Source organism: Centrocercus urophasianus, unplaced genomic scaffold, assembly GCF_019232065.1.
Source record: "Centrocercus urophasianus isolate 14NV4802_14NV808 unplaced genomic scaffold, USGS_Curo_1.0 seq_9, whole genome shotgun sequence".
Taxonomy (NCBI): Eukaryota; Metazoa; Chordata; class Aves; order Galliformes; family Phasianidae; genus Centrocercus; species Centrocercus urophasianus.
The window spans coordinates 25,174,855-25,246,943 of record NW_024885532.1 but is presented as its reverse complement, the minus strand read 5'-3'; the positions used below and the strand labels follow the sequence as shown (position 1 = coordinate 25,246,943).

The following is a 72,089-nucleotide window of genomic DNA, read 5'->3' as shown; positions in this document are numbered from 1 at the left end:
CACATCTGAGCACTCCTGGTACTTAGTAGATTTGCTTGTACATGCTTAATAAGGATTTTTCCCTGTTTCTGAATGCCACCTCACCATTCTTACAACCTGGAGTCACTTCACCCCCAACATGTCCTTACCCATACTGAGACCTGCAGCCCCTGGGATGCTCAGGCAAGGTGCAGAAGGTTCACGTGCCCTGTTATGCTCTTTTGGTTGTGCCAGTATGTCTCTAAATACTGCTGAAAATTGGCATTTTGCTTATCTAAAACAGTTGAACTTAGTAGCTTAGGATAATGTGAACTTTTTGTGATCAGTAGTAGCAGTTCTTGTGTCTACTGTGGACAGTCAGTGCTTTTAAGCCTTGTCAGTAATTGAAGTCACAACTGAGAAAAGTTACCTCATATAACCTATCTCTCTTCTCTGCAGGAGGACGGACAGCCTCGCAAATGCTAGCTTAAGGGGTGGCATTTTGCAGGCCAAGAAACTCTTGCTAGGTAACTGGGTTACAGTGAGAGGCCAAACTGCAGCCTTGCCTCAAGAGTAGTGATAACTCTTGAAAGCACGGTGTTATTTTTGCTATGATATTCAAAGACTGGTGAAAACCCCAATGGGAGAAATTTACCCTTAAACCTTCTACACTCCCAACAAGGCACTGAGAGGTCTAAGTCAGGATGTAAGAAACATCTTGCAAAGCCTCAGGTCCCTTTCCAGGCTACCAACATGGGTGATGTAGAAAGTGTCCTCAATGGTAAGTATAGCAGAGATGGTACTGAAGCAGCTGTATGCTGGATTCTGCTACCAATAGGCACAACTTGTGGCCTAATAAAACTTTGGAGCTGCAATGACCGGTGCTTCACAGTGCTGTAGAGCAGTGTGCAGAGAGCAGTGGCCTTGACCGGAGCAGGTGAATGAGTACCTGTAAAGCATCCAAAGAGGATGTGTCCCTGTTCATTGCAGAGGAGTTGGAACAGATGACCTTTAAGGGTCCCTTTCAACCCAAATGATTTCATGATTCTATGATGTTGGGGTGGCAGTAGCAAGCACGTAACTACACTGATGCTTTGCATCTTGATTTCTCTAGAAATGAAAGCACCCTACATAACACCCTCTGCACTCCAAGCGGCTGGTCCACTAGCAGCTCTTGCCATTCAGTTATAAAATAATGTTGTTGCTGCATTGAAATAGGACCTTTTTTTTCCCACATAGCCCAAAAGCTGGGGTTTAAAATTCCTATTGTATGAACATTAATATGAAAAGAATGCTGTCTCCTATTATGGAATTGTGTTATAAAACTGGAATGCCGTCTCCGCCCCGTCTGGCTCTCGCGATCACCCCGGCCTTGCCAAGAATCATCCTGTACTACAGAGCATGTGTGTCTCTCGACGGGAACTGCCTCCTGACTCACAAAGACAAGAGGCCATGAATGTGTAAAGCTGGCAGAGGGTTTTTTCTAATCTGTCGGTAACAATCAAGCGACTTGCTAAATGGATCTGAATTCTGATCCCTGCCCAGTGTGAAGCCTCCTGGCGAGCACGCTGCAGCTGTGCTCCTCTGCTTGTCAAACTGTTTCCTTTGTGTCCTCTAGGAGACCTAGAAGAGTCCCAGCTAAAACACCTTTGAGTGCCCTTCTTGCTGCTGTTTGGGTCTTGAGCAGTGATCAAAAAAACATAGTGCCCATAGTACCCATAGAGCCTTCCTCTCCACACTTTGTGCCTTAGCAGAATGCCTTGAGAGAGCAACATGCATGAAGGCACTTTCAGGCTTCCTTTGTATGCAGCAGTGCTCATCTCCAAAATCTCTCTTTCAGAGCAGCAATTGCAAAAGGGTATTCCTAAGGCCAAATCCTCACTGCGTGGTTGGAACCGAGCTGCTCTGAATATAGACTGCTTGTAATCCACGGGTGCTTGTTTAATGCATTAGGGATCAATTTCCTTTGGTCATGCCCTGAAAAATCAAGATGCTTTTTTTTTTTTTTAATTTTTCAGTGTCCATGCTGCTTTACCAGCTTCTTTGTTGTTTGAGATTTTTCTTTCCCCAGCATTTCAAACCCTGAAGTTATCAAATTAGCTCAGGAAATGCCTCTTGGGAGGGCTTTTTCCTCTCCTGCCCGCAGGGCTATATCACATAACCCAGGGCAAGAACTGGTAAAATTGCTGGGGTATTTTTGAGGGAATGTGTTCAATTACACAGAGCACATTCTAAGCCACACGGCCAAGTCCTCCTCCGCACAGGGATGATGTAAGCGCATCCAGGAAACTTGGGATGCCAAAAATCTCAAACTCTGGAGGAAATATTTGCAGGTCGACATGGCTGCAAATTGGTCAGAGTTTAGCAGCCTTGGGAGTGTTCTACTCACAGCTTCAATCAGAGCCTAGAGAATACCAACACAAATACAGAGATGGTCAGATCTCAGAACAGGACTGTGCTGAGATGCACTCAAATGCAGCTGAAAACATACTTTTTTTTTTCCCAGCTTGCACGTCAGAAGGGTGCACAGGGAAAAGTTGTGAGGGTAAGAAGATGAAAGTCGTCTGGAGTTTGCATTAGTGAACCTAAATAAAATATTTGATTAGAGGAATGTAAATGAAAATAGTGTTGTACCAGTCAGACAACACTGGGACACGTGCCAACAGCAGATACCAAGGCAATAGATGGTCAGGAAATATGACACACAGACCCACTTAATTACTTGATAGATGCTTTTTAAAGCCTTTCGTCTGCCTTCATCCAAAGTTATTTCCGATGTGGTTCCCAAAACGAAGAACTCTTTGGCGCAGATAAACAAGACTAAGCTGCCTTCCTCTGCAAGCTAAAGCCAAGATCAGAAAATACAGCAAAAGCAGAGAAAATTAAAACACAGAGGAGGAAATGCCAATCATTTTCCTGAGTAATAAATGCTAGGAGTAGAAACCCAAGGTTCATGGAAGGACCCGCGTCTCTATGGAGCCTGTACATTTCTTCCCTCCATGATTCCCTGAACTCCACAACACTGACAGTTCAGTTTTGTCAATTATGCAACTTCTTAATGCTTTTGTTGCTTTTATGACATGTCAGCTGAGTGTGCAATCAAACCAAATAAGACTACCATAATAAAATAACCCACATTAACTAATTATCTTAATAACAACTCTGTTTAAAAGTGAGACATCTGATAGGAGAGATAGAAGTAATAATAAAAGGGCACTGTCAACTGCATGAACAGACATGCATTGCTTCCCATTGTGATGCTCCAAGGATATTAACCCCTGAAGTCCTGGAAGAGAAGTCCTGGGAGAAAGCAGATGGTGAGGTTTTCTGGAGACTTTTGAGAAATCCAGACCATTGGGATCAAAACTAGAGAGAAGTTTTGGATAGGAATGAGAAAGGAGACACGCCTAAGATGTATTTCCTCTCTTGACTGAGAGTTGCCCTCTGCAGCAATATATGGGCTGCTGGCAATGAGATGCACCAAAAAATAAACACAAGATTTATGAAGCAGGCTATGTTGTGAACTCAGATTTTGTACATGTAAGGAGGGAAAGGTCATCCCAGGAAATTACATTCCATGAGGTTTCACTGACCTCCAAAGCATGGGAATACCACTGTCTCCACTGTTTACAAGAGCACCAGCCTCCCAAAAACTGGAGGAAACTCAAACTAATGTATCACCAACCATCATGTTCTTCAGACACAACACGAGAGCTGGATCAGGACACCGTCACTCTTGGTGTCTCTTCCTCCTCAGAGTACTTCTGAAATCTTTACAAGGAGAGTGATTAGGCCCTGGAACGGGCTGCCCAGGGAGGTTGTGGATGCCCTGTCCTTGGACGTGTTCAAGGCCAGGTTGGACGGGGTCCTGGGCAACCTGATCTAAATGTGTATGTTTGGTGGCCCTGCTAGGCAGGGGGGTTGGAACTACATGATCCTTGAGGTCCCTTCCAACCCGGGTGATTCTGTGATTCTATGATTCTGCGATCTTCAAAAACTATTTCCAAGGGTGAAAGTAACATTGCCCTACACACACATACAATCCATTCCACACTTTGGAGCATGAAATCATCCCTAAGTGGCTGAAAAGTGTCCCAGGTGATGAAACAACAGAGCTGTGTTTGCTAGGGAAACAGACTGAGAAAATCTGAATGCTTCCAACTTCTGTTACACCTGACGCGATCACAAAGTTGCTTCTGCTTTGAAAGCAAAAATAAGAACATGGACCTTCACTAAATGTTCCCCTCCATAATCAGACAAAGATATGAAGTGTCCAAAGGTCAAGGAGTAACTCATAGTTGCCTTTCTTCACTGACTATGGGGGGAGCTTAGGGCAATAATCATAAAGGCGAACACTGGCCTGGGAAGGCTAGTCTCCACAGGTTCCCTTTGTAGTCCATGGAAGGTGAGAGGCAGCTCTGGCAGCACCTAGTAGCCCTGCACATCTCCTGCTGGAAGTCACCATTCTTCCAACTTGTTTCAAAGAGGGAAGTGAGGAGAACAACCTACTTGGACCAAAGGTGATCATTATGAATAGCAGCCTCAGATATTTAGTTACATCCATTATGTCAGTTCATAAAGATACCTCAGGCCCCAAATCCAGCCCACAGTGGACTGAGCTAAGGATGGTCATTTATGAGCTTATCAGCAGGAATAACTACTTTGTATATGTGAGTTTTTACTTGGTCAGCTAAGCATCAGACTGTGCATCACATTCCATATTGCTACAAGATCCCATGTAATAAAATTTCTAAGTGTTCAGATTTCTTTCTGCAGCTCCTGTTTTTTCCTGTCTTTCTGTTGGCTTGCACTAGTGGCATGTTCAGTACATGCATTGTGTCTAAAGTGGATTTGCTGTAGCTGGTATTTAGAAGAGGAAGGTAAGGTGTCTGTGCAGCATTGCCAGTGACACTGAGTTGTACATAGCCCTGATTGCCCACACTCCCACATTTCCTGCTTGCATTTGGTGTGTTTAAAAAAAAAAAAAAAAAAAAAAAAAAAAAAAAAACAGGATCCAGGATCTCCTCCTAATTCAGACTATTCTCCAGCAGGTGATTTTATGAACAAATACCTGAGTTATTCCTGTACTCACTGCAAATCTGAATGCCATGAGTGCAAGCCGTAAAGAGAAATGAGGTTTTAATAAAACTGAGTTTTTCGCAGGACTTCTGTAAAATAACCTGCTCAATCTCTTCAACCTAACCCACATTCTGGGGCTTTCCCACAACCAGAAACATCAGTGCACTATGCTTCTGAAACTCCTGAATAGGCAAGAGGTTTCCTTCTCTTCCTACAGAGCACTCTTTGTTATGGTAAATGAAACAGGCTGGAGGAGCATTTATCTGCCTGCTCAGGACTTTCATAAGCACACTCATCCTGTTTGCAGCAAGGAGGTCCTGGAGTCCACTGTGAGGCCAGAAGAGCTGCAAGACTACCTGCAGCCACCACCACAGTGCAGTGTCTGCATGAAAACACACTTCTAGGAACACTCTTTGGATGCACAGGTGGTTATGGCACTGGGTCCATTTGCGATCTCACCTGCTAACCTTCACAGTGCCTCTACCTCCTGTGAGATGCCCACCAGGAGTGGGTTGGTTATGTTACACTTCTATCTCCACTGGATAAAAAAATCTGGAGCTGCAACTCACAGCTCTTTAATTTAAATCAGGAAAGAGCAAAAATAAGCATGGGTCTCATCCTTGAGTGCTGAGAGAATCCATGTAGGAGTGGATGTGTGGAGGAGAAAAGCTACCTCAGATACAGTGTGAACTGAGTAAGAGGACTGGAGCTTGCTTGCCCAGACAGAATTTTTCAGTCTTCCCTGGGTTCCACTATCACATCGACCTGAGGGTTGTTCACCATGTTCAGAAAGCACCAGGAAATGGAGGTATCTAGTACCAAAAATAAAGCCAACCCCCAAGAATTGCAGCTCCAAAAACTTCTGTCATACTCCAGGCTCTATTTCAGGACATTTTGGAGATATTCTGTGATGGAAGTGTATAAAAATACATATGTGCAGAGAAGTCAAGGAGTTAGAAGTTTTGTAATATAGATATGGCCCATCCCTCTCCCCATCACACACGCACACACAGCTCATCATTAAATGGGTGCAGCAAAGACCTCACACCTTGGTGACAAAGGAAGACGTAGGTAAGTCCTGACGTAGGTCAGGTATCACAGAGCTCTTTCTGTCTAGAAAGGCATTCCTCCAAAACTTGCTCCATTAAGATGGGGTCTGAAATTTTTACTGCCATTCAGTACCAAAATGTCTTTTTTAGAAGAGAGCTTCTTTTAAAAGACAGCATGGAGAGTCCTCTCTCTTCCACTTCCATTTCTTCCATTCACAGTGTCCTCAGCAAAGGGATAACCTTCCCATGATGACAACAGCATGATGTCACATGCAACACCAAACAAGGAAAACACTTGCCCTGTTGACAACTGTCTTTTCACATCATTTAGAAGTTGGAAATGGAAAACAGACGTACTAACAACTAGAATGTCTTTAGCAGACCAGCTTTCCTTCCATGGAAAGCATCTTGGAGCTCTTTCTCTAGACCAAAATTAGGTGCCTCATTTACCTTTCTTTTCTTTTAAGATCTGAACTCAACAGGAATCTTTACACTCCAGTGACTATGATTTGAAGTCATTAAGGCTGCATGTGTTTATGTGATGTTGAACTGCATTGCAAATCAGTCAACACCAGAGCCAGTACACTTTTCTGCATGTCTCAGAAGTGTGGATTTATAAATCCTCTCATGGAAAAGGTCAGTCACGGAGAGAATAAATATGGTAAGTGTAGTTTACTCCCACCAGAATTAGATTTATTCGTACCTAGTAATTAGCTTTAGTTATACAAAACACAACCGACAGGCAAGAAAAAAGGAATCACTGATAACACTACTTGTGGAAAAACAATGGCATGAAAGTAGAAATCTCCCCTTAGTCCACCAGAGTCTATATATGGACCATCTCCATAAGCACTGACAACCCAGTTCCTTCCAGTTAAATGACATCAGGAAAGTACTAGAAATAGTGTGGGGCCTTTTTTCATTGCTACTTATGGCTAACTGATGTAATGCCAAACTGTTTATCACCATAATCCCATCCTACATATCCTAACCACTGAGTCAGTATTTAACTGAATCTCTCAAACCAAAACAGTTGTACAGTGAACACTGCATGTGGTTTTCATCTTGTGGGTTCAAAAGATTTAAACGATTATTACTTATATTACTCTAACAACGTGGTTCAGGGCCCCTTGGCTGGCCCTAGTCATGATCATTGTGCTGGGACATGGATAAACACAGAATAATGATGCCTCACACCATAAATAGCTTATAACCTAATTCTCAGGCAAAAGGTAGGAGCTGGACACCATGAGATTCAAAGACAGAGAGAACTCAAGGAATCAGGAGACTGGCTTCAGCCACTATCTATTTCCAACATCACTGTGTTTATCAGAAGTTTGAAATGCCTGATTGCTTGGAGAAAACAGCCTGCAAAACAGAGCTGAGAGTTTCTTGCATTCATTCTATTATATATAAGATGAACTGCTGTTGAACTTCAGCACATGCTAGTCAGCACATGCTTATACATGGCACGTCAGAAGTTAACCTTCTCTCTGAAATCTGGTCTTTCTGCAGGGAACATACCTCTGGTGTTCAGATCCATGATCAGCTGCACGTTACCAAGATCTGTAGTACAGACCACAGTGGAAACTCAGCCTACATCTGCCTCACGTTTCTTTCAAGTCTGGACTTACCTCAACAAGTAGGGAGTCAGTGAGGGTGCCTGGAAGCTCTGCAGTAACTATTTGGATCATTTCTTTTTTCTGAAGAAATGAAGAAATGGTGCCTGTCTGAAGAGGATTTAGACATAAGAGGACAGGCATAATTCGAAGTGACCAGAATAAGTAGGGTTTATGGATACACCCACACTTTTGAGTGGAGACCGCAAAAACTGCAGTTTCTGGCCCAAATCTGCTCTGAGAACCAGATGCACGCAGCTCTCATGCTGTTGAGATCTCATCAGAGATGAGAAACCACAGCATGTCCACTCCTATGTGGATCCAGTCCAATTGATCAAACACAGGCTGGCTGAAGACAGCAGGCATCCTGAAAAACGTAAAGTAGGGATTCGTCTGACCTAAATGTGGCCATATAGAACACAAGGTGCCCAGACTTAGCCAGCTGTCCATCCTTTCCTTATAGACAATGGCAGGAGGCATGTCTAGGGGATGAGTCATCCCACTCTAACATAAATACCTACAGCAGATGGAAAGAGTCAGCTTCCAGCAAGGCCCATCTCTCCCCACTACCTACATAGCAAGCCCACACCAGCAATTTAGACCAGGAACCCAACTGCGCGATGCATAATGTGGAATAATCCCACCCCAAATTACCCCCTTGAGCAGGGCTTCATGTCCTTGGCAGAAAGGCAGCGTAGGCCTTTCTCAGCACAAAGGGGAACGTCACACAAACCAAGCCACAAACAGACAAGCTGTGGCCAATCCAATGCAGGCAATGCAGGCAGAAAACACAGGGGCAAGATGTTTGAACATGCCTAAGCCTTCCCTCAGGCCTACTTTTCACCACCTGGAGTGCTAGATAGTGAGAAAGGTGTCCTGTGAGGAAGCTCAGGCCCGGGACACATGGATCCGGTGTGTGTCAGGCATTGGAGGCAGGATGAGATCTGGGGCAAGGGAGGGATGAGTGGCTATCGCGTCTGCCTGGCACAAACAGGTTACGCTCTTCCTGACAGCAATGGGTGTGCCCTCAGCTCTCATCAAAGCTTGAGGCTGCCCCGGGCAGTGCAGTGCAGAGAGAATGACAATGAATGTGAGTAATTCTTGAAATTTGTGGGAAGACTATTCAGACGTCTGACTTCCTGCTTCTGCATGTACAAAGGAGATGTTTTTGTCTAAAGGAGTGGAAACAGCATGTGGCAGCATATGCTGATATGAGACTTCTTGTGCAGAGGGTTATAAGCATCGAGGGAGGAGCAGAGAGAAAACATGGAGCACTCCATGAGCACGCAGGGCTGAACCACAGCAGCACTGACCCAGTGCAGAGAGGAAAGTAAACCATGGCCTAGAAGGAGTTGCTTTTCTATAGGAATTCCCCCAGGAACAATGGGGAACCAGCCACCAAAGCCAGACTGAGTCACTGCTCGTTTCCCATGGTGGTTCTAGTCTGGGGAATCACATGCCTACCCCATTCTCAAGGGCAGATTGCATTATTTCAGCCCAAACCAAAAGCCTATTCATAAAGGTTAATCTGGATGGCAGCATCAGCTTTATAAAACAGTTGATCATTTAAACATCATCAGAAGTTTCTCAACAGAGTTTGAAAGGCTGCAGCAAAGGAAAACATTTTGCTTTAAATGGAGCCAAAGAATTAAATAGAATTTCTGTGGAAGCTATTTGCTGTATTCTCCTGGGCACCATAGGAAAAAGGAGAACGTTTGAGGTTAACAACAGTACTACTTTTTACAATCTGAGTGTGCAGAATCTCTTCCCAGCAACTGGAGCCACTTTAATATGAAACGCATCATTAGAGCGATAGAGCCCTGGTGATGGATGACACTGAGGGATCACCGGAGTAACCCTGATGAGAGCTGGTGCTCAGAGAACGCACCACATTCATTTATAAGGTTGTCAGGATTGCTCTGGGTTTATTTTTAACTAAAATATCCAGGTCTTCAGCAATCCATGCCAGGGATACCCTGACTCTGCAGAATGTGCCTAGCAAGAGCAGCAGCATATGCTTTTGTTTTCATCAACCGAAGGTTTCAAGTTAGGACCATTCAGCACTAAATGAATGGCCATTTTTTTCCCACCTCTTCTTTAAGTTGACCATCAAGAAGCCAAGATCACATGCAGTGTTTGTTAGGGTTGTACTGAATCACAGAGTGGGTAAGGATTTAGAGAGAGATAATCCATTTGTTTGATGTCCCTTATCCCAAAGCAGGATCTTATCTATATGTAAAATATCTCAGCGTATATATCTCTTTAGTTCAGGAACATATTAATACCAGAGAGATGGACAGGCCACGTTTCTGTCTTGCTTTCAGAATTCCCTCCTGCCTACAGCAGATGGGACATTCCAGCCTGTCAGCTACTGCAACTCAGCCATCAGTATCCAGGAGATCTGCTACACTGGGACAGTGAGAAATCTTGTATAGGTGTAGTACAAGTGCCTTGACAACTGCACAGCAAGGGAGCAAATAAAAGCTGGGAAAGAAAATGGGAAAAACAAACAGCTGCTCCTCAGCTCATGGCACAGGGAAAACACAAGAGGCAGTAAATGTTTGTTGATTTAAAAGCCCCGCTGATTTCAAAGTGACCAGCTGCCAGCAAGTGTTGATTTTTGGGCCATTTAAGCAATTTTCAGATGGTGACACAAATGTATAAATTGCCTTGGGGACCGACTGGCAGCTCTCTTGTATAGTAAGGAGTCACTTACTGGAACACAACATATTGCAAGTGACAAGCAGAGAAGTCTCTTTGCAGAGCACAGTCAGATGGTAGAAAGGATAGACCCAGGACAAGGGTATTGTGACAACTGAAATACCAGTTCATCATACCCACACACAGCTGTGGCACTCCCAAGAGGAAAAGAAAACTTCAGAGGGCCAAAGCTCTGTGGGAGAACTGGTATCTACAACTTATACACACAGCTAAAACAGTGGCTGTTATTTACATGGACCAACCAGTCTGCCACAGCCATCCATTTAGTCCCTGGGAGAGGAGCAAGGTGGATGTACAAGGCCATTTAGATCCAAGTCCACTGAAAAATAGAGCCACCTTGGAGCTGAAGTCTAGTCAGCAGAAGCAAGAATGGAGACCTGTCTAGTTTGTCATCAGTAAAACCTCCATCAGATTGTTTGGAATCAGCACAGTATGAAGAATGCTTCAGTTACCAAGTAATGCTGCCTTCTTTGCATGCTCTTGACCTCCCAGCTCATTGTTCATTTGTTCATCAATTTGTTTCATCAATTGTTCATCAGTTGCCAGGAGTTAGACTGTGGACTCCATAGGCTCTGTGATCCCTCAGGAGTAGGGGTAGCCACAAGTTTGCTAGTAGGAGTGGAAGGAATAACTGGACACATGCTGGAGGGAACACAACCCCCTGCTCAGCTGAGATTCTTAGGTAGGATTTGTCTTTCTCAATTTAACATGCCAGCACCAAAGACTCCAGTGGTGTTGCATCCCTTTATAACCACTGGTAGTGAAATAGATCATTTCTAGCATGCAAGCCATCTGGTCTGCTTTGGACATCTGTGTGAGGATGTGATAAATTGTACCCAAGAGTTAATATTTCTCTCCACAGACAGTAACATAGAAGGCAGCAGTACTTGTGGGGATGCAATAGCAGGAGCAAGGCCCACCCAGATCTGTAAAGCATCTGGGTATTTTTGGATTCGTGAGCTGCTGAGGATATACATACTTGAACCACTTCATAAACAGGTGGGAGTGAAATAGCTAGCAAGTGCAAGAAAGATTGGTGTCTATAGTTGATTTCTACTTCATGGTGATATAAATGATGAAAACAGTTGTTACATAAGCAAAATCTTTCCAACAGATGGCAAGAAAAAGATACATCTAGCAGTAAAATAAAAGGCAGATATTTGCCAAACTTTGTGTAAGAGAACCTTAAGGAAGGAAAATGTTCTGGCTTCTGCCCTGTGTGCAGCCAGGAAGCAACTGAAGAAATAGGCTTTGATAACCATATAAATGAAAGCCATGTGTCACTGGAGTAAGTCTGTAGACCTGGAACAGAAAAAAAAAAAAAAAAGGTAAACAAATAAAACAGATACTCTCATCATGACTGGTTTCTGGTTCAGAGTCAGCTCCCCAGCAGTGTGTAACTCTCAGAAAGTAAAGCTAAGAGGAAGTCCAAGTTCCCATGAAGCAAAGGGGAATAAAGCATTGTGCAACAGCTTTTCCAAACCAAGTGTGCATTCAAGCATTGCCCAATCAAATGATAGCCAACAATGTATGCAACAAAGAACTGATTGAATCTTGCTATAAGACACAACCCAAATGACGCTATTAAAAACCTTAATCTTGGAGCTGAAAGAATTGTGGCATGGCTTTTTGTGAGTAGAAGTTATAATGAAGCAGTGGTATTACACACACACACACTCTCCCAATTTCTAACACAGAACTGAAGGCTGGAGGAACGGCATGCAGCATCATCAGCCAAGATTTTTCAGGCATAATGAATTTTCTCACACAGACAACTGCAGGTTAGGAAACCATCCTATTAATTAAAGCTGATGGACAATCCTTTCTTCTCATACTCTAAACATTTTTGGTTAGTAATTTTCAATCACACAGGGTAATCTTCAAGTTTAAAGTCGGATTGGTGAATTTATTAACAAGCAGAACACAAAAAGAACCACACAAAAAAGAACAGATCTATCTGACAAAGTTCACGTAAAAGATAGGACAGCACCAAGCCAAGTGCTCTCCATTAGAAGGTATCCTCAGAGACATCAGGGCTCTGATTCTCCATCCATTTCTATAAGTGACTGAGAAGCATTTCCACTAAAGTCAATGAGAAGAAGCTAAATGCAAGAATAATTGGCATGAACTTATGCTGTGTACTGAACAGCAGTGTTCTCACACAAAAGGTGAATGCATTTTGGAAAGGCATGAACTAGCCAGTCACAAGTTACTGGAATCCAGGTGGGGATATGTAGAAGTGCAGAATTTTTGTATGAAGTCACAGGAGCTGATCTGAGTCCTTTCAAATCTAAGAACTTATTGCATGACCTAGATTCAGGAGAAGACAGCAAGATGTTGTATTAAAAGATGAGCATGTGCATGTGCATGACGACACTGCCAAGACCCAGGATCCTAGTGAAATTCAAAGCCCCCAGCCTGACGCTGAGGGTCAAACTGTGCCCTCTTCTGAGAAGCGATCCACTGGCACCAGCTTGCAGGGCTCCTCTGTAATTCCTATTGTATCCTCACTTACCTGATGCCAAACCTCTTAGAGTCATCTCGATCCATTTAGAATTGGCCTTATGAAAGTGATATTTGAAGAAAAACAGCATTTTAAAACAATCCATGCTGCACACATGAATAGTGCTGAATTTCAGGCAGTTTGTTCTTTCTTTTTCTCTGCAAACAGAAAGAGTTTAAATTTCTTTTGGTAATAACCCCTTTTGACTTGCCCACATGTAGACGGTAATTATTACTGCTTTTTACGGCTAGGGTATTTTAATCCCAACACATCTCATTCCCTCTCCCACATAGCCTGTCTTTGAAGCAACAATAACAAGTACCAGCTTCCCTAGGCCAGTTTGCAAATTTGCCTCACGGCTAAAACAGTCAGAGCAGACTTAGTAGGTCAGAATTGGATTTCCCAAATATGAACCATTCCAGAAAAAGCCTTTTTCTTATTGTTAACTTATTAATCAGTACAGAGGAAAAAAAAAAAAGAAAAGAATAATAAAAAAAGAAATGCTGGGGGGTAGATGTACCCCTGTGTGAATTACATATGGAAAATAACTGCCCAGCATGCTCTGGCTTCAAGGAAGTCAATGTGAGCTTTTTCATGAGCTGCAGCAGAGCCCCGATTTCATCCACTGCTCCCAGTCCTCATCTCATGTGTCATCATTCATTGGTAGCAGCAAAGAGTTCACCACCAGGACTCCCATTACCATATAAAATATCTAGGGAAGCTGAGGTGTCTCTGTAGGGATCTGGCAGCCTCACAGGGCTCATCCAGATTTGTTTGCTTTTAATTACCAGTACAGTCAAGGGCACTAGAAGCTGTGTGGAGTCTGGGAAGAGTCTGTTTTGGTTTTCCTCAGACACATTATCCAAGCAAAGCCCTGGCAGCTCAGTAGCAGTACCCAGCTGAGGAGCTCTACTGGGGGGGGTCCAGGTTTCCTACTAAACAGGAGGTGAAACCACTGCTTCCTCCCATCTCCCTGGAGAGTGTATCTTCCTGCAGATCCAAGGATACTCATCCAGGCTTTTTTTTCTTAGGCGCAGGGTAAAGCTACTACTGCTTCTGTGCTGTAGGCCAGTCCCCAGCCAGATGTGCCAGCTGTGACACAGCCACATCTGCCCTCCTCTTTTCTCATAAACATTTTGGCACAGCAAGCTCACTGAGTACAAGCGGTTCAATCTTCTACAATCAGACTCCAGTTAAAGCGCCCCATTCAGCCTAAGCTGAAGCATTTTATCTTTCCATTTCCTAACGCAGCAAAACTTTCCCAATGACAAGCCCTAACAGCTGATATGAATTTTGCTCTGATGCTGCAGGAAAAGCAGTTTCACAGAAAGAAGGTGCCTGAGCTGCTTCATTCACAATTGCCCCTTGAACCCACAGGCCCTCATACCAACTGGGAGTGACACCTTTAAGAGCCAACACTGAAACCCACAAGGAACTAACAGATTGCAGCCTAAATCTATGATATTGTCAACCCAAAAGGCATTTCAGCAGTTTTTGATTTGGTATTTATTTTCATTCTTCTCTTGAGTCAGTGGCTTGTTTCCTTATGACGCCTTGAGAAAAGGCTTACTTGTGTAATGTCTACAAACCTAAAATAACAGGGAATATTTAAAATGAGGTAGAAGGCAATTTAAAGCCCAGCTAGAACTCCTCTGCTGAAATCTCTAATGGTAGGAGAAACGTGCATTTCCAACACATAATTAGGAAGAGACAAATAGAGGGTGTGGAGTCTTACTATGGAATGTTAATTACAAGCAGATCCTGAATCCCCAGGTTGAGTTCCAGCCAGCTGAGGACACACATTGAAATGTACTTAGTGATATACTCATTTCTGCTTAATTACTTCTGAGACAAAGTGCTCACAGCCAAAGGATATTTCTTTAGGATGCCAAGGATATCTCTGAGAAGGACTGATAAATGTAGAAGATACATGAAGGCATTTCAGTCCACCTACTTGCCAATTAAGGGCATTTCACAACGACATTTTTGTAGTGCTCTGTGTTGTCCATTTTTAATGTCCCAAGTGATAAGTTTTCCACCACTTCCTTTGGAAGATTAGAGAAGTTTTTCTTACAGCCAGGACTTTTCCCTCCTGTGATGGCCAGCCTGTATGGTCTTCGCTTTTTAATATAGTTCAGCCTCTTCTTTCTGCAAAAAAACCTACTGTAAATAATTTTTCTCTCACCTTATTAACTGCACCCTTTTGGCAAACAAAGAAGTTGCATTGAAAAGGATATCTAAGATGGCATTTTGTTTGAATCACACCTGGTCTTTTCCAGGCAGGGATGCTGGAGCAGCAAGCAGCCAGAGCAAAATACCTGCGTGGGAAAACAGAAAAGGTTCCATACAAACTGCACCATTTTCTCCTGTATTTCTAGTGTCTGAGAGCCCCATATCACAAAATGGGTGCAGTGCTTCAGATCATGCAGGGCCAAGTTGCAGATGGCAGCTGGTGAGAACTGGCAACCAAGCTATTCATCCTCACCTCAGAACTGGGACCACAGCCCCTTTAAAGCACACTTCTAGATAGACCCTAAAGATGTAGATGATGTGCCCAGATAACCACTACATCTGGATGAAGGACTGATGGAGAAGCTGCGCTGCAGTGTCAATCTCAAACTGAGGTACAAAATTAATGGTGTGAGCCTCAAGTGCATGGTATAGTCCATTCCTCTTGCATGTGTACCATTCCTCTTGCACACAGATTCAGACTGTTTCCCCCTCTGATGAAAGGTAACGGGGAGCTGGCTTCCTCAGACATAGAAAAAGCTGAGCTCAGTGAGTGCTTTGTCTCAGTCTCCACAGGTGGTCAGGCTTCCCAGGACCATGAGACTCTAAGTGAGGGTGTTCCACTGTAACAGTGGAAAAAGTCCGAGACCTCCTCATGAAATTGAATGTGTATAAGTCCATGGAATCAGATGATATCCATCCTAGGGTTCTGAAAGAGATGGCTGATGTGGTTGCCAAGCTGCTCTCCATCATATTTGAAAAATCATGGCTGTCCGGTGAAGTCCCCAGTGACTGGACAAGAGAAACATTGCTCCCATTTTTAAGAAAGGGAGAAAGGAAGACCTGGAGAACTACAGGCCAGTGAGCCTCACCTCTGTGCCTGGGAAGATCATGGAGCAGATCCTCCTAGAAGCTATGTTAATGGACATACGAGACAAAGAGGTGATTCAAGACAGCCAGCATAGCTTCACCAAGTGCAGATCTTGCCTGACAAATCTGGTGGCCTTCTATGATGGAGTGACAACTTTGGTGGACGGGGGAAGGGCAGTGGATGTCCTCTACCTGAACTTCTGCAAGTCTGCTGACGTGGTCCCTCACCACATCCTTCTCTCTAAATTGGAGAGGTGTGGATTTGAAGGATGAACTGTTTGATGGATTAGGAATTGGCTGGCTGGATGCAGCCAAAGGGTCGTGATCAATGGTTCTGTGCCAGGGTGGAGGCTGGTCACAAGCAGTGTCCCTCAGAGGTCGGTCTTGGGGACCAGTGCTCTTCAACATCTTCATCAATGACACAGACAATGGCATCGAGTGCACCCTCAGCAAGTTTGCAGATGACACCAAAGCAGAGAGGTGCAGTTGATATATTGGAAAGAAGGGAAGCCATCCAGAGGGACGTGGACAGGATGGAGAACTGGGCCCATGAAAACCTAATGAAGGTTCAATAATGCCAAGTGCAGGGTGTTGCACTTGGGTCAGGGCAATCCCTGGTATTTATACAAACTGGGGGAAGATCTTCTTGAGAGCAGCTCTGCAGAGAAGGACTTGGGGTCCTGGTGGACGAGAAGCTGGACATGAGCCAGCAGTGTGTGCTTGCAGCCCAGAAGGCCAACTGTGTTCTGGGCTGCATTAAAAAAGGGGTGGCCAGCAGGGAGAGGGAGGTGCTTGTCCCCCTCTACTCGGCTCTTGTGAGGCCCCATCTGCAGCACTGCGTCCAGGCCTGGGATCCCCTGTACAGGAAGGACATGGAGCTCTTGGAGCGGGTCCAGAGGAGGGCACTGAGATGATCAGAGGGTTGGAGCACCTCTCCTATGAGGAAAGATTGAGGGAACTAGGCTTGATTAGCTTGGAGAAGAGAAGGTTCCGGGGAGACCTCATTGTAGCCTTCCAGTACTTGAAGGGAGCATATAAACAGGAGGGGGAACGGCTGTTTACTAGGGTGGATTGTGATGGGACAAGGGGAATGGTTTTAAACTGAGACAGGGGAGGTTTAGGGTCAATATTAGCAGCAAGTTTTTCACACAGAGGGTGGTGATGCACTGGAACAGGTTGCCCAAGGAGGTTGTGGATGCCCCATCCCTGGAGGCATTCAAGGCCAGGCTGGATGTGGCTCTGGGCAGCCTGGTTTGGTGGTTGGCAACCCTGCACATAGCAGGGGATTGAAACTCGATGATCATTGTGGTCCTTTTCAACCCAGGCCATTCTATGACATGATATAAGTCACAGAGGACTTTGCCCTGTTGCCCTCATCCTCTTTCCTACCTTATGCTTTTCTCTGTGAATTGTTCTGCTGCATTTGACAGGGCTGTCAGCATGATAAGACAGGGTCAGGCTCAGACCTCTTCTTAGTCAAAGGAAATATGCAGCTTTCTCATCTCAAAATCAGATAAATCAAAAGTGCCAGTGCCCCAGCAGCCATAGTTGTCTGTAATTGCATCAGAAGTCAAGTGGGGGAATCATATCCTATGTGATCGAAGTGCAGTGTCAATTGATTGCCATCCAGTAAACAGCAGAAAAAAATCCAGGCAGTTTATTTCTCTCACACAAGCATCACAGGGCTCATCCAGTAGTCAGGATCTGGAAGTAAGCACCAGAATCTTAAATCCATTTGAAGACAGCGTGTTTCCAGAAGCTGACAAAGCAACATCTAGGAAGCACAATGTGTGATGGCTCAGCTGGCATGATGAACAAGGTACAAGATAATATTGCACATTGCCCAGTCCTCCTGAGAATCAAAGTATACAGGCTAAGGATGCCCCCGTGCACTTGTGATCATCCAGGTGAGGAGAACACTCCCTCGGGGTGTGCAGATTTGCATTGCTGCCTGTTTGTGCTGGTTGATAACAGACATCCAGAGGATGCAACTGTCTGTCATGTACGTAGCTGCTTGGCTTTGGAATAAGTGCAAGCTCAAAAATCACTAGGGAAAAAAAAGCAGACAGTTGGAAATTACTAAAAAAAAAGAAGAAAAAAAAAAAAGAGAGAGTAAGAAGAAAAAGTATAGTGTGGATTTTAAAAAAATTATTATCAGTGCTTACTCTAAATCCGCCACCTCTTTATTCCCAAAATCTCTTGAGCAAGATGATACTGACCCTGATGTCTGAGTCATATGCCACAGTCATCTCTGAGATTCATACCAAAGAGGCAACAGAAAACATCTAAACAAAGCTAGAGAGGACACTGTCTTCTTAGCCACGGAGGCCAACCCCAAATCCCACTGACAACAGTCTTCTGTTCCACCCACGGAGGCAGTAATGAGTCTGAGGCAGCACAGAAAAGAAAAATTGGGATCTGAAAGTTAGAGAAGCAACTCGGTATGGATACATTCCTTGAACTGAAAAACTCTGAGGAAAAAAGAAAAAAAACAACATTGAAATTCATGCAGACCTCACCCACAAAAGGATAAACCCTTCTTCACAGGAATGGCCCCTCTGGTGTAGGAATAGTTTTTAGCCCTCTCACTTCTTTACTTTCCCAGCGTAGTTTAATTGTGCTCAGTCTGGGCTCATGTCTCACAGCAGCCAAGCTTCCCTGATTATTTTATGACTGTTGTTGCACATGCCGGGCAAATGGAACAACAGAGCCTCAAAGAGGAATTGCAGTACAAAAAACAGAGATAGGACAAAGAGCATAAAGATTTAGAAAGACAGATTACCTTCAGTGTGGTGAGTTATGTTGAACAGCTGAAAAGATTATGCAAAAAAGTCTAGGTAAGCTTAACAGGACAAGTTGGAACACCTGATGTAGTTCTCTTTCCTTTGACCGGTTCACAGTAGCCCAGAAGTTAGAAAGCTTCCTATTGATGATTTCCTATTAGCATGTCTCCAGGCCATTACCCAGTCCTTTACTGTAAAGATATATGAACCTCAAATGATAGACCTCTCCATATCCAACGAAGTCTTTTAGTACAAATTTTCTGAGAAGTTATGACACTATTCTCCCTTGACAAGAGGCAAGTTGGTCTTAATGAACTTCCACCACTGATTTCTGCTAACCTATCTGAACTTCCTTTAAAATCCAGAGAGAACCAAGGGCATGAGGGGATACATATAGGGGATGAGATGACATAGTCTGTTGGTGGAGTTCCTTACAAAGGAAATGATATGCGGAGAGGAGAAAGGTGTTGTCTGTGTGACATTATACTTCTGACAACAATACTGATCCACACTAGATGTCAGTAGTTCAAGTTCTTCATGTGTTCACGATTCCTGGCTCATCTGCAATACGCTCTCCTAGTCATACCTGGTTGGGACAGCTAGGAAATATGAAGATGACACATTCTGCTGTTTAACTTCTGACTAAATTGTTCTTGTTCACAATAGCCTAGATCATAAGTTGAATATCTGCACTTTGAGTAAAATGGAGTAAAAGCAGAGGACTGAGTTCAGCACAGGGGAGCCAGATATGCCAGTGCACCTAAAAAAGCTGATTTAGAGATTAGGTTCGAGGACATAGGAACAAATACATGTTCTCAGCTGCAGCTGGTTAACAGGCAACATCCAGAAAAATGCTAATGTTTGGCAGGCAAAGTAAGCCAACGCTGAAGGAATGAGATGTGCTGTTAGTTCAGGGGTCACTACAAAGACCTATTTCTGGATCTATTTGGAGGACAAACTCAAGTGCCATGTTTTTTGAAGAACAGTTTTGCGTACACATTCCTGAAGAGTCTGAGAGCGGACTGTGTTGGTTTATATTTGCCTACATGTCTTGGTGGATCAGCTGAAGAGCAGAGAACAGAAATATGGTCTTTTTGTCAGAAGAGCAGATGGAAACAATGGCCATTTGAGAGTTTTGTCAGCTTTTAAGACACACAAGCGTTCAGAGTTTCCCATCTCCAGCCTCATGTCAGAAGGCCTGCCAATAGATCCCCTCTGAGGAGGACCATTCCAAAAAGTTACCAACCCAAGAAAGTGGATTTTTCAGCTTAACAAATACATGCACAGCATCTGTTTTCCCAATGAAAAACTGAAAACGTCAAGAACAGAAAACCTGCCAACCCAAAAGTGCCAAACTCAAAAAGCTCTTGGTCCAAACCCAGAAATTCTTTACGGAAAATATACTGAAAAAAAATTGCATCAATTTTTGCCGAAACTCAGAGAAAACCCACACCAACTTGTGTTACTTCAGTGGGTTTGTTTGGTTTCAACCAAAAGCCAAAATTTTATTCACAAACTGATTCTAAGCAGCTCTCCTGCTACTCACAGAAATTACTGCAGCTTCAAGCAAGTCCTTCAGGTTAACACTAAGAGAAGTAAACACACTGAAGAGGTGAAACTGAGAGAATGAAATGCTGGAAACTCTCCCGTGCTTTAACATTTGTCCTTGACCTTTTAACAGAGCAGTAAAGGAAGGAAGTGGAAGGGACAGAATACCATTAATGTTATTTTATACTAAAGCCGATTTTCCTGAGTTCGTGACCAGTGCTTACTCTGAACTTGTGTAAGGAAGGCTGGGTTTTGCTCTACAGAAGCAAGAGACTCGCTAAAAAAAAAAAAAAAACAAACAAAAAACAAACAAACAAAAAAACCCCACCTTGTTACTCTTCCTGATTTGCCTTCCCTTCCCAAACCTGAATTCTGTCTCCCCAGGACTTAGACTCAAGTATATACCCCAGCAATATCTGAAATCTATTGTAGGGATCACGATGGTATGCAGTGAGTCCTTTCTCATCCCAAACTGTGGTTTCCCTGAATGTCATCTGGGTTTAAAATCCCCAGGTAAGCTGCAGCAGGTATCAGTGGTATATCTCTAGATGCAGCATCAAAAACAAGCTCCCCAGTTGTGCAGAGTTTGTGGGAACACAAAAGTGACCCATGTTCCTTATTTGCATCCTCCCTTGTGATTTCTCTCTTGCTTCCTTTATCTGTTTCAGAATGACTCAAGCAACAGCACTCAGTCATCAAAGATGCAGCATTGCCTGGTCAGGCTGTATCGTAATGTCTGGTCTCACAGTGTTTGCGCAGTAAAGCACCTGTAGCAATAATGCTTATGTAGAACAATGTTTCACTTTGCAAAATTAAGAAAATACAGATTTACTTCTGCTTGAGCAGCTTTAATCCTTTTCTTTCTGATTCAACCCTCTGATGCATAGCATGAAGCTGGGTTTGCCTTGGCTTGTACAGCTGATGACACGCTTCTCTCCTCTGTCCTGTAGGAGGGCAGAAGCGGTATCAGGGAACTCAAACGAGTCACAAGAATGTTGTGCCACCACTGCGCAGATGGGATGTGTCTGTAGCAATAAATTTAAAGCATGTGAGACCTCTTTCCATCCCACCAGGTGAAATGGTATGGACTGGCTCATACACTGATCGCAGCTCCCTCAAAACCTGCCTATGACCATCCCACTGAGTGCTCTGCCATGGGTTCTTCCTGGGATACAACTGGTGCCCCACTGGCATTGTGAGACAGTGATTTATTCTGCATAATCCAGTCCCAAGTGGTGTTCCTGTAGCACGGTGCTGAGTGTGGCAGGCCATAAATGCATGGAGCCCAATGGGGTGGCACATCAGAGCTAAGGGAAGTCTGAGGGAAATGCTGGCTCATATCTGGGGCACGCTGAGACAAGTCATCCCAAGCTTGTGCTGTGCAGTGTGGGCACCCTCATTGATTCCATGCCACTTTAAATACCACCAAGTGGGGTCATCCAGAAGGAAAGACAACACTGTCAAAAATAAAAATCAACCCGACATCCAAAGAGAAGAAGCCTGACTGAAGCACCGAGGTTTGAGATGATCTTGAGCCAGGTTTTGTTTTGCTTTTCCCTCTCTCTCAGAACATGAGAGTAGCTTAATTTAAAAACATATATAAAACTAAACAGTTTTTGTTCTTGGTTATCTCTTCTTAATTCTTCTGGCCAGGCTTGTCGTATCACTGCTTAGTCTTATCCAACAAGAACTGAATTTAGATGTTTCTTATTTTCCAGTTTTCCTTTTCAATCTCTGCCTTTGAGTGGTCAGGTAACATCACGGTTCTCTCCTACTCAGAAAGACTCAGTTTATCCAAAAATTTTTTTCTGTGTACAATGCTTGCCATAGCACCCTGCTGCCACTGACAACACAATACTGCAAAGGTGTGCAACCACTTACCGTATATTAACAGATCCCAGAAGAAATTATTTTCCTGTTTGCATACAATGTGTGTCTTGCCCTCTGACCTCTGTATTGCATCAGAGCTGCCAGTGAAATGTGGAGCAAACTGTGTGTTGTGAGGTTCACAGTCCGGCCACGTCACTGCACGAATGGCATTCCCAGACAGATCATCCTCTTCAAAATGTAAAATTGAAAACAACGACCTGTTTTAAATCTCTTAAAATATATGGATATTGAAGATCTCGAGGGAAATATTAAAAACTAATTTTCAGCACTGAAAGCAATGTTTCCTGCCTGACCTCAAAGCAATACGAATGGAGCAGGAAGTTACTCTGAGATGATCTACCAAGGCTATCTTTACACGAGGCTTCTTTACTTAACCTGAGCCACTCTGGTTTCCAATCCCATAAAACTACTTTTTGTGTTGGAAAGCTGTGCAGAATTTCATAGAATTGTAAAATCGTGGAATGGCCTGGGTTGAAAAAGACCACAATGATCATCTAGTTTCAACCCCAGTTTAATTAGTCTAAGGCACTACCTATCCCAGCTTACTTTGCTGAACTAAATGGAGCCAAGTATGATAAAAAGAGCAAATCCCAAGTATTTATCTCAAACTTCAAACCTCATCCTCAGTGAAAAGGGGTCTAAGTAGCTCTGCTAGACTTGTGAGAATCTACAACCCGATTATTCAAATACCTTTCCCTAGAATATATATATCTATATAGAAATCCACAAAATAAATGCTCTGTCAGACAGTAATATTAATATTGTATCTTTAAATTAAATGATAACTATCTCTACTGACCTAACAAGACAATGATGTCATATGTGGTTTTGTGTAACTACCAACATTGCCTCTTTGCCAGAACCTGGCTGTGCCCTGGGTTTTTGATACATTAAGGGAAGGGGGGTGAAAGGTACTCTCATAGGACCAGTACATTACATGACTGGGTGCTCCTGAAGTAGGTGCTCCTAAAGTGTAGATGGAAAACCAGGAAGCTGCTGTATGTCCTGGCAGAAGAAGTCCGTGTGCGTCCCTCTCCAAAGCATGAGGGTGTTCCAGATGCCTGCATGTTCAGATGCACCTGCTTTGTGGAGTGTGGGGGACAGGCAGAAGCCAGGCATAGATATCAGCTCCCCAGAATAGAAGTCAGAAAGGCAGAAATAGACCCCCTTTCCCTACAGGGCCTGATGCATCACATGCACTGTATCATGTCTTGTGTGCTAGGGAGAGACTTTCTCAGTTTCTTCATGGAGAATGTCATCCCAACAACTCACCTGCAAGAACTCTTTTTGAGTAGATAAAATAATTCACTGGAAGGGAAAATGTCATAGTTGTACTCTGGACTTGCCAAGAGAAGTTTCACTGTTCAGACTGACATCTGGAGGGTCAGAGTCGCTGAGCCACTGCTTTGTACCTGAGGCTGAGAGCACATTTACAGATGGTGTCGAGCAGCTGCTCAGCCAGACCAAGGAGTTCTTTCCTAGCCACACAATAAATACATATTTTTAGCAGCAACAAAAATAGATTTCAACGCATGTCTTTTAAAAACAGATTGCATTTCACATCCCTCTTTGATATTTAACAGGGATAAAAAGCACTGAGCTTATACTCTTTGTATGGGATCCTTAAATGCTGTGAGCACATCTGTCAGTGGAGAATTGCACAACAAAATACAGGTTTTAAATAAACGTAACTCAGAAATATCATTAACCAAGGGAGATTTTTTTTGGCACTGGGATCTTCTGGACAATAACAGTGCTGCAAACTCAGCTGAACATGGAAGTAATTCATTCTAGGTATGATTTTTTTCCTCTCCTTCCCTTTGGGCTGTCAAATTCACCTTCAGATCATTCTGTAAGCCCATTGCCCCTTTGACTAGGTACTAAGGGAGGATCAAGATGTAAACGCTGCTGGCTGGAAGGCAGGCGCTCTTGATCTGTTGTTATCATAGAATCATTTGATTTGGAAGGAATTCTTAAAGGCCACCTGGTCCAGTTCCCCTGCAATTAACAGGGACACCTACAACTAGATCAGGTGCTCAGAGCCCCATCCAGCCTGACCTTGAGTGGGAAACCTGTTCCAGTGTTATTTGCAGGACTTGTGTTAATCGGGGTGATGGAGATGTGGGAACTGGGTCTGCAGACACAGTCCTGTACTGAAAACCAGAGGAACTACTGCAAAGTTTGGAGCAGCATGGAAAGCTGGAAACGGGCAGAATCTTCTAGTGTTTCACTGAGTCATCTATTTATTCTTAATCTGTCTCTTTGAAATCCATGTAGGAAGACACTACTTTAGGAGAAAGACATCCCTACAGTAATAAAAGAAATGCAGGAGTTGTCTTCAAAGCTAGCCTTTCAGCTGTGCTTCGGATTACAGGTGGGCTCAGTTTAAACTATGCCTTCAGAATAGCAGGACAAGATTGAAGACTGTGCAATGCAGAGTAAAACTAACTGTCATGGAAGTGCCTGTGAAATTGGAGGCAGGGTAAACACATCAGTTCAAAGTTGCACCACAGAGAAAGGCTTGCCAAGAGACCCGCTGGCCTGGAGTCATGCTGTGAGGGTATACCAGGTCACTCAGTGTTCAGCCAAAGATTTCTACATCACACTCTGGTATGCACTTGCCTTAAGCTGCCTCATCCACCTAGGCCCTGGGAGCCAGCTTGGAAGAGAAGAAGAGAACAAGATGTGCCTTTCTTGCCCCATGGAGGAAGTGCAAAGGGACGAACTGGCTTCTCAGATACCCTCTCTTCAACACATGGTTGCTACATTTCATTCCCTTAGGCCAATGAAATGTACTGGCAGGTGGGAAGGTTTCTCACTCTTATCTGAAAGGATAAGGACTGAGCTTTTGTATCTCACTCCAAGTGAGATGTCCAGGTGTATTGCCACTCTCTTGTGACACAGGCCTCATAGTGTCCTAATGGGTAGATTTTACTTGCAATCAAATAGAGCCAGTAAAAACAGAGGGAGACACAGATAAATGTTGCATGGAAAGGGATCTTCCTAATAGACCTCCTGAAGCAGGACCTCTCAGAATCTTCCTTGGCCTACTTGGTCTTGGCCTTCCTTGGTCTACTTAACATCTGTGCATACACAAACATCTGTTTATGCACAGAAAGATGACTGTATATAGTTGCTCTGAAAGTAATGCCTCATATTTATTTCCAAGGGAACTGCAATAGATGCAAAGAGCACAATAACAGCAATTGATAGAGCAAATCCTCAGCTACAAAACACTGCTTTTCAACATAGTCACTACTGTTAGCCAATTCATGTGGATGACCTAATCAATAAGCTCTTAATTTCTTGGTATGACAGCTGTGCATGGCTGTCTGGAGCATGACTTGTCTTTCACATCACTATCACCACTGCTGAATCCCACCGCTCACTCCTGATTGTGCTCACATCCACCAGTTGGTCTCCATAAACATTCACAAGTGTCGATGAATATCAGCGGGTGCCTTTTTTTTTTTGGCATGAAGGAATTCAATGACACACCTTTGCTTCAAATGCAATCCCATGTCAAACATCATTCTGTCAGACTGTCCCTCTGCTGCCATCTTTTCCACGGCAACAGAATGTAATGGCGTATTGGTGGGAAGGTTCAACTTCTATTGCCATACCACCAATATCGTGGACCAATATAATAACGGAGGAGGGCATTACTTCCAGAGCAGCCCTCATATATAGAGATATATACATATACGCATGCATATGTGTATATATACGACTGAGTGCATTTTTGTCTGTGCATGTGTAATTTATTACGTCCTGCTGTATTTTTGACAGTTGTTATGACATCTATAATTTGTGGTCTGAGGAGGCAGAGCCATGAAATGCGGTGAGCCAAACTGGTTCAAATGTCTTCACTGAAAAATAGGGGTTTGATTTAAAAGAAATTTTTCTCCTCAAAAAAATAATCTTATGATAAAAAGAAATCTATCCTTTTTTAGCTTTTAAATTTTCAAATTGCAAGGGCAAAACATACTTTTTTCACACTCTCTTTCTCTCTTTTATATTTTTTTTTGAAGCACTGGCCAAAGGCAGAAAAAAGAAGCAAAAACTAAGAAGCAGATGCAGGGTTGGGTCTTGGTTATTTTATTTCTCCAGTTTCTTCTTTTATATTCCTAAATGAAAAATAGGAGGTGATATTTTAGGCTTAACAGAAAGCTGGCATGCTGGTTTGTTTTCTTACCATCAGAATGATATCATGTTTTCCTAAACAAAAATAATGCATGAAAAATTTCCAACAAAAGAAAACTATCCATTTTTTTCCATTAAATGAGTGTTTACCGAGCAGTGTTGTTGTGAGTACTCCCTTCTCTGGCTACCAAGAAAGATGCCAAAGGAAGCCCTTGGATGAGCAGGACAGCTGGGCTCAGGATGAGCAGCATAGCTCCTGGCACCCAAGCATTGGTATCCATTGAGGCGTCCAAGGGACTTGCGGTTGAGAAAAGAAGTGATGGTGCCTTTTCCCATCATCTGCTCAGGTCTTTGTGCCATGTATAAGCGCCTTCCAAAGGAGAGAAAGGGAAAAATTATGAGTATCTAGCAGCACAATCCTTGGAATAAAAAAACATGAACATCTGTTGCTTCTGGAGGCAAAGATATCACTAGGATGTGCTGAAAGCTGCAACATTTGCAGTCATTCTGAGCAGAATTTAACATTTTGGAGTACCCCAAGAAAAACCCAGTTCCTCCACAGCAATGATCCCAGCTGCAACAGGAAAGACACTCATCTCCTGCAAGGCTTCAGCATGATTCGGTAATGGAAGACTTATTTAGATATGAAGCAACCTTTAAAATTCCTGAAACCAATCATAATACAAATAAGAATACAAATATACCTTTAAGAAATATACGTACATATATCCCCAAGAGAACAAATCTTCACCATGTATGAGTCCCCTCTCTCATCAAATACAGGTATTTCATTTCTTTCGAACTAATCTCTATGTATTTGAAAGCAGAGGCAGGTAAGCTCATCCTACCTAAGACTCCTTCATCCCAGTGCCGAACATTGCCTTTCTGGTTTAATATTTGTGTATCAGTAACATACTAAGCACTCCTGTGTTGGGCATAATAAAATATTTATCCACCAAAACCACAGAGCCCAGATTAATAACTCGAGAGAAGTAAAGCCAGATTGCTGAGATGGTAGGTGGGAGAAAAGAAAATGTGCAGGAACTACGTGCACTGAAGCTTCAGACTTTCTTTAAACTAAGTTTGTTCTCCTGAATAAAGTTACGGAAGGATAAAACATTTTGTTCATTAAAATTGATTTACAAAACCCTTTGTTCTGTTTTGCTTAACTATAAAAGTTTATTCTCTTTGAAAGAAAAAGTTCTGTAGGAGAACAGAGTCATATTCATATCCTCTCGTTTCAATACCTAATTCATCTTCTGTTCCATTTTCACATCTAGGAAATTAAAGTACAAGAGACCAGAGAGAAAATGACATTCACAGAAAAGGATACCCTTGCATTCCTGGTCAAGAGAAAAAGGAGACAAACTAATTACTGAATTACAATGAGGCTTTTACCACCCTCTGAATCTCTTGAAGGAATAAAAAATACTCTCCCAAATCAGAGCAGAGATATCGAGCAATCAGCCAGCTTTGTTCAGGCACAACAAGGGCAGATGAAAGTATAATGTATAAATTCTTTCAAGTGAGGAAAAACATGACTCTTTCTCCTAGGGGGAGAAATCAAATGATTATGATTTTATTTTTAATTTGGCTCCTTCAATGGGCACATTTGTTTATGTGCAGAGTATAACCGTTCTTACAGACTTTTCAGTCCATGCTCTCTGAAGCCCACGATGAGGCATTGGTATCCATGATCAGTCAGCAGAGAGGACACATACTCCAGGTGTCCTTCATGAACTACACTACCCATACCCATTCCCATGCAGCTTTGAGCGAGTCACAGCAGTGGTGACAGTCCAAAGTGTCTAGAAATGTGCTATGGCATGGTATGGATATGTCTGACATTTGCATTCAGTAGCTGATCTAATATGGGCTTTGGAGGGAAATAGGTTCCTTCTCTGTTTTCATAGTTTGCTTATTCTACAAGAGCTATTCAAACCAATTCTTTCTCCATGAAGCTGTGCGATTTCACAGCATTGAACAGAATCTGAGAGTTTTCTTCCTGGGAACCTTGTCATGACAATCTCTGTAATGAAAAAGTAATGACTTTGCATGACTTATTAGAAAAAAAAAAAAAAAAAAAAAAAAAAAGATTGAGAGAGAGAGAGAGAGAGAGAGAGAGAGAGAGACTTTTGGAGATTAAATAAAATCTGGGACCTTATCCAGGTAGAGATCTTAGCCTGGCATTCCAGCTACATTCTTTCTGTTATTAAAATAATTTAGGAAACCAGGCAGCCTGCTCTGCATTCAATCATGTTAGCCCACGCTGTGTCAATTTGAATTCTGCCTGTGGTGATAACAGTTGAAAATCTGATGGGCCAGATCCTGAACGGCCAGATCGGCATTGCTCCATTACGATCAGTAGGGTTTTGCCAATTTGCCCTTGTTAAAGATCTGGTCCTCTACTTCTAGGCAGGCATTTTTCCAGAGAGCAAAGCAGTCTCCTATCTCTTTGGCAAAAAAGAAAATAAGGGAACAATTCAGCAATACTTTGGGAAGTTACATGACCATGACAGTGCAAATTAAAAATTATGTGATTGGCTCATTTCCAGAACACTTGAAACTTGACTGGAACCATGTAACCATACATCTTCAAATGTAATCAATAGATAAAATATGATACAATAATGCACTGTAGATGCCACCAGCTTCCAAAATGAAAATGACTATTTTTCCATTTCAGTTCAATCAGATGACAACTGGGGCAGCTTATCGTAGAATCACAGACTCATTTAGGCTGGAAAAGATATCTAAGATCATCTAGTCCAACCATCAGCCCATCCCCACCATGCCCATTAACCATGTTCCTCAGTGCCACATCTCCACTTTCCTTGAACACCTCCAGGGACAGTGACTCACCCACCTTCCTGGGCAGCCTGTGCCAGTGCATTACCACACTTTCTGAGAAATAATTTTTTCTAATAGACAAACTGAACCTCCCCCAGCACGATTTAAAGCAATTATCTCTTGTTCCATCACTGATGCCTGGGAGAAGAGGACAACCCCCACCTTGTTACAACTTCCTTTCAAGTAATTGTAATTTTAGGTGCATCCTGCGCTCCACCACAATCCACGCAAGAGAATGGGGCAGCTCAGTCCCTTCCACATCCATGTTAGGACCTTAGATAATTCTGCACCTGAGCAGCATTTCTCCTAACCTTCCTTGAGATCACAGAATCAAGTCTACAAGATGATCCTACAATAGTCATTACCTAGAGAACTACTTAACAGAACAGTAGTGAGGGTCACACAGCTTCTCTCAAGAGGTGAAACCTGGAAAACTGTCATGGCTCTGCTCTATGGCCTAAAACCTTTATGTCTCGTTGCCATCTGACACTACAGGAAAGAAAGGGAAAAAGAAGGGAAGGAAGTTTGGGGAGAGGTATTTTCTACTGAAAGATGACAGGTATTTTTTATTTGGAAAAAGGGAAAGAAAAGGAAAAAAAAAGATGTTTTCCACAAGAACTGTTCTCAAAAGATTTGATATAGCTATAGTTGTTGCACAGAAGGAACAAGACATCCACAGGGGACTTGTTACCTAAATAAAGATTTAACATCCTCCTGAAGAACTTGAACTCAAAAATCATAGTTACATTAGCAAAGAAAAGGGACCAGGATCAATTTCTTGGAGCACAAAGAGGAGGACTTCATTACTGAAAAGGCACAGTTTGATCTTAGGACCTGCATGCTGGAGAGATCCTCATGGGAAGCATCTCCTCCAGTGGCATCTCACATACCCTTAGTCCATGTGGATAGCAGGGCTGGCAGGAAGACCATGTAGCAAGGTTCCATGAACCCAGGGACAGGCTGAGCACTGCTCTCAACTAGCAGCAGCTACAGATGCAAGCAGCAAACTAACTGGTCTGGTCAGAGGAGATTTGGATTAGATTTAAGGAAAACTTTTTCTCTCAGAGAGTGGTCAGGCACTGGAATGGCTGCCCAGGGAGGTGGTGGAGTTGCCGTCCCTGGCAGTGTTCAAGAGGCGTCTGGATGAGGAGCTGTGAGATTTGGTTTAGTGCTTGTGGTAGCAGTGGTGATGGGAGGATGGTTGGACTAGATGATCTAACTGGTCATTTCCAACCTTGTGATTCTATGACTATATGAGCAAATACGATTTTTCAGGTGACAAAATGGATCATTACACCTGCTTTTCCCTTACCCTTTCCATACATGTCTTTACACAAATGATTTGGCTCACAGAAACTAACCTGAGACAACACTGTCTATTAGGCTATTCCTCATCCTTTAGCTGAGATGATCTTTCAGCTTCTCTTCTTGATTTGAGGGACTTTCTATTTCACCTAATTTTTGAAGCAAAGCCCCACTAATGACATCTCAATGCATCCACTGCAATGAGCTCTAAGACACAGGAAATCAGAACTGCATTCTCTTAAGCATCTCAGGAGACTCCAATGATTATATTGAAATGTTAATCACAAGCTCCTTAAGTTACAATCACAAAGGAGTCACTGTACGAGATAATTTCACAATATGAAACTCTTCTATAAATATATGTCAGGTAACAGTTTGCTGCCTGGGAACTGTAAATCAGTTATTAATGAGCCAAATGGTTAACATCAAACCTAATATCTCTATGCAAGGAAGAGCCAAAAAGCTCTCACAGGCATACAAAGTTCTAGATGTACTAGTCTGAACAACTTTATTCCCTGCTTCCTGGCTTGAGAGCCAACATCTGTCGGAAGTGCCATTGAAGAATATTGCTCTACAGCAATACTTCCACCTGATCCATGCAGTCTTGTAGTCCTTTGGAATTGATGAGACATACTTTCATAACTGAAAAACTCTTCTAAAAAGACTGACACACTGTAATGCAAACTTAGTAACCAGAGACTAGGTTTTTGGTTCAGATGGATATAGTTCTATCTAGTTTTTTGAGGCAAAAAAGACAGTCAGCTACTAAACAAACAGCCAAAGTCTACAGCCTCCACTAGAGCTGTGCAGCTCCTCAGCAGCTCAGAGCTCAACATCTGCCCCATGACCTGAGACTGTCCTCTGACTTACAGGAACATTCCTTGAATATAGATAGCACAAAACAAAAATCTTGGCTTTTAGTAGTTTCTAGATACCAGGATTCTACCTGAGCTTAAGCATATTGTTAGCTGTGCTTGATTGTGTTGCTTTCTTTTTTTTTTTTTTATATATATATATATTTTTAAATCTGTTACTATTGTTTAAGGCTGCAAAAGGTGATGAGTAATACAGTGGATTCTGGTGATGAATTTGCAGTGCAGAAAGCGAATATTTAGATTTGAAATCCTAGCTCATTATTGAAATTAATTCTGAATGCCTGCGACTCTTTGCTAATGCCTTCATAGAAAACTACATCGTTTGCATCACTATGAGATTGCCCAATTCCTTCATTTGCACAATTGTCCCAATAATCAAGAGTGAACCTAACCTCTGCAGGTGCAAGAACATCTCCAAATAACACAAATGATTTGATAACTGAAATGAATCTGATTTGGGGGGTGGGGGAGGATTTTACAGGGTACTTCTGCTTACTGATTTTTTTAGTAGAGTGGAATGAAATTATCACTATGATTTCAATGTAAATGTAGGGCAGAGGCAGATAAACTGATTAATTAACTGATCAATTCTCTGAAGAGCTTAAAGATTATCTTGTAATTTACAAAGGGAAGTGTGGGATGCAGTGCTAGCTTCACAAAGGTATCTCCCCATGTGGGAGTGTGCCCCATGAATAAAGGAATTTCATTTTCCTCCCATCAGTGATGCCTCTCCAGAGAAGCACTGATGGGATGGAGAGTGTCTCCTGCAGAACCACGTGACCTCCATCACAGCATTTGCCCAAAACTAGGGGAAAAGATGAGGATTTGCTGCTTGAGGCTCTCAAAGGGCAGCTTCAATCCACAACTCCTTCCAGCCACAGGTGTGCACAATTGTGAGCTGTGAGCTGGGATACATACAGCTATTTCAGCCTGGAACAGGCTGCCCAGGGAGGTTGTGGAGTCTCCTTCTCTGGAGATGTTCAAGACCTGCCTGGATGCCTACCTGTGTGACCTGGTGTAGGGAACCTGCTTTGGCAGGGGGGTTGGACTCGATGATCTCTGGAGGTCCTTTCCAACCCCTACAATTCTGTGATTCTGTGATTTCACGTGTATGCACGGTGAGGCATCTCATTGCAAATCAGTTGGGACCACATTCAGACCACCTCCTCTAGGTGCCTGCAGCTGTTGCTATGCCAACTAGTAAGACAGTGATGGGTAATTTGGGCTCCCCACGCTCCACGGTTGCCAGACTCTATTCCTTATATAGGCAACAGAGAGAAGGCATCTAAGTTTGGCATCTAAAATCAACAGGCTGACTGCACACCCCACTGCCACCCCCAGGCAGCTGCTATGTTCCTGGCTGGTCCCCACAGGCAAGGGGACCCACTGAACATTCACCACTCCTAAACCCACTTCCTTGTTTGATTTCCTCTTCCAATGTGTCATTCAGAAGTGACAGTGTGGCACCTGGGAAGCAGTCCAAATCCATGCGCTTACGCATTTTCAACGTGAAGTGCTCAGCATCACTTAGGCAGCCAGAGCTTTCTGCTCTTAACAATATTAGAAGCATTTTTGTTTCTTTGCAGTCAGGTAGAAAAGAAGTCTACCACTGCATCTCAGAGGGTTTTTTTCATGCATTTCCAGATATTTCATCCTGGAAATGTATTCCACAGATATTGAATCAGATAGATCTCTAAGCTTCAGAATAGTGCAATATTCAGGGAAAGATTTACGAGTTAACCATTTTATGGCTGGAGCACCTCTCCTGTGAAGAAAGACTGAGGGAATTGGGCTAGTTTAGCTCAGAGAAGGCTCTGGGGAGACCTTATTGCAGCCTTTCAGTACTTGAAGAGAGCTTATACGCAGGAGGGGGAGCAACTTTTCACATGGTCTGATAGGACAAACAGGAATGGCTTTAAACTAAAAGAGAGGAGATTTAGGTTAGATGTCAGGAAGAAACTCTTTAGTCAGAGGGCAGTGAGGCACTGGCACAGGCTGCCCAGTGAAGGTGTGGATGCCCCATCCCCAGAAGTTCAAGGTCAGGTTGGATGGGGCTGTGGGCAGCCTCAGCTAGTGGATGGCAGCCCTGCCCATGGAACTGAGTTGGAACTGGGCAAGCTTTGAAGTTTCTTCCAACCTAAGCAGTTCTATGATTCTGTGATTCTATAATTTCAGTCAGAACTGCTCTAAGATATTGAGACAGCTGCCAGACATGCAAATAATGAAAAACTTTCTCTGCAACTACTCATGGAAATTCGAGCATGGTCCGGGTTAGTTCATACTTCATGGAAAGGTGTCAATCCCCTTTATTTCTTCTGTGCTTCTTCCATTTTTATGCATGCAGCAGAGTGTCTAGCATTGGTAATCTGTAATATTAATTTTTTCTTGAGCTTGGAGAGTTCTGTCTTGTTTGATTGTTATTGTGTAGACATATTTATGATCTGTTTAGTTTTCTGTAGACGTACTACTGTGCATTTAGGATGCGAATGACCAAGGAAATGACTTAGTAAAGAAATGGCCCTTACACAGGCACCAGAAGTAGGTACAATTTGTGACTTAGTAAAGAAATGGCCCTTACACAGGCACCAGAAGTAGGTACAATTTGTGACATGCTTCAATTCCTGGAGGAGTTCATTCTTGATGTTCAGATAACATGCTGAGGCTTGTTTGAATGACCAAGAATTTTATTATTCCAGCAGAGCGAAATCTCTGACAATGGTGACCATCTGGGAACTTCAGTAACCCAAAGAGCCTTCAAGGGGAACACATCCAGAAAGAGCAAATTTAGGTACCTTGTTCACACTTACTTCAGTCAGGCTTCAGCTCCTACCCCTCATTTGATCCTTACAAAAACTTAGTTCCTCATCCAACCTCAGGATCTAAGATTTTCCATGGAATAAAAAAGGCTTCCTAAGAGAAGTCCCTTGCATAGTAAGAATCCAAAAGAAAGAAGAGATACCTCTTTCACTACCTGTTGACTATGGAGAATTGGCTTAAACAAGATTGCTGAGTTATTTGACAGCAATAAGAAGTGATGAGTCCCACGCTTGGCAGCATTCTGCAGTAGTCAGTGACCTTAGTACTTTTTCTGGGCCTCAGCAGGAGACTCTGAACTTGTTTTGATGATCCAGGCAAAGCCAGTGGAAAATGTGGTTAGAAGATCTGGGGTGTTCTGCAAAGCTGTGCTGCTGCAGTGACTCCTGCTATGCTCTACTCAGGCCTAGGTTCAGAAAGCTTCATCCCTAGACAATCTAGATTACTGTGGTCCATCTAAAACATAGCAAAAGCATTAATATTTGAAGCAAGTTTATTATTGACAAGGGTGGGATGTAGGCTCTGAGCCAGCTCAACCTCCTGGAAAGTGTTATTCACCAATGCTGGTTTGCGCGGGCAGGAATTCAAGCGCATTCTTTAACTGTAGGCAGATCTGATCAGTCACCAACATGCCCTTCCTCTACCCAAATCTTCACCACATCTGTGAAATACACTCCTTCTGCCCACTAATACTCTTGCCTTGCTCAAATTCATCTTCAGCCATCTGGCTTTCACTTGCAGCTGAGCCCTTCCAAGATACAGGGTTATTGGAGTGGCAGTAAATGCAGCTAATACATGTGCCAGCCCCTGAATTAATGTTATTGAAGCGCCTCACCTTGTGGGTGGCTGTGGATACTAAGAAGTGGTAAGAGGAATGATTCTTACGGAAATCCACCAGCAGAAGATCTCGTGATAGGGACGTTATTTCCCATCCTTTAGCCCAGTGTGCAATCCCACAGTGAATATTTTAACCCTTGTGCAACAAACCAATAATTTCAAATTATGCTTTCAAAGCTGTTTGTTGAACCCCTGTGGGCCATTTTTAAATATTGGCTCTATGTAGGAATTGCACAACTAATGGAAGGGTAATCTGAAGGCAGAAAATGAAAAGGCAATGTTTTGTGTATGTGTCAGTCACCCTTAACCATTTGCTCAGCATGGAGGGGCCTGGCATGTGGATTCCAATTTGTAACTTTGGCACATCTGGACTGAAATCAGTGACACCCACTGATTGAGTCAATATTGCCTGAAAAGAGTGAAGGCTGCCAAGCTAAGCTCTTTGATGTTACTGAGTTGGTCATTGTGTTGCTGAAACGTCATCCTCTGACATTTGAGGCAGATTCACAAAGAAATTGAAGGAAGATCGAGTGCTGAGTGCATGACAATGGCACTTGAGCATTAAAATGGGTGTGGAAACTTCACTGGTACAGGCATTTTATCTGCAACAGACAGAGCTTCACATCAAGATTCCTTCTGTGACACAGGAGCAAACAGCTGAGGCAAAAGGCATATGCATCTACCTCAGCATGTAATTCCAAAACACAACCTTTCTCTTCAGTTATTATTTATCTAATTGCGCAGCCAAATTTAGTCAGTGCATTTGAAAGCATAATTAACTGCAACACACTTAGTAGCGTTCCATTCTGCACTGCCTATAAATCAAACTGCTGTAAGACAGATTTGATTTTTTGGAAGGGTTTCCATCATACTGTGCATACTGAAAAATAATTAGTGAGCCAGGAGGGCAGTTACTTTTATCCTGCTAATTGGATACGCTGGCAGTTCTTACACCGTTATGGTCAGATGTTGGCCTTATTTGCGCACTTCCAACCAGTGGGATTACCTCACTAGGGTGGCCTTGTGTGTATTCAAGAACATTACTCTTTCCAGATTTGTAGGAGTTGAGCTGAGTTGTGTGAGCTATGATTTTGCTCTGAAGGGATCAGAATTCATGTTGTCTTATTCAGCACTGAATGACTCCCGATGGCCTAGGATTTGAGAGAGTCCTGGTGTACTTTGCAGTCACCGTCAGGCTTCAAACAGCATACAGCCTGTTCCAAATATTCTTCACTGATATTCACCATTGTCTGTGGTCTCACAAGATTTGGGAGAAAGTGTCTTTTGGAATGTGACAGTGCAGTTTCACAATAATTTGGTTTTGGCAGCAGTATCAGCTTAAGAAATTCCCCTTTCCTTTCTCCTACCTTTGCAACAGTTCTCTGACCTCACGGTTGTGCCAACACATCTGTTTGTAAAGCAATGTGATGGCCTGGATGAATGACATAATGCAGGTTAAACTATGAACCTTCTTTCCTTTCTCTCTATTTTTTCTTCTATTTTCTTTTTTTTAAGATGAGAGAAGGAGTGGCTGGAGAGGAAATTGTCTAAGCAGAGATTGTCACCAAAGCCTTAAATATTGTGAAACTGCTATTCTGAGACTGGCTTGTTGGTGTTTGCTTTTTTTTTTTTTTTTTTTTTTTTTTTTTTCTGAAGTAGCAATCATGCATGTTAAATAGAAGGAAAAAATTGGCAAAAAATAAAAGCAGGAGGCTCTTACGTCTTTTAATTTGTCTCAAGTGCAGATTTGTTTTTGGAAGACTACAATGTCCTCTGTCAACAGCTCTCAGAAAAAAATTTTTAATCTGTAGGTTACGCTCGACTACTTGCTTTCTCCTCCCATAGTTTGAGAACTACTACTACAACAGTTTGAACACCATGTGCATGGCTCAGTGGGATGAGCCTTTGGTGTATACCTGGTTGATGATGCCTTGGGGACAAAGGAAGATGGGCCAACAGGGAGATGGATTTGGAAGGGATAGAGAAGGAAGAAAGGATTCTTTCAGTAGGCTAAAAAAGCTGGAGCTGTGCAGCCTAGGGAAGAGAAGGCTTCAGGGAGACCTGAGAGAGGCCTTTCAGTATCTACAGGGGGCTGTCAGAAGGAAGGGGACAGACACTTTAGTGGGGTCTGTTAGGATAGGACAAGGGAAAATGGTTTCAAAATAAAAGAAGGGAGATTTAGATTGGCTATGAGGAAGAAATTTTTTACAATAAGGGTGGTGAGGCACTGGCACAGATAGCCCAGAGAGCTGGTGGATGCCCTGTCCCTGGAGACATTCAAGGTCAGGCTCTGAGCACCTGGTGAAGCTGTAGGTGTCCCTGTTCATTGCAGGGGATTTGGATCAGATGGAATGGAGTCCATTCCAACCAAAACATTCCACGATTCAATGATTCTATGACACTAGATAGGCCTCAGCTCAGGATACAAGATAAGCACTGGGTTGTGGGGATGTAGTAGGGCAAGAACCTCCTTGCAGCTGGAGGAAAAGGTAGAGGAATATGGTAAACGTAGGAGAGTTATGTGATTGAAGAAGTTAATACATATTTGACCTGCTAGAAAACACTAGAAGTTTTCTTGATTAAATTATTGTATATTATATATTTTATGTAACTTGTATATTATATTACATTACATTCTATTATATTATATTTTGATGAAATTATAAGATAAAAATCCTGGAAGAAGTAACAGACCTAACATCCAAATTAACCAGTACTGTTCTCACATGGAAAGCTTAAGAATAAAGGGGAAGCAAAGCGAGCACTTCATTCAACTTTACAAAATAGTAGTACTTATTTTCAAGCACTAGCATTAAGGTTTTTTTGTTTCACTTCACTGGGATAAAATTCACCAGTCCAAGAAAACGCCAGAAAGTCTTCCTCAGAGCCTACAGGATCTTAACTGAAAAATGTATATAATTCCCAAGAAGAAAGCAAGTTTGTTCATAGAAAGGAAGGAGAAAGAATAGAAGCCTGGACAATTCAGAGCAGGAATTCGCATGTATTTGGTATTTACTTTTTCTGAGACTACAGCTTATTCAGTTTTGTTTTTGTTTTATAATCAGGGAAATGAAATACTTTTTCTAAACTGATTTTAATACTGACAATCGTAATGACATTTATGAATGGAGCCTTCTGCATGTGAGCTATTTCTATCAATGCAATCAGGACGTAATGAAAACAGATAGGTACTAACACAAACTAGTTCCAGCAAAGTACGTAAGCAATGGTAGTAGTATCTCACCACCAAAATCCATTCATAGAATGGATATGGAAGGCTCATAGAATGGCTTGGGTTGGAAGGGACATTTAAGATCACCTAGTTCCAACCCCCTGCTATAGGCAGGGACACCTTCCACTAGACCAGGTTGCTCACAGCCCCATCCAGCCTGGTCTTGAATGCTTCCAGGGAGAGGGCATTCACAGCTTCTCTGGGAAACCTGTTCCAAAGTCTCCTTAAAAATCAGAAATCATGAAAATTGTATCTACAAACACATTGTATGGAGAGCTACTTTAAATGCCAGGCTCTGTGTGTGGATGGTGGAGATACAAAACTTTGAAAACTTAATGGTCCATTTTAAAAAGAACAATCTCTCTGAGAGATTAAAAATTCAATAAAATGCAATAAAATAAAAAGCAATAAAATAAAAAGCATTAATAAAAACACTATCTGAAGGAGTAAGGACATATGGCTTAGAAGAGAATGAAGTGGTCAACATTTCCCAGTAACTAATTCAGGCAACATCAAGGTTAGCAAGAGTGAGGTGAGCCACTCATATGCTATCTAACTAAGCTAGTCCCTTCTGTTTAAAAAGCAACCAGAAAGAGGCCACACATTTTTAGAAAATGGCGTTTTATCCATAATGACCCAGCAAATATTTCCCACAAACAAATGTCAGTTTATTCACTGTGGGTAGTGACTTAAGAATTCACTATAGGCAAGTGACTGGCCTTCAGGGAGACACAATGCTTTTCTTCCTCTCTGACATGAATGGTAAAAATTCCACAGTTCCTTAGGGGGTAGGACTGAAGCCAAATTTTAAAGCCCGCATCAGGGCTTGCAGCCTCACCAAGTGCCAAGCTTTCACCTGCTCTTTGGCAGGTATCAAGCAAGTATTTTCACCACAATAATGCATTTATTTGTAATATATCCCAATATAAAATACTACTTGAAATATTGTTTATGGAAAGCAGATAAAAGAGGCTCTGAAAGCCAAAGAAAGTTTGCAAATCTTTGTTTGAAAATATTTTTTTGGTATTTATCCAGCTTCACTGGGAGAGGTCTGTCTCATCTAATGCTAGCACTTCTGAAGTTAAGTAGCTAGTTAAAGCATGTAATTTAAAAGCTTTCTGTATAGATGATGGAGAAAAATAGGCACTTTCAGAGGGCAATCCATTCTGTCACTATCGTTCTAGCCCTTAGATGATGATGAACCTCTCCATGGGGATACAGATATCCCTTGATTGCAGACAGAGTTCAGGCAATTTGTTTGGAGAAAGCACAACTGAGTCAGATGACTCCTGGTAACGACTTACCTTTTTTCCAAACAACAGATCTTCACCAAGGACTTCATGGAATAAGTTGCTCACTGCGGTCCAATTTGTTGAGGTCAGCCATTATTCATTTCTATTTTTACATACACCCAGGGGGCAGGTGGGACCAGTTTAAATGCAGCTCTGCTTTGATCAGGGCTTAAAGTTCTTCACAAGACCAAGGAGATCTCCACTAACAAGAGGCCACATTTAAGTCACCAGCCACTCTGCCCAACCTTGGTTTTTAATATAAGCAAGAAGGAGACGTTAAGCTTTTATGAAGAAAGAAAAAACCAACCCTCTGTTGAAAGCACCACAGCACAAGAGACAAAGAATGTTTCTGTCAAATACACAAGACACTGAGGCCATGTCTAGACATTAAACAGTGCGAGGAAGTGTTCCCAAGCATCAGGACTTATTCATCTTTGCTGTCAAAAGTCACTGTCCTGGCTCGGGGCTCTGGCAAGTAATTTTTTTTATTGCCTGATTTGGGAGTTAGAATAAACCAGAATCCATTCCCAACAGGGAATTCGAATGCAGTCTCCATCTGGAGGATAAGAAAGTGTTAGCAGGAGGATAAGAAAGTGTTAGCAGCATGGATATAGGTTGCTGAGTGCCTATTTTCCTGAATGCAAGAGAATGGTTTTGAAAAGATTAGTTATAGGTGGATCACAGTATACTAGTGAGACACAGTCTGTTAGACAGTAGACATAATATTGCATGCTGAAGTTCACGTCTCCATACTTGTAGCACATGTATTTTGAAATGGAGTAGCAAAGGTTTTCTCAGTACTCACACAAAAGATTCATTTTTCGTCTTCTTCCATTTTATAATCTTTCTTTACATTTTTAACCTCTCAGCCACGTAATTTTGATTGATTTACACCACCTCAGAAAAGCTCAGTTGCAGCAAGTGCTGCTAAGAGGAAAGATCACCCCCATAGGTGACCATGTCCCATGACTGCCTTCTGCTGCCACTTTCAATAGCATTTTCAAAAGCAGACCATCTAATAGCAGCCTACCAGAAGAGCTACCAAGATGATGAAGCTAAACATTTTAGTACTGGTAGATAATATATCAAAGGAGCAACAGACAAAAATCACAGCCTGGGAAGTTCAAAGATGTTAGGAAATCTTCTCAACTGGGAAAGTCACGTAGCGCTGGAACAAGCTACCAAGACAATGTTGAGGTCTCCATCTCAGGTAGTCTTCAAGGCTTGGGTAGAAAAAGCCACAGCCAGTCTAGCCAAGGACAAGTGACAGTCCTGCTTTAAGTGGGCAGCTGAACAAGATGAGCATGAGAGGTACCTCCCAAACAACCTTTCTATAAGCAGCTGAATGTTTCTCCAAATGTTCACCGCGTGGGAGTGCTATGCTATCCCTTCCAGCTCTTCCTTTCATTGAAGCTAGACTCGGGTCAAGCAGCAGAACCCAGAGGTCATACAGGAAGGATTACTTCCTTGGTATGCTTTCCTCTTCCTCATACTCCTTCTTCTGACCTCAGCAGAGCTATGCAGGTTTCCCTAAAGAAAGAATGTGACCTTTTGACAGCAGTTCTCCAGCAATTTGTTCTAGATGGAAGTGATTTCCTCTGATTCCCTCTTGTTTTTTTCCTTGTCTCTTTGCCACAAATGGAAAGATTTGCTATGTCTGGAATGTAAAGTTTTGGTCACCACTCACGAGGATAAAATTCCCATTTCAACAATGTGCACCAAAAGTTAATTTCAGACAAGAGCTGTGCATTTTTGCAAAGAGCTGCCCCTCTTGCAATGGACTATGCATCAACAGAATTTCCCAAATATGTCTTGAGGGTTCCTTTTTTTAAGTAGAAATGGTAAAGAAAGGTTAAGCTTATTAAAAAGTATGCTTTGCTTCATGGAAAAGCTAGTATGCCAGGCTGAAGCAATGGTGGTCGCCTAAGTAAATATACTAGAAGTTTCATAGTTCATATGTTAAATTCATATTATAGAGATGCCAAATATTTACGGATAAACATATACATATGTACATTTATAATTAAAGATAAATATGTTTACATACTTAATATGCATTTACATAAAAACAGAAGAAACATCTGTGGAGATGAAAATTTTTTTGCTGTACCTATTGTTGTTACGGAGGTAAAAGGCATAAACTGCATAGTAATGCAACAGGTCACTTGATTTTTGACTGCCTAACCTGTTCCTTGTACTCTAGTCCACTTACATGGTAGTCAGTCTGAGTAGCTTTAGATTACTGATATTTAATAATAATATAAAGAAAAATAACCACCTGGCAAGATTTGCTCTGCTCCATTTCTGCATCTCACAACGACGCAAAAACCAAGCAGTATTTAAATGCCCAGTAATCTGCTATGCACAAGCTGCTAATCAGAACTGGAAGGAGTCTTAAGATCTTAACCAGAGCTGAAATCAGAAGTGAATAGAAGAAGGAAATTCTTTGCTATAAAACTCTTTTGCTCCCTAGGACTTCCCGAAATACAACGGAAGTTCTTTAAATGGCTTGTGAGTCTATGTTAATCAAAAGGAATCTATCACAAACCAATAGCACCTTTCATAATGGAAAACACTTCTTCAGGTGATAAGCCTTAAAACCTTAAAACCATAATTTTATTACATACTTACAAAGCTTTGATAGATATTTTGAGCTAACATTTTACTGACCATAAACTATTATTCCCTGCCAGACTGACATAGTTAGCCTGAGGGAGGAAAATGTTTGGCTCTTTAGAAAGTAAGGCACATGAAAAAAAATAGTGGGAAAACACTACTTCTAAAAAGACTCTAAGCATTTTTCTAATAGGTCTTGTGTAAAATATGTTGCAGCTGCTGAGCACATGGTACGTCAGAAGCTTGGACTGGTGCTCCTTTGGGATGTCTCGCACAATTTGCTCTTGGATTTTTTTTCCAATACAGATCACTGAGATTTCCCGGAAAAGCAAATTACCTCTTAAAAAAGGGAAGGGAGTAGAGTCTATTGTTAAGTTTTCCTTTATTGCTAAAGCAAATAACAGTGGTGTAAATGGTTACACTGGATGGTCAATTCAATTGAATTTAAATCAGCAGAAAACCCAGAGCACTCGCAAAGAGGTTTCATGAATGCAGTTCAGGATTGTAATGGAGCACAAGAGCTGTTGCTGTTTCTGTTCTTAAGCTGTAGGCCTTCCTTGAACTTTACTGCTGGCTTCTGAGGACCATCCTGCTTTCGGGAACCAGTCTGCTCAGATCTACCAGGCTGAGAGGAGGCATGACACGATGTACAAATATCAGACATCTGGTTGGGACGCTGATTGAGACCCTCTCTTTCTACTCTGCCCTCAGCTGCCTTAATGTACGAGGTAGGTATTGCTGGGCAGTTGCATGGTGCTCTTTGTTCAGCTCATAGTAATGTCCTTTCCTGAAGGGCAACAGGATAAGATGACATAGCAGCTCTGGTGTAGGCAGGAACAGTCAGGCCACTCATGGATCACTGTCCCTCTCCCTCTCTGGCAGACTTTGGTCTATGGAAGCCTCTTGTGCTCTTTGAACACTGACTGACGTATTGCTTGAGCAGAAGCACCAAGATCCACATTTTGAGCTCCAGGGTTTTGTCTTCTCTTCCTATGCTGTGCCCTCTTAAAACATTTTTATGAGAACAAAGAAGTACATGGCTTCATCAATACGTTGTAAACAGAAAGAATAAACGGGTAGACACAGATATATATATAGAATCACAGAATTGCTCAGGTCATGGTGGAATGATCAAGTCCAACCACAGCCTAACCATACTACCCTAACTCTAACAACCCTCTGCTAAATCATGTCCCTGGGCACCACATCCAAACGGCTTTTAAACACATCTAGAGATGGTGACTCAACCACCTCCCTGGGCAGCCTATTCCACTGCTTAACAACCATTCCTGTAAAGAAGTGTTTCCTGATATCCAATCTACTCTTACCCTGGTACAGCTTGAGGCCATTTCCCCTCATCCTGTCACCAGTGAGAAGAGACCAGCCCCGCTCTTGCTGTGAGCACCTTTCAGATACTGGAAGAGAGCAATAAGGTCTCCCCTCACCCTCCTTTTCCCCAGACTAAACAGCCGCAGTTCCTTCAGTCGCTGTATCACACATCTTCCAGCCTTTAGTTGGTGGGTTTGTCTTTCTTTCATGCTAACTGCAGAGACAAGGGGCAGCCTGCCTGTGAAAGTCCTTATCACGAACAGCACTGTACTGTTTTCAGTACTGTCACTGATTTTTCTGGTAAAGACATCCTGGGAGTGAGATTGTCGTGACATATAAGTGACTCAGGAAAGAAACAGACAGAGAAACCACCCACCTTCAAAGCAAATGCACCAGAGTCCTAATTGCAATTAAGAAAACAACTCCAGAATGCTGTCATCATTGGATGCTTCCAATTCCATCCTCCTTTTCCAAAACATTGCCTAATCACTAAAATGCACGAGCCATAATGTGGGGAGATGAAGGAATAGGTTAATTGTTAGCCATCAGTGGAGGAACTGGTGATACAGAAAATGTGAGCAAATCCTCAAGGAACAGTAGCTAGGGTTGGATTAGAGTCCAGAGATCTCAGAATCATCTCTTTGATCAACTGTTGATAATTGTAGGAGGATTTCCTCTGTACCGAAGTACAGTGACAAAAAGGGGAGAAAACACTCCTCCATTTGAGACATTGTGATTCTGTGTGGGTCAGTGACTAAAATTATGTTGATTGGTGAACACAACTGGAACCCAGTGTTGTTTAAGGGACCTGTCAAGACACTGATTCTCTATTGTGCCTAGGTTTCCTCAACAAGATTTTGAGGCTTGAGCTGAACATTAGTGTTCTGTGCACATTTTACAGTAAAAAAACATCTTCATATCCAATCCAAATCTCCTCTCCTTTAGTTTGAAACCATTTCCCCTCATCCTATTGCAACAGGCCCTGCTAAAGAGTCTGTCTCTGTCTTTCCTGTAGCTCCTCTTTTAATACTGAAAGGCCACTCTCGGGTCACCTCAGAGCCTTCTCCATGCTGAACAGCCCCAGCTCTCTCAGCCTGTCCTCATAGGGGAGGTGTTCCATCCCTCGGATAACTTTTGTGACCCTTCACATCTCTCCCATACTGAGGAATCCGTATCTGGACACAGTTCTCCAGGTGACATCTCACCAGTGCAGAAAGAAGGGCAGGATCACCTCCCTCGACCTGATGTGTTCCATCAGAGTGTGCAGCCAAAAAGTCCCTACTGGAGTTCCACAGGCCAATACCAGGGCCTGCCAGGGACTTCCTCACTGTTACTGTGCGCTGTGCCAGGCATACCATGGCAGCATCAAAGCTCAACACGTGGGTAAGAGGCTATGCTCACCCACTTTCAGGTATCAACAGACTATTTTGCAGAATTTAGTCACTGTTCCAAATGGCTTTCAGTTGGGTTTGGCTCTTAGTTAATGCTTGTCATCAAGGAGGTGCTTTTAACCCTGCACCAGATTTAACCTTACACCAAACCCTGGGTAGAATTTGGTGACTGCATTACTCCTGCCCTCCTCAGAGAAGAAAACTGTGAGAGCTCTCTGAAGCCTCTCAGAACTAGCAATTTCATTCTCTTTCCTTGCATAAATATAATCCAAGTTAGAAGTTGTCAGAAGATCCTGCCATTTTGAAATTAATGAGTAAAACAGTACCAAAGGTACGTGACTTTGAGTTTTCCCTTGGACAGCAAGGCAGTCTTGCACCTGGGTCAAGGCAACTCCCATTACCAATACAACTGGGGGATGAAAGAACTGAGTGCAGCGCTGCTGAAAAAGACCTGGGGTACTGGTGGATGAGAAGCTAGACGTGAGCCAGCAGTGTGCCCTCACAGCCCAGAAAGCCAACTGTATCTTGAGCTGCATCGAAAGAAGCGTGTACAGCAGAGCAAGAGAGGTGATCTGCCCCTCTGCTCTGTGCTAGTGAGGCCTCACCTGGAGTATTGCATCCAGATGTGGAGTTCTCAGTACACAAGAGATATAGACCCGTTGGGTCACATCCAGAGGAGGGCCACAAAAATGATCCATGGAATGGAACACCTCTCTCATGAGAGAGCAGGGGATGATCAGCCTGAAGAAGGCTCCAATGTGACCTGATAGCATCCTTTCAGTATCTAAGGGGGAGCTATGGAAAAGAAGAGTCTTTAGCAGGGTCTGTGGTGACAGAAGAAGGGGAAATAGCTTCAGGCTCAGAAGGGTAGATTTATGTTAGATATAAATAAAAAATCTTCTACAGTGAGGGTAGTGAGGCACTGGAACAGGTTGCCTGGTGATGTGGTTGATGCTCCATCCTAAGACACTTTCAAGGTGAGGCTGGATCAGGCCCTGGGCAACCTGATGTAGCTGTGGTGTCCCTGTTCACTGCAGGGAAGTTGGACTAGATGGCCTTCAGAAGTCCCTTCCAACTCTAAGGATCTATAATTCTATAATTTCTAACATGGTACTCAGAAAAAAGATCCTTATCCTCTTATGTAGTAAATTTTGAGAAATTACTAGAATAGCACAAAGTGAAGTAAAAGTGCTCTGCATCTTGTCACAGCCATGAGAATTTGGGTTCAAATACCCTCAATGTTCTTAGGTCATGCTGTGGAAGATATATCCCTTATCAAATAGTCCTTTTTCTTTCTTTCACCATGTCAATATAGAGACAGATCACCCTTGATTCTTCATAGGTAGTTTATCTATGCTGGGGACTAGTGAGTCTGGGGGTGTTTTTTAGGAGCAGCACTGGTCTGGAACCAGAGCAGTTTCCTTTGCTGCCCTGTGCATGTGTCCATGGGCAGCTATGTTCCTGGTCTCTTTTTCTTTTAAATATTTCCTATACCTTTAAACAACTTGACCTCTATCCATTTGGTCTAATTTCAGGCTTTTCTTTTTGGGGTCAATTTCTCCTTTTCTCATTTATCTCATTTACAAATGAGACATGGGGAGTAGGCAGAGCAATCTTATTTGCAGGGACTGTGCTGCAGCAGTCTGACAGCTGCCCAGCAGATACACAAGGGAAGCTAAATGGCCATAGCCAGGTGCTGTCAGGGAAGATGCAGGAGTCTGGCAATCATCCATTAGGTCTTCGTTAGGCAGGTGCTGCTCTTGTCAAGCAGAGGAAAATGATATTTAAAAAAAAAAAAATTGTAAGCAAAAATTTTCAGTCACAAAATATTTTCTAAGTAAAAGTTCCTTTTGCAGATTTTGTAGCTTTTTTTATCCTAGGCATTTAGCTCTTGGACTCTTCCAGCACTAAGTGCTGATAGCTTTGCTCTGGATCAACAAACTGTGAGGGAAAGGTATTTATATATGTGTGGGTTCAAGAAAAGAGCCAGCAACATCTCTAACAGGAAATCTCCACTTGTCCAAGATCATGTGTTACCTGCCCCCATAATGCCACAGGGGAAAACTTCCCAAGGGCATGTCAGAAAAAGCTCCTCTTCGGCCTGAAAAGAAATGCCCAAACATTTACATACATTCTGCAAAAATACTGGCCTCTTTGGAAAGCCTCTGTTTGATATGCCTCAATGTGCAATGTGCTTCTCCTCCCCTCCGTGCGCTAACAACCCAGACAGCCCACCAGCATATAAAATGTTCTCAGATTCCTAGAGGAAAGAGAGACTTCTCAGGCACACCAATATAGCAACACTTCCATAGAAAATAGCAAGACCAAGTTACAGTGAGCTATCTCCTGTAATTTGGAAACCACAGCTTGACTGTACCTGCTGGAAAGTGTGTGTCCTTCTTCTTGGGAGGAACTACAAACACCAGAACGTGAGTGATCATCTTCACCAAGCTCCTCATGCTGAAGCAAGATGCCCCAGTAGACATTTTGCTCATTTGCAAAGCAAAGCCTAGTGTTGACTGTGACCCAAACATTATCCCTCGTCACGAGAGTTGAGAGTTTGCTCCAGTAAGGTCAAGAAAAAGAGATGTTGGTAGTATACCCTTTTGCTGAGATTCAGACTGTGCTTCAGACAAGATCCAAACCCACTTTTATAATTTCAGTCTTTTCCTGGTGCAAAGTGAGATTAGTATTTACTCAGTCTGTTTCAAAGTAGCAATCTAGTAATCCCTGTAAGCTACTTCTGAATTAAGTTCTTTCGCATGTTTGACTCCAAAAATCGCACTCTGAACTTTGATCAGATCTAAATTAAGTAGTGTCACATACAACGATCCTGTTCTCATCCAGAGCAGGTATGGAGCTTGCTGGTCTGTCTAATCTCATCTCCGTTTGCAAACATAACACCAGTGCTGTGGTTTGGGTCATCTTCATGTGGTCGGGCACAGTTGCTAGAAGGAAGGCCTCATACTGTGATGGGGAGGTAGAAGTCTCCCCTAAGAAGGAGCATCTTGTGATTCCCCAACACCTCAAGGAGAAGGGTGGGGGATTAGGCTCGTACAAGTTCAACACTTTCAGGTGTATCACAGTGTGGGAATCCTTGTTTCATGACACTTGATGAGTCAGCTGTCTTTTGCAAGCTTATCAGTTTAAATCTCTATTTTCCAGTTTCTCAGCAGGGTTTGCTCAATATGAAAACAAACTACACGGGGCATTAACTTGTCTCTCCTGGAGCTGATCCAGCAAAATGTAGAATTGCCAGTGTGTGAGAAAAAATCTTCCCATCAGGAATACTGCTGCCCTGAAAAAAAAAAATGACTATAGCAAGTACTGGTCTATTAGATTTTTATAATGAATGGGTGTGAGCTTGGTACCAAACTGCCATCAGCACATTTTGCATAGATCAAACCCTTCAAGAGAACATTTCAAGATACACTGAAGTTTAGGCTTTGCTAATTCAAAATTCAAAAGCAAATTTCCCCGGGGTTTCACTAATGGCTTCAACTTTATTGAATGAACCTGGCTGATGGACCTGTTTGTACAAAAATAAAGGAAACACCTCACTTTTTACACAGAATTAGAGAGTTACATCTCTAGGTTCAGGCTCGAGATCAAGTCATGGCTAGTATGAAATCAGTTAACTTGGAATCTTCGGCCAGTGGCACGTGCAAAGTCATCTGACTGAAATCTCTTTCACTGGGAGTTAAGGTAAGTTATCAGAATACCTTATATTTGTCAAAGGCTGAAAGTGCACACATGAACAATATCTTCTTCTGTTTCTGTTTAGTAATATTGCAATTTGAGATTTTGCAAATCTGTCAGCTGCTTGCAATGACAAAATCACATCTCATAGAAAAGAAGCATTCAGACATTTCACGAATAAAGAGATCCACACGGTCCCATCTCTCCCCAACTCATTGATGTTTCTGCAGTTGTGATGTTGTACTGAATAACAACAATTATTCAAAGTTTTAGTTCTTTGCATTTGAAGTTTTGATGCATTATTGCTGATTGCATTAACCACATAAACACCTTGTGTTAATAATTTCAGATTCTGGGTATGTATTCACAGTGGGTTTTCCCATTTTACCATTAGAGAGCAGCCCATGCAGGAGGGAAGCACATACAGACACTGCTATCAGCTCCCCCATGGCCAGTCAGGGACAATGCTGTGTTCCCAGGTGTTTCACTGACACCAAGGTCTGAGTTCCCTGATGCATCCTTCCTCTCTCTCATACTCTTTCTTTTCCCATCCGGTATCCAACACATGAGGAATGAATGTGCTCTGGGCAGAAAGCCTCTGACAACATGCTGCCTTACTCAGATAGTGGAAAGTGTTGAGGTTTTGACACCTTGCTTTGCAACAGTCTCTCAGCAAGTAGTAAAGCCCCACTGACCCCCAAGACAGACAAGCTACTTGACACTTACTGTCTTTTTTTGTTTGCAGTTTATTTCTGCTCACCTCTTCATCATTATCTACTTACCATAACACAGGCCAGTGCTTTATTAAATGGGTTGCCTGTTTGCTCACAAGGCATCCCATATCTGAAACTCCAAGTCTCTGCCTAGAGTATAATTCCAGGGCAAAAGCAGAAATCATTTCTCTTTGTTATTGCAAATCCACTGAATAGACACCAATAGCTTTGCCTTTCCCAAAGGAATAAAATGAACTGAATATTTCTTAAGGTAAAAGGCCATTTCAAAGGGTTCATTCCCCTGCTAGCCCTAAGCCAGTAAAATTAAAATGACTCAAGTAAAGTAGAGTAAGATGTGAAATCTTCAGTAAAGGAAAGACGTAGACCTGTTGGAGAGTGTAAAGACAAAGTCCAGCAAAAAATGATTCAAGGGATGGAACAGCTCTCCTATGAGGACAGGCTGGGAGAGCTAGGGCTGTTCAATATGGAGAAGAGAAGGCTCTGGAGAGAGCTGAGAGTGGCCTTTCTGCATTTAAAGGGGGACTGTAAGAAGGGGACAGACTATTTAGCTGGGTCTGTTATGATAGAATAGGAGGAAATTATTTCAAACTAAAAGAGGAGAGATTTATACTGGATATAAGGAAGAAGTTTTTTACAGTACCATTGGTGAGGCAGTGGCACAGGTTGCCCAGAGGGCTGGTGGATGCCCCATCCCTGAAGACATTCAAGGTCAGGCTAAACAGGGCTCTGAGCACCTGATGGAGCTGTAGGCATCCCTGTTCATGGCAGGGGAGTTGGAGCTGATGGCTTTTAAGGGTCCCTTGCAGCTGAAACATCTCTCTGATCCTATCATTCTCTTACTTTATGGAGGTCTTTGGGTAGCCAGGAGCAGAAAGATTTCAGATGAGGCCATTGTTTCCCCTTCAAGGGAAGACTCAGGCTGAAGGTCCTCTTTCCAGAATGGTAGGAGTTTCCCACAAACCAAGGTTCACTCCCAAAAAATGCACAGCTGGTTTTCAGGTTTCTCTGTGTGTTCTGTATGAGGCCCAAGAGAGGGGTGGTCAGGGGAAGCAAAGTACAGAGCACCTACAGAGAGAGCCACCATCATGACACACCCAGAATCCCATGAGTTTGCTCTTGCCTTGGAATTCCCCCACCCTTGCTCAGGCTACTTCCATCTTTTTATCTATAAGCATGCTCTCTCAGTTCCTCCCATGCTGGAGGATGAAGGAATTTCCCCACATTTCAATTCATTCGATCCAAGACCACACCGTGTGGTGATCTTTCTATCTAATGAGGACGTGTGCTGAAGGTATATTCAAGTCTGGGGGAAGAGGGATCTTGAGGCAGATAAGGCAGCAATACCATGGATATCACCATGTCTAGCCAGAGTCTCATGCGTGGTCTGGAAAAATTCAGGCAAGTTATCATGGAAAGGACTGACTCTGTTTCTTCAATGCCTTATTGATTGCACTTAGGGACTTTGTGGAAAAAGACCTTCTGCAAAAAAATCCTCACAGACCATCACTTTATTGGAGAATTTTTTTCTGATAAACTTCAGCCAGGATTTCAGCCTCTCTTCTAGCACAAGTCTCTATTTCAAAGCTGACAGCTCAGTTGATTTGCCTAGAGCAGTATTATTTCCAGCTCCCTACAGTGTCTGAAGCATCAGCACAGGGATATGGCTTGCTCTTCTGGAGATGCATCTGGAGGCCATGCCAGAAACCTGGAGGTGTCTTGGATTGCTCTGCTTACTTAGGTTTAAACAACTGAATCAGGTCTGTGGCATGTATGCAACGGACACCTTGCCTACGGCATGATGTAGAGTGCCAGCCTCATGCTCAACTATCTACAACCTCAGTTCAGTAAAATTAACCAGAGGCGTTCACATGCTTTGGAAGAATGATAAAGTTACTTTTAGGGTGTGCAAGCCACAGTTGCACTAAGGCAGCAGAAAGTGCAGTAGGTTCAAGGGTCCCCATTTAAGGGCAAACCACCAAACCTGAAATCTAAGCATATATGGAGCACAGAAAAATACAGGGACAGGTTGCTGGGCTTGGAGCTGTAGGCTGATGCAGCAACCTCTGCTTTGGTTTCTCTCACTAGTGGGTTTACTTCAAAGACATTGATGCTATTTTAGTAGGTTGCCTTATATTTATTTCTCCTTTTTATCTGTGTGATGAGTTAAAAAATGCCATATGCCTGTTTTTATGTTCCTTGGGCTTCACCCCCACGCACACCCCATGCACACACACACACACACAGCTTCCAGTTGACTAAGGAATGTTAAACATTTATCTGCGGCTCAGCACAGCCACTGATATAGCAAAGCATACATCCAGTGTGGGTGTACCGAGAGATATAGATGCCATCTGGAAACTACATCTGACATGTATGGCTTGGGACAAATGGGAAAGAAATCTGTGCCACTCACGCTTACCATGCAAAGAGTGTGTGTTTTTTTTTTCTGAGAATCTCAAGTTGTTTTGACTTTATATGTCTCTGATGCACCAAAATGCAGACACTGGCTTGTCATCAGAACAGAGCCAGAGGGGGAGATGGGGACCAAGCGTGGCATGGAGAGAGAATTGGTCGCCCTCAGCCTCCTCCCCTTACCCACATTTGCAAATGGGTTGGACCCAGCCTAAGGAGGCAGCTGTGTTACGCCCACCCACCGACTGGCAGCTCCGAGACGGCATTCCCATGACTGCCAGGAAAGAGCTGGCTGCCATCCTGCCTCCCAGAGCTCCCTCCCTCAGGGGACAACATACACCTCACCTTCTGAAAACTGAATTCCCTGATTCTTTATTCAGCCAAGCGATGGCTGATAGGCAAAGAGAAATCAAGCAGGGCAAGGAGTTTCAGGTGGGTTGAGAAAAAGATAAGTTAGAAAGAGGAATTAATTATACAGATGTTCTGGCGATTAGGGTCACCCGAGTAGGTAGACGAATTTGCACACGGAGGAAGTTTTGCTCCACTGGCAATAACTTCTTCTCTCTCTGTCCTGTCTCCATTAAGAGCTGGTCTAGACAGTGCATTGCTCCAAGCATTGAGAGGCAGCCGACCTTGGCAGCCCCTCTGCTGCTGATGGCAAGTGGGGTTGCACCAGTGCTGATGCAACTTGTTGGGATGTTCAAGACAGGTTCAGCCCCCGGCAGCACTCAGGCTGTCTGTAGGGAGGCTGCTTTCCAGGGGCGGGGAGGAGAAGAGCCAAGATTTATGGAGGAGGCTGGCAGCCGTCCATGGAGAGGTTTGGGAGTGGGAGGCTCCATCACCCATTTTTCTATGCAAAGAGACTTGTACTGCAGTCAGTGGAAGGCTGGTTGTACAAAGACCCAAGGGCTGGGCTTGGCAGAGGGAACATGTTGTTCTTCAGTGTGAAATGGATGTGGAGCTGAAAAAGCTGGTGTCAGGAGGAGCTGGGTAGTCATGCTTCTCGGCACATGTGGGAGACACGGGCTGTGGCTCTCCTCTCCAGCCCTGCAAGACCAAAGCTGCAACTGGGGGAATAGTTGATGGATAAATTAATTTGTTTAACCCCTAAAATACAGCATCTGTCTGGCTGTGGTTGCTCATCACTAGAGTGAATAATGGAAAAATGTCATAGGTTTTTGCTTCCCAAGCATCAAAGCTATTTCCAGTACTGACAAGCTGCCGTGGGGTGCTGGTGGTGGCAATCCACAGATTAACAAGTCTCTCAGCAACCATCACTTTGTCTCCATTCAGTGGAACTTGAAAACTCTCGCAGTCCCAGGGAAGAGATTTTTTCACTTCTGTCAAAATGGGGGTAGAAAAGGAGGAGGAAGAGGCCAGGGGACAGAAGCAGGCCAAGTTACAAACACAGGGAGGGAGAACTAAAAATGTCCTGCAAAACAAGAGCCGAGGAACGTGCCTTCTCCTTCTCCTTCAAGCAACTGCACAGCAAGGTGCTGACTGTAAAAACAAATACAACATTACAATGCTGGAGCAGGAAAAAACTAAATCCCAATCACAGAAATGCAGAGAAGAAAAAAGTTAATCAAGTTATGCCAAACCTAATAACAACAGTCCTCACCATCAGCTTCCCCAAAAGAGAGGAAAAGGAAAACAAAGGCTCTGCATCACAAAACACAGGAATTCATGGAAAATATCAAACAAATGTAAGAAAAACAAGGAGTGCAAAACTACACACGGGTCTCCACTTCCCTTTTCCCCTTTATGTATACAGAGAAAGAGAGGGAAAGCAAGCACCATTCCCAGACAGCTGTGTTTCTGGAGCTGGTAGATCAGAATATTACTTGTAAGCCATTTGGACAAAGAAGGCAGCTACATTTTACTCTTATGAGGGGTCTTACTTAATGGAGTCATTCTACTGAGCTGGGCATAAGGCCAGTGTGACAGTATTTGGACCCTGTTCTGAACCTCTGTACTGAATTGAACTTGGCTGTGTAGGCAGTCCAATAGCAAAGGTGATTCCTCAGCAAGAAAGGGATCTTAGAGAAAGATAAAAGACTCAGGCCCTGCTAGAGGGAATCATTCCCTCCTGCTTTGCTAACACCAGGCTTTCTTACACCTGCTGCAAAGCTGGACTGTCAGAACCACTGTGTTTCACCTCACCCATGGCACTCATAGCACCTAAGATTGGGCACAACTTTGTCATGGCTTTGGCACTGATCCTGACATAGGAATGGGATTTGCCCCACCTCTACAAAGGAGACATCTCCAGCTAGCATAGTTGCCCAAGGGCTGGCAACTATGGTAAGCACTGCAGAGAAGCAATCCTTTCTAAGGTGGCATTCATGTCTTGTTAAAGTAGGTGTCTGAAATAGGTCAACTGAGTCAGTCTGAGAAGTACCAATTGCTCTCCATTGCCTACTAAGGGATTGTAGGTATCTAGTTCAAATGCAGATGTATGGTTATATGAGATTAATACCATCCCTGTTGACCTTTGGCAAGTCTCTTGCTACTTTAGTTTCATCTGCAGGCCAGCTATAATGATGTCTGCCTTATTTTGATACCTCTTCTCCAAGAACAATTAAAGGTAAAAACTGAGTTTTGATTATTAATATTATTGTCCTTTAAAAATAGTAAAGGACTCTCTCACTTCATGGGTTTTATTGTTTGTTTTGTTTTAGCTACATTTATTTTAGCTCTTTAATTTTCTGTGCACGTTTTCAGGGAATTTATTTATTTATCTATTTATCTTTCTATCTATAGGTCTAAAGAAGAGAAAGAGAACGAGAATTCTGCTCAACCAAAGAGACTCACAACTCCTATCGGCCTTCCCATCCTGCTCCTGTGCTTCTTTCCACTCATTCATCCTAGATCTCCCTTTTTCGTCTTTAATCCCTTCCCACTGGCTATCCAATTTAGCTAGACCAGATTCCCCCCAACCAGCCTTCTCAAAGCTTGTTCCCATTCTCTTGTTGGCACAGCAATGAGAAAACAAAAGAAATATAATTGCTACTTCCAATGGCTGTGTTTGGATGTGAATGCGGCAGGGGAGGGACTCTGACTGTGTGGGAATCCCTGTTGACTCAGTTGCTTTCCTCAGCACAGCTGCATGGAAAAGAGTGAAGTCCTTCTAGGTTTAAGTCACAAAGCATTGCTGAGCCAGCTACTTATAAAGGGATGAGAGTTTTGCAATCACAGGCAGATTTCCCACAGATACAAAGGTACATCCCCAGTGCAAGACCACCAAACTGACAAATTTTGAATCTGTGTCACACTGTCTGGGAGGTAAATTTCCTCAGAGGAAAGACCACCAGATCTTTTTAATGTAGATGAAAATACTCATTTTTACAGTGTTCTTGGAAATGGATGAATCCATCTGCGCTGTTTTTTCCTTCTCAATGTCCCTCCACATCAAGGTAAAACTCTAGAGGCAGCTGAGGAAATTCTGACATGCTTAACAGGACTATCTCCTGTAACTTCTGTAGTAGTCAGGCTATTCACACTGCTATTCACAGCTAATAAAACAGTGCATAGCATAATTACCCACAAATTTCATTCAGCTCCAAAGCTCAGATGACTTGCTACCCCTCCTTCCCAATGGAAAAATTCTGCTCTCACAGAGAGATTTTACAGTCAACTACACCAAACTTTAAATAAACAAGGTCAAAAAGTTGCCCATATTGGGTCTTTGCCTGATTTATTGTTGGGTCTGATTCAGTAGATATGAGTGATGTGAGTAGGTATGAGTGAGCTGAAATGCTGAGTCCACACAACCCATATTTTATATTTGGCATAAGTACATGAACTCAGGCGCATGCAACGTGTCATCCACAGAAGTCATCGTAATGTTCCTAAAAATTGTTAAAAAAACGTCAGTATGGCATGAAGGAAAGATATAAAAGCTATGGGGATATCTGCATATACTTTTAAGGAGCATTTGTTGTATGTGAGCCTGTGAAGCTGCTTCCTGTATTCTGATGCACCATCCTTGTTCATTTTCTGTTCAATTTACACTCTGTGTGACATTGGCCATTTTTCTCAAACAGCATTGCAGGGCTGGTTATGATGCATCTCTATACCTCTGCTTGTCCAGTCTATACCTAAAGACACCAAAAGATGAGGAGTCACAGCTTCCCCTCACAACCTCTTTCAGTATTTCACCATCCCCATTATTTATCTAATCTCAACATTCCTTGTTGCTGTTTAAACCCATCCTAACTTTCCCACCATGGACATGGAAACCAGACAGCTCCCTGCCATTATGCATCAAACTTACAGTAAACTAAAGGCTGTTATCATCCCCTCCACTTCCCAGTACTCTTTTCTTGTTATTAAATCATGCTGATATTCAGGTGTTTTTTTCCAAATATAGGTTTTATGAACCACTGACCATTGTCTCCTGAATTCCCTATGAATGGTCTACATCTGTTGCAAAGCCCAGTCTCCAAAATCAGACATATCTTATAGTTGAGGACACCTCTTGGCTGTGCAGGGTAAATGACAGATGGAGCGTGTCAGGCTTCTCCATGTCTGTCACAGCATGTCACCATGTCAGGCTCATAACTGCAGATATCTCAACATGGTCTGGTTGACTCTTACATGTCTTTCAAGGCTGAGTGGTAGAAATCAAGCATAACCAAGGATATCATAGCCACCCTGACAAGAGAAACAAGACAAACCATTCAGGAGGGAATGAAGAAGGGCAGGCAGAGTACACTCTGAACCGCTAGCATCATGAGGCTAAGTGGCCCCAACGTGGGATTTATCATTAAATGCTTGGAAGACATCAATTTTTGCTTCACAGTATAGAATCATAAAATCATTTGAGTTGAAGGAACCTTTAACTGTCACCTTAGTCCAATTCCCCTGCAATGAACAGGAGCGCCTACAGCTGGATCAAATTGCTCAGAGCCTGGTCCAGCCTGACCTTGAATGTTTCCAAGGATGGGGCATCCATCACAACTCTGGGCAACCAGAGGATGGTGTGTAGAATGAGTGCACTGCACAGAGGATACTCCTCAGATTTCTCCTGGGCGCTGATAATCCCCACCCAATGGAACCAGTCACACTCCTGTATCGGGATCATAAGTCACAGATAGTGAAATTTGACAGGTGGTTCTGCTAGGGCATTCACGTCCTTGGTGTGGCTACATTTATCAGTCTGCAATAAGCTTCAAGCCTCTCCTACATCATGCTCTCAAACCACAACGTATGGCATATCTCTATTTCTGCTTATATCGCACTCCCAAATTGCCTTTCACACTCTTCCTGAATTGCACACAAAACCTTTGCCTTAGAGCAAAGCAGTCTCAAGGAATGGGGAACTAGAGCAGGGTCTGAGGCTGCAGGTCAGCCCACCTCTGCCAATCTGCACAGCAAGATGTTGTGTCCTGCATTCCGAGGTTAGCGAGGCACATCAGCGGAAGCAGCTTTTCCCAAAACACCTGCTGCTCACCCAAACTCCCCTGCCTCACCTCAGCATACATATAAATCATCGCAAATATGTCAGAAGACCAGGAATGCATCATGGAAACCTTTCCCCTGTAACAGTAGCTGAGTGTAACATTCGCAAGTGTGAAGAGCTCATGTTTGTGCAATAACGCTTCTGTACACCGTGTTCCACCTGGGCCACGGGAAGAGGAGTTCACCTTTTTGCAGCATCAGAATTAGGCACAGCCACACTCTCCTGACATGAAGGAGATGAGGGAGGGAATGGAGAGCTGAAGTCTCCAATTTACTGCTAGCTGAAGCAGTAAGTTGAAGTGACAAAATTCAGATTTCCACCCACTTTCTTCTAAATCTGACATTGTGATGCTATCATTTTCCACAATTTATCTGAGGAAAAACTACTTTTAGGTATAGCAGCTGAGTCTACTCCATAAAATTCAAATTCAAGAAATCAAGTAGTTTTACTGCTCAGTGTGCCAGGCAGCAGTGCAGGCAGTTCAGAGAGGGTACTAGTCAGAGTGACTTCAGTGGCCAGGATATGGTCAAGGCTGGTGCAACAACCAGCCTGCCGGAGGGAACACAGAGTCACTGTCAGATTGTCAGTAAAACACTCAGACATTATCTCAAATTTCCTTTGTTAAATGGGAAATCCAGCGTTACTACAATAGACTATAAATATGGGATAATCTCTACTTAAGGAAGAGATAGAAACATCTCTATTCTCTACTTAGGCGGACACAGGCAATGCTTTTATTAGATCAACTGTCTTAAGTATAGCTATTACTTGGTGCATGGCAAAAACAGAGGATGCACCAAGCAGCAAACAAGGCTGAGCATTTGCCAATCATTCGTGAACAATTTGAGACTTATGGATTGTTTTTAAACTACCAAAATTCACTGGCAGAGTGATGGCAAGTTCATGATATTAACCAAGTTAATCACTCCATGCAAAGTGGAAGATGAGACACTGGAAAGAAACAATCCCAAAATACTAAATAACCTGGTGAATGGAGGAGCACTCAAGACCCATAAGAAAGCAGAGGAAACAACAACCACAGCTAGTGGATGAAGGCACATTGTTTCCCCCACGATTTCATGTATCTCCCAAAGGAAGCTTTTCCATCACATCTGTGCCACTAATTTGAGTCAAATTTACAGAATATTGGAATGCCAGGACTCCACTGATACTACCCTTGCTAAAGGCTGTCTGAAACACTCACCCATCCTTGGCAGGAGAATTCTGTAAAGGAATAACTGGCAGTTCTGTTCTCCACTTGGCACTTATCCTGCATATGATGCAGTAGGATGGGCTTTTAAGACAAATATGTTGCCCAGGTTGAAAAAGCATAATAATCAGAACTAGGGATAAGCTTACAGCTTTTGCAAAAGAAAGCCTAAGCAAAGATCACATGATTTTTGTAGCAGAAATCAGAATTTACATTTTGTTTAAATAATACCACATGCAGTGGGATCCCAACATAAGTAGGGCCTCCAGATGCTCAGAAAATAAATTATAATACTTAAAATGTTTGCTTATTTCAATAAAGCTAATAATGTTACTAATTACACTGCTATTAACACTTCTACTGATTATTCATAGCAATAAGAGTAAAGTAGTAATGGGTGCAGCGTAACTATAACTACCTTTTCAAAATGGAGATCCCTGGAACCTCTTGCATGTTGAGCAGAAATACAGGCAACAGTCCATCTCTAAAGCTTTCATCTCTATTTGCTGAACAAATCAATGGTCGTCTGTAAAGGAACTGTTCACTTGCTAGCAGGTCAACAGAAAGGTTGATAAACATCAGCACACTGAGAATTAATTTATTTGTAGTAGTGCCAAAGGACAGTATTTGGATAAACAGCTTTAAACTTGTCCTCATACCACCCATTTTCCTAAAAGAATCAGAATGAAAAATCAGAATGGTCTTCTTTGGTATCCAAAAGTAGGTGCTTTTAAGGGTTGAAAAATCTTTATTGCCCTAGATAGTCCAAAAGCAAGAAAAAGTCGACACTGAGATGGGCCCAGAGCAAATCCTCAGACAGGAATAACTCCAGTATTAGGGAAGTTCAAAGTCTGGTTCATATAGATATTTCACAGAAGAGCTTCCTCTGATCTGAGGACTGCTGCAGCCTGGCAAGCAGCGACACCCAGGTTACAACGAAGAAACTGGGAACTTTGCCAGGAATGAGAACTCAATGGCTAAACCCCAAGGACGGTTCCTGCATGCTCTTCGTTCATGGCCACCAGCCCCCAGGATGTTGTGGGGGTCCCCAAGTAGGAGAGAAGAGTGCTGGTCCTGGGAGTACCCCTACCTGCTGTGCACATGCCAGCACAGCCCATCTCACGGCATGGGAAGAGGCCATCCAGCTGCTGACCTACCTGTCCATAGACATGTCTTCTGCTGGATTCTACTGGATATTACAAGGGCATTAAACAAAATTGTGTCGTTAGAGAGTTAATGTTGTCTCTTTCAAGCTGGTAGGGCAGGCTGCTTTTTAAGTTGACACTCATGAGGATAAGTAGCTGCCACTGCAGAAACAAGCTCCGTGATGTGAAGATCTGCTCAGAGTTTCCTGTTGCTTGCAGCACCCATGTGCACTTCAGCCTCTGCGGTGCCTCCTTTTGTTGTTGTTGTTGTTGCTTCTTTGGAGGAGCATAGGAGATGTCATCACCAGCATATGAAAACAATCCTCACTTGATGTTACACCAGTAGCCTATTGACATGGAACAGCACAGTAAGCCTTTTTTTGCTGATAAATAAAAATGATTAACCTAACTGGTTGCTGTATATTCATCACTCTTGATACCTGGCAAACATTCTGGTTGTCAAGCAGGTAATATCTGATACATCTGTCCTGCTGTTTATCTCTTGGGCTACACTATCTCAAGCACCCAGTGCTCATCTCCGTTCTTTGCCTACTCTCTCCAGAGGTCTGATTGAAAGGTATGGTCATAATGATATATATATATATATATTTATTTTTACACTCTGACAGAACTAAGTTAATTCTGGAGTTCTGAAAGCTTACAAAAGCTGCAGCTCATACCTACTACCATTATTAATTCCAAACATTTGCTGCCTGCTATTATAACAAACGCTTGCTTAGGACTATATTCAGACTACCTAAAATAGCACTTTGCACTCCAGCTTTGGAACCAAAGCTCCAGGGAGCAGGAGCCATTCCATTTGAGTTGGCTGCTCCCAGAGCCTTAGGAGATAAATAGCCACAGTGTCCACGTTAAGCAATTTGTAAGCACTGGGTGGAAAACACAGCCCCTATGTCTCTTTTAGCTGGATAAAAAGCCAACTCTGCAGCCCTGGATAGCAAGCAGCTTGTTTGAGCTCTCCTGAGCACACCGTTTTGTAACTAGCACGTCAGCTAAGCTTTGTGAAACTCTCTAAGAGGCAGACAGGATACTGCCTGAAGGGCCACATTCAGATAAAGTGGAATTTCAGCTAATTTTGCATCTAGAATAAATAAAGACTGGCAGGAACTTACAAAGTCTTTTCAGAGCAGTTCAGAGAGATTACTAAGGGTGCTGAGTGCCATCTTGCTGTTATTGGCACAGATTCAGAAGGTAAAACAGCTTTCACGTGATTGTGGCCATTTCTGATCAATTAAACTATGTCCTGTAAGACTAAAAATAAATGTGCCTACGAGTCCAGTTTTCAGCTTTTGCAATCAGTGAAGACAAAAACATGATTCTTCACCCTCCCACCGAGATTTAATGAAATTGCTTTTGGAAGTGTTAAAAACAGCAATTGCAATATAAATCATAAAGAAGAGATTGTTTTATACTCCAAACTACTTTAGTGACCACTGGAAAGAATACATGCCAAAACTTCCAGTGCTTGGGATGTGACAGCATCCCAGAAGAGATGCAATGTTAGTGTGTATGAAGGGAATTCCTGTGCAGCAGTGGTCACCAAAGACAAAACTGCATTTCACATAAGGTCAGTAAAGTGCCCTTAGGTGTTTTAACTAACTTTTCCTGCCAGGTATCAGAGTCCAAAATAGTTTTATTTACAACTAGTCAAATCACATGAAAAGATCTGCTGTAGCAGAGTTGTTGTTCTTTTGTGCATCTGCAAAAGAACAAGAGAAACTTCTTTCAATAAAGCACCATGTTAAGTTTCCACTCAACCAATAAACAGTCATGAGACCTACATGAAATTTACCAGACTGCTTTTTCTTGGGTTGGGAATATTTTCTTTCTTTCTGGCTTTCCTTCTACAAGCACTTACAGGGGAATGGATGACATGTGTTTAGGATCTACTGTTAGTATCATCTATGTGGGTTCCTCTGCAGTTTAGCTAACAGAAACCTGATAACTTCAGAAGCACCTGTCTTCATTGCACAGCTCAGAAATCCCCACAAATTTCCTGTCCAAACAAGCAAAACCCCACGGCCCAGTGCATTAGAGACATTAGTGTAGCTACTGACAGAATGGGGAGATGGGACCTCAACCTATGTAAAGTACCAGGCATTTCCAGCTGTTATAGAGACCCTACAAAGTGTCACTATCCTGGGATAATCAGTTTTCTGAGTTGGACTGCGTGATCCTTATGAAATCCTTCCAACTACGGATAATGTATAATTCTATAATCCCCTCAAAATCATCTCACAAGATACTAAAGATGGAAAGAAAGAAGAGCCAATACTTTCAGACTGACAGACTGTCAGTTTTGCCAGTCAACGAGTAGTGGTGCTGCAAGGTAGGCAGAACTAGAGTAGACAGGAGACTGGGACCCACTGGAGACATGGCCTCCACTTGCTCCTCACAATGGAGAGGCTCCAGAGGGTGGGGTGTGAGGAATAGTGCTATTCTTGGTTAGGTTTTTCATTTCAAAAGCAGCAAATCTAACTCTATATGATGCTTCACTGCTCATACAGCCACTGCCTCTGACACAGTGGAGACTGGTTTGCGCAAGCAGAAAAATAGCCAGATGTTCATCCTTTTGGCTGATTTCATGCCAACAGTTGTTCTGCAGACTTTACAAACACCACACGATACCAGGTTTGTGGGTCCTTGTTTAGAGCTCACCCCATTGGGTTCAGAACACAAGAAATCCAGGAAACCTGATCAGAATTAGAACCCACGTGTGGTGAGAAACCCAGCTGGATCTTCAATTTTACCTACTAGTTTTGACACTTTTCAAAGTCTTGTCCTGTCCTTTGCAAGGCTTTACCAAATGTTCCATGTCTTGACGGGTGGAATGAGCAAGAGAATTAGCAACATAAACTGAAAGTGTGCAAATAGGAGGGACTGGAAGTCAAGCAATGACAGAAAAGCCTGAGACTGGAGAAGGAGCCCCAGAGAGCCTCTTGCTTCCCATGACTGAAGGTGAAGTCCATGGTGGAGGGAGAGGCAAGTAATGCCATGACAAGGAGCTATGTTGAGCACAAGAACTGAGGCTAATGAGGCAGATTCATACCAGAGCAGGACAATGACATTACTCAAGCAGCCCCAGAGAGAGACCAATCCATTGATCTAATAATGAGAAATGACCAGGAGTATAAATGAAGAGGGAGAAAGATGAAAGAAAATGATAGATCCTCCTGGAAGACATGTTAAGGCACATGAGGGACAAGCACGTGATCTGAAACAGCCACCATGGCTTCACCAAGGGGAAAGTTGTCCCTGACAACTGGTGGTTGTCTTGTCAATAGTGGTCTTCTATAACGGAGCGACAGCATCAGTGGACAAAGGGAATGCAACTGATGTCATCTACCTGGACTTCTGCAAGGCCTTTGATGCTGTCTCCCCCCCCCCCCCCCCCCCCATCCTTATCTTTAAGTTGGAGAGGCATGGATTTGAAGGGTGAACTATTTGGTGGATAAAGAATTGGTTAGAAGGTCACAGCCAGAGGATTGTGGTCAATGGCTCTATGTACAGGAGGAGGCCAGTGATGAGCGGTGTCCTCCAGGTGCCTGTCTTGGGACTGGTACTCTTTAACATCTTTACTGATTGCACAGATGATGGGATCAAGTGTGCCCTCAGCAATTTTGCTGCTGGCAACAAGCTGAGCAGTGTGGTTGATACAGAAGAAGGATGGGATGCCGTCCAGAGAGACCATGACAAACTTCAAAGCTGGGCCCATGTGAACTTAATGAGGTTCAACAAAGCAAAGTGCAAGGTTTTGCACTTGGGTCAGAGTGATCCCAGATATGTATACAGGCTGGGAGAAGAAGTCCTTCAGCCCAGCTGAGAACTGGGGACTTAAAATGTTCTGGTAGATAAAAAACTTAACATGAGCCAACAGTGCGTGCTTGCAGCCCCAGTGCCCATCAGTATCCTGGGCTGCATCAGAAGAGGGGTGGCCAGGTGGAAGAGGGAGGGGATTGTCCCTCTCTACCCTGCCCTCATGAGGCACCCTCTGGAGTATTGCATCCAGGTCTGAGGCCCCCAACACACAGGAAAGATGGTGCTTTTGGAGAGGGTCCGGAGGAGAGCCATGAAGATGATCACAGGGCTGGAGCACCTCTTCTGCTAAGACAGGCTGAAGGAACTAGGCTTATTCAGTCTGGAGAAGAGAATGTTGTGAGGAGATCTCATTATCTTCCAATACTTAAAGAGAGATTAGAGATGGGAGGGAAATCAATTTTGTATGTGGGTAGATAGCAATAGGACAAGATTGAATGGTTTTAAACTGAAGGAGGGAAGATTTAGATGTTGGGGGAAGTTTTTCACTGAGTTGGTGGCAAAGTGCTGGAACAGGCTACCCAGAGAGGTTGTGGATGGACGTGCTCAAGGCTAGGTTGGATGAGGCCCTGGGCCACCTGATCTACTTGATCTAGCAGTTGGCAACCCTGCCTGCAGCAGGGTTAGAACTTGGTGATCCTTGAGGTCCCTTCCAGCCCAAGCCATTCTACAATTCTTGAGTCTATAAACTCAAAGAAAATCTGGCAGCAAAAAGAAAGCGCTGCAGTGGCAGGTGACACTGAATAGTTCCAGCCAAAACCATGTGGAGAATTTGTGGTGGGAAGTCATTAGACCTGCTGAATGAGGAAACTGGAATTTGGGATAGGAGAGATAAAGATGAGAGAATGACCTGGCTGAACATGGAGAAAAGGATTGGAACAAGCAGCTAGATTTTGCACAGAACAAAGCAAAAGAATGTGCTGATCTCATATACTCAAGCAAGCAAGCAAGCTTCTGAGCCCAAAACAGGACTGTGCCTTTAGGTAGACATAGGACAGGTAGACATAGGAGAGAAAAGTAAATTATTATTTAGTTAAAAATCCAGGAGTCTTTATTCCTGGATTGATTTGGAAGAGCTGAATTTTCTAGCCTGGATTTCCTGTAAGGTGCTTCGTGCCAGAAGCCAAGAGTGTGAAACTATGACTGTCTTGTGTGATTTATTGTTGCTGAATCTTCAGCTGAAAAAGTCTGTTGGTCTGTCTTGTTTGTCATCCATATTACGGTACCTAATCTCACATCTGATCAGTTGTCAGACAAGGCTAGTCAAGACTTTCTCATCTCCATTACCTGTCCCCCATCCTAGTCTTTCCAGCCTACTGCTCCACCAGTTTCTCCTTTCTGTGGGAGGAGACCTTACATTACCTTTAGAGGGCTGGTTTATTTTTACCTATGTTGATATTCATTGTACTATGTTTTCCAAGCATTTTAAACACTGATGTGTCTCTTGCTTATTGGTTCTTTGTACTCACTGAGGCTCAGACTCCTCCAGATAGTGTCATCTGAAAGGTGAGCCATCATTCAACAGAGCCCTTAGCAGGCATCTCCTTGGGTCTGCATGTCTCAGAGGCAACCAGACAGATAGGGACTACCAAAGAAACAGAAGGAGGACAGATCTGACAGCAGTACTAAAGGCAACTGTACCTACAGCTCCAGCTTTCTAATCCTATTTCAGAAGCAAGACCAAGCTCCTTGAACAGCATATGGTCTTGTGCAGACACATCCCAGCCTGAACAGAACACTCTCTGTGGGTCTCCAGGCCATTCTACACAGATCTGGCCATGGATTCGGGGTATCCAAGTAGCCCCAAAATTGCTCAAAGTGGCCAAGGGATAGCAGTCTTTCCCACTCTTCTGTCTTCTTACTTCATCTCAAAACCCAGCTCCACAAGCCAAGATTCCCAAGCCATACAAACCAGGATTTCCGATTCTCCCATTCCCTTCTCTTCTGTTGCTACCTTTGTGATGCTGAAGTCCATGCAGTCCCAAGAGAGTAGGCAGGAGCAGCTGATGTCTCCTGGCCACCTCAAAACTGAGACATATGGAGAGAAACAGTGATGAATTTTGAGATGCATCATGTGACAGGTGCTTCTGGCTCTGATTGTCTAGAATGAGGGGGAAGACGTGAAGAGGGTCTCAGATGGGTATTTTTCTACTAAGGGTTTAAACAAGCCTAGCTGTGAATCATTCTCATCTATGCTGACCACAGAGCATCACATCTGTTGTTTTTATGATGAAAAAAAGAAAAAAAAAAAAGGAAAATGACTAATGCATCTTTATATAGACAAGTCACTTCAGTCAAGCCTGAAGCGCAGTTGGCTAATTGGACAAAACCATGGCTCATAATCACATTTTAACATTCCTCCAGCTTAATGTTTGTGTTTTGGTTAGTTACCGAAGGGTGTTAACCTAGAAGTGGTCACTATAAGGGTTTGATGTTACAGTAACACCCCATTAAATAGAACATGGCAAATTCACTTCACACCTGATTTGCCAGCCTCTCAAGGATGCCCGCCAAGCCAAACACTAGCACAGGGATCCACGCAATGACTGACACTTTTACAGCCAGGAAAGCAGGCAACATTCTTCTATCTTGTAAAGCATGGAGATTCAAGCAAAGATTGTAAACAATGTCCAGATCAGCAAGCTCTCAGACAAATCTTCTCTGCCAGCCCTGGATATACAGGTACAGGTATATGCCCGCACGCGTTCAAACAGTGGCTGGAGCTCAGCACATGGGTTCAAATCACAGCAGTGGTTGTCTCTGAGGTGATAAAAACTCATTACAAAAGCACACAAAACACTCAGACTACAACAACAGATCAAGTGAAAGTGTTTGCTTGTAGGACTCAGCCTTGTTTTTCTTTACTGCCACTGAGCTGGAGCCTGTGAGGTTTCAGTCATATCCAGGGAAATGCTTCTGTGCAGCTCCAGACGATTCCTTATGCCTCGGTCTGTAGATTCTTCTTTGCCCTTCTTCCCCACTGATATACTTAATAGACTACACCACTGTGGCCTCAAATATCCTCTGCCACTATTTGAGTAGTAAACACACAGCAGGAGGAAAAAAATCTTTCTGTCTTCCAGTAGTCCCCCAGGCTCAGCTCTCTAACATTCTCTGAAATATTGCCAGCTACTTTACATAGGTGCTATTCATGTTTTTATTTATGTATGAAAATTTATTTAACCTACAGGGTGGGGTTTACTTCTTGTCCATTGAATGGTCCCACCTTCAAACATGCAAACTTGATCTGTTTGCAATATCCAAAATAGAAACATTAACAATAATTAGATCAGAGTTTAAAAGGATCAGATCCTCATTAAGGCTTTTCCTCAAAGACTTTACAAGCTTAGAGCTTGAAGCTAATCTTCCATGTCAGTTGAAAGGGAAGCCAGGAGGGCTGAAAGAGGGGAACAACAACTGTAACTTGCATTGGTTGCTCTCGCTGAAAAGAAACAAGGATTTAGTGCTCCAAATAGTTAAATCCATAAGATCCTTGAGGGAGAGCCACAGCCTTGAGACTCTCTCAAGTTTCCCTGCTTTCAACAAGAGTGGTGCATTGTAAAGCTAAAGCTGAATTGCTGAGTGGCCTGACTTTCCCACCCTTCCTCCCTCTCCCCCCTAGAGCAGCTGTTGTTGCAAGGCAGCCACAGGGAGCACATGGAATAACTTGGGGAGAAAAATCCATAAGGGTGCTGATCTCCTGATCTGTCTTATTCAGAAGTTTCAGCCTCTTTTTTTTTCCTCTCTATTTAGTCTTTATTATTTCTTTCTTTCTCTCCGTCACACTGGTGACCCTTCTTCCTCACCCCGTTTCTTAAATAATGCAAACAAGCTGCAAAATATCCTGGTGAATTAGCAAGTTTTTTAGCATCCGTTTTTTACAGATAGAAAACAGGTCAGAAGACTGTCAGAAGGCTGGATACCTAACCAGCTGTAAGAACTGAGTAGCAGGGCACAGATCCAACCTACAAAACCATCTTTCTCATCTTCATCCATTCATTCACGCTCATTGTGCTTCTTCTTTACTATTCTTTTCTTGCAGTCAACATTCTTTCATTACCTCTTGTCCAAATCTTCCATTTCATAGTTCCTCTGCTTCTTAATGTTCTTATTTCACTGTTGACCTGTTGCTACATTACATGCTGCCATGTATCTTTATTTGTGACCCTAAATCACAGAATCACAGAATCACAGAATCACCCAGGTTGGAAGGGACCTCAAGGATCATGTAGTTCCAACCCCCCTGCCTAGCAGGGCCACCAAACACACACATTCAGATCAGGTTGCCCAGGACCCCGTCCAACCTGGCCTTAAACACATCCAAGGACGGGGCATCCACAACCTCCCTGGGCAGCCCGTTCCAGGGCCTAACCACTCTCCTTGTATAGAACTTCCCCCTAACATCCAACCTAAATCTTCCCTCCTTCAACTTCGATCCATTTCCCCTAGTCCTGCTGTTGTCAGCCCTTTTGAAGAGTTTACTCCCCTCGTGGGTGTAGGTTCCCTTCAGGTATTGATAGGCTGCAATGAGGTCACCCCGCAGCCTTCTCTTCTCCAGGCTGAACAAGCCCAACTCCCTCAGCCTGTCCTCATAGGGGAGGTGCTCCAGCCCCCTGATCATCTTAGTCGCCCTCCTCTGGACCCTTTCCAAAATCTCAATGTCTTTCTTGTACTGAGGGCTCCACACCTGGACACAGTACTCCAGATGGGGCCTCACAAGAGCCGAGTAGAGAGGGACGATCACCTCCCTGTCCCTGCTGACCACCCCTCTCCTGATGGAGCCCAGGATCCCATTTGCCTTTCGAGCTGCAAACATCTCCTTAAAAAGATTCAGTAGTTTTCCTTTGTATCAAAGTCACACATAGTGCAGAAAAAACACACATTCAAAATATAGGAGAGGCAGCAAGAAACCTGGTATATTTATTTCTAACCATAAAGTGGATTTAAGCCACAACTTCTTAAGGCGTGGGATTTAGTATGGAAGAAGAGCTGGAGTAAATAATCTGGTTGATCTAAACCTTAAACATGGCCCAGTTCTGCTTGCTAATTAAAAGCAGTGATTATGCACAACCTATAAAAGCATATGGTTTCATTTCAATGGCCTTCGCAAGTTGAAGTCCCTGATCAGCTGTTTGCAACAGCATGAGACTGTAAAACAAATGTCACCTCTTACCCCCTCATCTCAACAAGTTGTGCAGAAGTCAAAACTGAGTCAAAACATATCCAGCTCCTTAATAAAGCTAAAGTCCAAATTTCAATCATGTGAAAAGAATATGTGTTTCTTCTTTATTCTCCAAAATGCTTCTGGTCTAAAGCTTGTAATATTAAGAACTATATGTGTACCAGATGAATCACTTAGAAAAACTAGAACACAAATAAACAGATTATAAATATTCATGAGACAAAATGCAATCTATGATTAGGGGCCAGTGGTGTAAATGTGACGCCAGGATCAGGACACCCATCTCATGAGCCACTGGATTCATGTGGCATTATCCCTTGTGTCTTGACACTGCTCAAGGCTTATGCACCTAAAATGTTTTTTCAGTTGCAACAACACTTCTGCGTTACACTTCATTTCCATTTACTAAGATGGTTATCCACTTCATGCTAAACTCTGGCATCTTTTTACCCACTAATTAGTTCAATTCCCATTGGACCTGCTGCCACATTGTTCTGAGATTTGTGTAGTCAGGCCTAGGCGGAGAGTTTACATTAAACAATCAGTCCTCAAATGTGTAAAAGTATATGAAAAGAAAAGATAAACAAAGCAGAGCATTGGATCACGTTGATTTCAGTGAGGCAATGGGAGGTATGGATAAGGACTGAGTAAGATCAGAGGAAAGAACCTTATAAATCTGTGTAATACATGGATCAGTCTGTAGAAACCCTTTTCCAATAAAAAGAGGGTCACTGACATGCTGGAAGAAATAGTTTAAGTGCCTCCATCTTAAACAGAAGTAACAAATAAAAAAATATATATTATTGATTCTGACAAACTAAATACCTTTTATACAGAAAGCCAAGGATCTTAGATGTCAAAACAAAACAATCAGCACAATGAAAATAAAAAGGAGGAGTGGCTGAGGGAGCTGGGTTTGTTCAGTCTGGAGAAGAGGAGGCTCAGGGGAGACCTCATTGCACTGTACAACTTCCTGCAGGGAGGTTGTGGTGAAGAGGGATTTGGCCTCTTCTCCCAGGCAACGAGCAGGACATGGGGTAATAGCCATAAGTTGTATCAGAGGAGGTTTAGGTTGGACATAAGGAAGAACTTCTTCTCTCAGAGAGTGGTCAGGCACTGGAATGGCTGCCCAGGGAGGTGGTGGAGTCGCCGTCCCTGGCGGTGTTCAAGAGGCGTCTGGATGACGTGCTGCGTGATGTGGTTTAGTGCTTGTGGTGGCAATGGTGATGAGGAGACGGTTGGACTAGATGATCTTATAGATTGTTTCCAACCTTGTGATTCTATGATTCTATGAAGGATTGTCTAGCTTGGTGGTACTCATAATGGAGAAGGAGGGGAAGGAAGAAGCTCCTGGAGCAGACTACCCAGACTTTACCTCCTTTTTTTCTCTTCCTGACAGACCTCTGAAGATCATAAAGATTAACTGAGCCATAGAGAGGTAATTGGGCCCAAAGACCACCTCTTGGCATGGATGCAGCAGCCAATCCATGGACCAGCTGTATCTCCCACCTTCCAATGGGATCTGGGATCAGGTTCAAGTAGGGCTTTGCCAGAACAGAAATTCAAGGATTGCTGCGCAGAGAGAAAGCACTCTGAGGAGATACTGTTTGCTGCTTTGCTTAGTAAATAAAAAGTTTGGAGCAGAGGTTAGCAAAGTAGAGCAGATGTTAGATATCTGGGGAGATGGGAACTGGAGAGAAGATTAGAAGAATGATGGCAAAGTATTGAAATGGAAAATCTTATTAAATTGAATTGTTAATGAATTGAAACTTGTGCAAGAGAGGAAACCATTCAAAACCTGTGGATGAACACATGAAGCCTGAAAGCAGTAATATTTTGCCTTTCTTTCCTCGTGAAATTTTGCGTGCTATATCCTCAGCCATAAACAATTAATTTCATCCCTATTCTGGTTTGCTGCTGTGCAGCCACACTACCACACAAACTTATCCTCACTTTCTTATTGATGTGGCCTTCACACAAAGTTACCTAAAATAAATGTGAACAAAATCTCCCAAACTATGAGGAACTATTACGCACATAACTTTTAAACTGTGGAGTTTAACACCTGGCTGACATTCAGTTTGTCTTCCCTTTGCATTATTTACAATCTATATGTCTCATATGCAAGTGAGAAGACCTAAGAACACTAATGAACCCTTACTTTGGGAAAGGGGAAGCTGCCCTGAAAGGGCAATTCTCACATTGTGATGATGTGCGGATCTGTGCATTGCATGAGGAAGATCTCTCACTCAGGTCAGTCTGGAACAAGGAGAGATGAGTGAGAAGATGCAGGAAAAAGCGCTGTGGTTACAACTAACAGCTTTAGTTAGGTGAGCAGGTTTGCCTTTTTTGACAGGAATTGACACAGAGAGCAATGAGGCCTGCAGTCAGCACATAACAGCCCCTCTCTGCCACTCTTTCTGCACACATTTCCCTGATCCAGCATGAGTCCTCCCCAGGCTGCAGTCCTTCAGGATAAACCTGCTCTGGCAAGGGTCCTCCTCAGGCTGCAGGGGTATCTCTGCTCCAGTGCCTGGAGCACCTCCTCCCTCCCTGACCCTGGTTGCCGTGCTGTTGTTTCTTACTGCTTCTCCCCACTGCTTATCTAGCAGTTTTTGCCCTTTCTTAAGGAAGTTTTCCCAGAGGCACCACCATACTGGCCCAGCCATCCCAGAGAACAGAAAAAAAAGAATAGGTAAAGGGAATCAAAGAGAATTAAAAATTTTAAAAAGGGGAAGAAAAAGTAGAGGGACAGGAAAAAGAAAAGGAAAAACTGGCAAAACTGCTAACTGTCTCTAGCTGCTGTTCTTGAGTATGCCTCAGTAGCACAGGGAGTGCCTGGAAGCAGTTGGGGAGGCTGAGGCACAGTGCTCACTTGGAGGTCTATTTCTCAGATAAAAGGAGACATTTAATTCACTCTTAAAATTGTCATGTGATTTGTCATGATACATGGAATAGATTGCCCTGAGAAGTGGTGGAGTCACCATTCCTGGAACTTTTCAAGAACCGTGTAGATGTGGCACTGAGGGACATGGTTATTGGGTACGGTGGGGATGGGTTAATGGATGGACTAGAGTATTTCCAACCTTAATGATTACATGATTCTATGGTTTAAAATGCACTTTCTTCATTTAAAAGGAAAATGCAACTGGAAAACCAAGGCACATTCCTTGTTTATAGTATAAATGCAGTTATCTATTAAGATCTTCAGTTTAAGCAATTAGCATCAATTCTGGCTGTAGGATTAAATCAATGGTCAACATTCATTAGTAAGAACAATTCATGAATGGCTTCCTGGAAATATGCTTGTCATTCCTTCTGACTTCAAGCCCACTGACAAATATCAACATGCTCATAGGACACACACATGGTTATCCTGCACTCAAGCTCTGCTGCCTCTGGATGGAGGTCAGAGTCATCCAGTGCTATGGAACCTGAAGAAGAACAAATTGTACAGGAAGAAACCCACTGAT

General features: G+C 43.0%; 1 long non-coding RNA gene across 2 annotated transcripts; it reads right to left on the bottom strand.

Moving 5' to 3' along the window:
• Positions 1 to 26,365: 26,365 nt before the first annotated feature.
• On the bottom strand, positions 26,366 to 58,984 carry LOC122171607. Of its 2 annotated transcripts, none has more exons than XR_006172033.1 (3): positions 58,871 to 58,984; positions 47,311 to 48,231; positions 26,366 to 26,762 (listed from the first exon to the last, which is right to left on the bottom strand). It is a non-coding gene; the product is annotated as an uncharacterized LOC122171607 (long non-coding RNA). The 2 variants fall into 2 exon arrangements; XR_006172032.1 differs by lacking the exon at positions 26,366 to 26,762 and adding an exon at positions 42,615 to 43,217.
• Positions 58,985 to 72,089: the final 13,105 nt, after the last annotated feature.